Below are 71,349 nucleotides of genomic sequence, written 5' to 3' on the forward strand. Positions count from 1 at the left end.
CAGACAGGACACTGGGTCAGCTCATCACCCGGTCAGACAGGACACTGGGTCAGCTCATCACCCGGTCAGTTAGACAGGACACTGGGTCAGCTCATCGCCCGGTCAGTTAGACAGGACACTGGGTCAGCTCATCACCCGGTCAGACAGGACACTGGGTCAGCTCATCACCCGGTCAGTTAGACAGGACACTGGGTCAGCTCATCGCCCGGTCAGTTAGACAGGACACTGGGTCAGCTCATCACCCGGTCAGACAGGACACTGGGTCAGCTCATCACCCGGTCAGTTAGACAGGACACTGGGTCAGCTCATCACCCGGTCAGTTAGACAGGACACTGGGTCAGCTCATCACACGGTCAGTTAGACAGGACACTGGGTCAGCTCATCGCCCGGTCAGTTAGACAGGACACTGGGTCAGCTCATCACCCGGTCAGACAGGACACTGGGTCAGCTCATCACCCGGTCAGTTAGACAGGACACTGGGTCAGCTCATCACCCGGTCAGTTAGACAGGACACTGGGTCAGCTCATCACCCGGTCAGTTAGACAGGACACTGGGTCAGCTCATCACCCGGTCAGTTAGACAGGACACTGGGTCAGCTCATCACCCGGTCAGACAGGACACTGGGTCAGCTCATCACCCGGTCAGTTAGACAGGACACTGGGTCAGCTCATCACCCGGTCAGTTAGACAGGACACTGGGTCAGCTCATTACCCGGTCAGACAGGACACTGGGTCAGCTCATCACCCGGTCAGACAGGACACTGGGTCAGCTCATCACCCGGTCAGTTAGACAGGACACTGGGTCAGCTCATCACCCGGTCAGTTAGACAGGACACTGGGTCAGCTCATCACCTGGTCAGTTAGACAGGACGCTGGGTCAGCTCATCACCCAGCATTGTCAAGAGGTTTAAAAGCCGACCACTCGACCAGAAAGCTCTGCCATCGTTCCCACCCGTCCTTGTGTCCCAGTGAGACTTCAATCCCAGCACCAAGGAGACAATTGAATAACTGGTGACCTTTCAGCCAATTGGACAACGCTGTGCCATTAGGTGATCTATTGTCAGCTCACACTGACCAATCACTGACGCTGAAGCTAAAAGGATCTCGTGGTGCCACAGGTTTGATTGTTGAGACTGGTGCAGGCACCAGGGCACTGTCCACGAAACCTCACAAACACAGCTCAGAAACCAGACTCAGTGCCAGTACGGGCAACTCCAAGGTTTCATTTGGTGCTAGTTCAAAGGTCGTCCCTCCGCCTTACTTGGAGATCAGGTCTGTTTGATGGACTCTTCCCGACACCAGCACTGCCGAGCTCCAGGATCCTTCGGGGAACACGTTGAGTAGGACGGTGGGCCGGAGACTAGAGGGTCAGGCTGCACACGACCTGTGCCCACACAGCCTCTCCTCAGCAACCACTGTTCACTCACTGTCCTGATGTGGTTTGCACACAGGCTGGAATTTACCCAACACTGCCATTAGTCTCTGCACAGTATCTGTATCTGCAGCATGTCCCTCAACCCCGACCCCCCTCGACCCCGACCCCCCTCGACCCCGACCCCCCTCGACCCCGACCCCCCTCGACCCCGACCCCCCTCGACCCCGACCCCCCTCGACCCTGACCCCCCCTCGACCCCGACCCCCTCGACCCCGACCCCCCTCCACCCCGACCCCAACCCCCCTCGACCCCGACCCCCCTCGACCTCGACCCCCCTCGACCTCGACCCCTCTCGACCTCGACCTCGACCCCGACCCCCCTCGACCCCGACCCCCTCGACCCCGACCCCCCTCGACCTTGACCCCGACCCCCCTCGACCCCGACCCCTCTCGACCTCGACCCCGACCCCCCTCGACCCCGACCCCCCTCGACCCCGACCCCCCTCGACCCAGACCCTCTCAACTCGGACCCCCCTCGACCCGGACCCCCCTTGACCCAGACCCCCTCGACCCGGACCCCCCTCGACCCGGACCCCCCTCGACCTCGCCCCCCTCTCAACCCCGACCCCCTCTCGACCCCGACCCCCCTCGACCTCAACCTCGACCCCGACCCCCCTCGACCCGGACCCCCCTCGACCCCGACCCCCCTCGACCCGGACCCCCCTCGACCCCGACCCCCCTCGACCCCGACCCCCCTCGACCCCGACCCCCCTCGACCTCAACCCCCACCCTCCTTGACCCCAAACATCTCTCAACCCCGACCCCCCTCGACCCCAACTCCCCCTCGTCCCAAAACACCGCTCGACCCCGAACAACTCTCGTACCCCGACCTCTTCTTAGTCCCCGTTATACCCTCACCGACCCCACACTCCCCGTTATACCCTCACCGCCCTCACACTCCCTGTTAGACCCTCACCGACCCCACACTCCCCGTTATACCCTCACCGCCCTCACACTCCCTGTTAGACCCTCACCGACCCCACACTCCCTGTTAGACCCTCACTGCCCCCACACTCCCTGTTAGACCCTCACCGACCCCACACTCCCTGTTAGACCCTCACTGCCCCCACACTCCCTGTTAGACCCTCACCGACCCCACACTCCCTGTTAGACCCTCACCGCTCTCACACTCCCTGTTAGACCCTCACTGCCCCCACACTCCCTGTTAGACCCTCACTGCCCTCACACTCCCTGTTAGACCCTCACCGCCCCCTGTGCCCTGATATAATCCAGTGGTCCCCTCCGTTAATCCAGCTGGAATCGTCAGTTTGAGCCTGCTAGTTCCTGCATCTTTTGTGTTTTAGTTAATGTTGTTATTCTGTGATTATTTGGTGTGTTTACTTGCCTTATCCAACATGTCACTGTGATGTAACTTAATCTCATCTACCTGGTGCTAATAATTTTCTGGAGTATTTCCTCTGAGTCACTGGTGAACCCAGTTCACGGCCCGTTCCCAGTTCCCAGCCCATTCCCAGCTCCCTCCATTCCCAGTTCCCGGCCCGTTCCCAGCTCCCTCCGATCCCAGCTCACTGTCTGTTCCCAGCTCCCTCCGTTCCCAGCTCACTGTCTGTTCCCAGCTCCCTCCGATCCCAGCTCACTGTCTGTTCCCAGCTCCCTCCGTTCCCAGCTCACTGTCTGTTCCCAGCTCCCTCCGATCCCAGCTCACTGTCTGTTCCCAGCTCCCTCCGATCCCAGCTCACTGTCTGTTCCCAGCTCCCTCCGTTCCCAGCTCACTGTCTGTTCCCAGCTCCCTCCGATCCCAGCTCACTGTCTGTTCCCAGCTCCCTCCGATCCCAGCTCCCTGTCCGTTCCCAGCTCCCTCCGATCCCAGCTCACTGTCTGTTCCCAGCTCCCTCCGTTCCCAGCTCACTGTCTGTTCCCAGCTCCCTCCGTTCCCAGCTCACTGTCTGTTCCCAGCTCCCTCCGATCCCAGCTCACTGTCTGTTCCCAGCTCCCTCCGATCCCAGCTCACTGTCTGTTCCCAGCTCCCTCCGTTCCCAGCTCACTGTCTGTTCCCAGCTCCCTCCGATCCCAGCTCACTGTCTGTTCCCAGCTCCCTCCGATCCCAGCTCCCTGTCCGTTCCCAGCTCCCTCCGATCCCAGCTCCCTCCGATCCCAGCTCCCTGTCCGTTCCCAGCTCCCTGTCCGTTCCCAGCTCCCTGTCCGTTCCCAGCTCCCTCCATTCCCAGTTCCCGGCCCGTTCCCAGCTCCCTCCGATCCCAGCTCACTGTCTGTTCCCAGCTCCCTCCGATCCCAGCTCACTGTCTGTTCCCAGCTCCCTCCGATCCCAGCTCACTGTCTGTTCCCAGTTCCCTCCGATCCCAGCTCCCTGTCCGTTCCCAGCTCCCTCCGATCCCAGCTCCCTCCGATCCCAGCTCCCTGTCCGTTCCCAGCTCCCTCCGTTCTCAGCTCCCTGTCCGTTCCCAGCTCCCTCCGTTCTCAGCTCCCTGTCCGTTCCCAGCTCCCTCCGATCCCAGCTCCCTGTCTGTTCCCAGCTCCCTCCGTTCTCAGCTCCCTGTCCGTTCCCAGCTCCCTGTCCGTTCCCAGCTCCCTGTCTGTTCCCAGCTCCCTGTCCGTTCCCAGCTCCCTGTCCGTTCCCAGCTCCCTGTCCGTTCCCAGCTCCCAGCCCGTTCCCAGCTCCCTGTCCGTTCCCAGCTCCCTGTCCGTTCCCAGCTCCCAGCCCATTCCCAGCTCCCTGTCCGTTTCCAGCTCCCTGTCCGTTCCCAGCTCCCTCCGTTCCCAGCTCCCTCCGTTCCCAGCTCCCTCCGATCCCAGCTCCCTGTCCGTTCCCAGCTCCCTCCATTCCCAGCTCCCTCCATTCCCAGCTCCCTGTCCGTTCCCAGCTCCCTGTCCGTTTCCAGCTCCCTCCGTTCCCAGCTCCCTCCGTTCCCAGCTCCCTCCGTTCCCAGCTCCCTCTGATCCCAGCTCCCTGTCCGTTCCCAGCTCCCTCCGTTCCCAGCTCCCTGTCCGTTCCCAGCTCCATCCGTTCTCAGCTCCCTCCGTTCCCAGCTCCCTCCGTTCTCAGCTCCCTCCGTTCCCAGCTCCCTGTCCGTTCCCAGCTCCCTGTCCGTTCCCAGCTCACTGTCCGTTCCCAGCTCCCTGTCCGTTCCCAGCTCCCTCCGATCCCAGCTCCCTCCGTTCCCAGCTCCCTCCGATCCCAGCTCCCTCCGATCCCAGCTCCCTCCGTTCCCAGCTCCCTCCGATCCCAACTCACTGTCTGTTCCCAGCTCCCTCCGATCCCAGCTCCCTCCGTTCCCAGCTCCCTGTCCGATCCCAGCTCCCTGTCCGTTCCCAGCTCCCTGTCCGATCCCAGCTCCCTCCGTTCCCAGCTCCCTGTCCGTTCCCAGCTCCCTGTCCGATCCCAGCTCCCTGTCCGTTCCCAGCTCCCTGTCCGTTCCCAGCTCCCTGTCCGATCCCAGCTCCCTCCGTTCCCAGCTCCCTGTCCGTTCCCAGCTCCCTGTCCGATCCCAGCTCCCTCCGTTCCCAGCTCCCTGTCCGTTCCCAGCTCCCTGTCCGTTCCCAGCTCCCTCCGTTCCCAGCTCCCAAAGTTCCCCGCTCCCTGCCCACTCTATACTAACCCCAGTCCAGCCCCTTGAGAGTAGAACTGTTAAAAACATGATTAGGGGTTTAACAACTGCCTAATCTCCACTTTACACAACGTGTTCACTTTTCTAATAAAATAAAACTTTGCTTTTTGTGAGCTCCGTTCAAATCCATTGTCGATGAGTCTGTGCGTCCCCGTGTGTGAGAGTCCATGTGTGTCACCGTTTGTGTGTCCATGTCCGTGTGCCTGTGTTTCTGCCTGTGTATGCATGTCCGTGTGTGTGTGTCCTCGTGTGTGTGTCCCCGTGTGAGTCCGCGCCTGTGTGTGTGTCCCCGTGTGAGTCCGCGCCTGTGTGTGCGTCCCCGTGTGCGTCCGCGCCTGTGTGTGTGTCCCCGTGTGAGTCCGCGCCTGTGTGTGTCCCCGTGTGAGTCCGCGCCTGTGCGTGTGTCCCCGTGTGAGTCCGCGCCTGTGTGTGTGTCCCCGTGTGCGTCCGTGCCTGTGTGTGTGCCCCCGTGTGCGTCCGCGCCTGTGAGTCCGCGCCTGTGCGTGTGTCCCCGTGTGCGTCCGCGCCTGTGTGTGTGTCCCCGTGTGCGTCCGCGCTTGTGAGTCCGCGCCTGTGCGTGTGTCCCCGTGTGCGTCCGCGCCTGTGTGCGCGTCCGCGCCTGTGTGTGTGTCCCCGTGTGCGTCCGCGCTTGTGAGTCCGCGCCTGTGTGTGTGTCCCCGTGTGCGTCCGCGCTTGTGTGTGTGTGTCCCCGTGTGCGTCCGCGCGTGTGAGTCCGCGCCTGTGTGTGTGTCCCCGTGTGCGTCCGCGCCTGTGTGTGTGTGTCCCCGTGTGAGTCCGCGCCTGTGCGTGTGTCCCCGTGTGAGTCCGCGCCTGTGCGTGTGTCCCCGTGTGAGTCCGCGCCTGTGTGTGTGTGTCCCCGTGTGAGTCCGCGCCTGTGCGTGTGTCCCCGTGTGAGTCCGCGCCTGTGTGTGTGTGTCCCCGTGTGCGTCCGCGCGTGTGAGTCCGCGCCTGTGCGTGTGTCCCCGTGTGAGTCCGCGCCTGTGCGTGTGTCCCCGTGTGAGTCCGCGCCTGTGCGTGTGTCCCCGTGTGAGTCCGCGCCTGTGCGTGTGTTCCCGTGTGAGTCCGCGCCTGTGCGTGTGTCCCCGTGTGAGTCCGCGCCTGTGAGTGTGTCCCCGTGTGCGTCCGCGCCTGTGCGTGTGTCCCCGTGTGAGTCCGCGCCTGTGCGTGTGTCCCCGTGTGCGTCCGCGCCTGTGCGTGTGTCCCCGTGTGAGTCCGCGCCTGTGCGTGTGTCCCTGTGCGTGTGTCCCTGTGTGAGTCCGCGCCTGTGCGTGTGTCCCCGTGTGAGTCCGCGCCTGTGCGTGTGTCCCCGTGTGAGTCCGCGCCTGTGCGTGTGTCCCTGTGCGTGTGTCCCTGTGTGAGTCCGCGCCTGTGCGTGTGTCCCCGTGTGAGTCCGCGCCTGTGCGTGTGTCCCCGTGTGCGTCCGCGCCTGTGCGTGTGTCCCTGTGTGTGAGTCCGCGCCTGTGCGTGTGTCCCCGTGTGCGTCCGCGCCTGTGCGTGTGTCCCCGTGTGAGTCCGCGCCTGTGCGTGTGTCCCTGTGTGAGTCCGCGCCTGTGCGTGTGTCCCTGTGTGTGAGTCCGCGCCTGTGCGTGTGTCCCCGTGTGAGTCCGCGCCTGTGCGTGTGTCCCTGTGTGTGAGCAGGAGGCTGCAGCCAGGGACGCGGGGGAACAGGCCCTGACACAGGGTACGTGGTGAGAGGGGGGGGACAGAGAAAGCCCGGGGTAAAGGAGGTCCAAGGAACACTCACCCCTCCTGGTCCACAAGGAAACTAAACCAAATCTTTAAACTGACCTGCCTGGGCATGTTGCAGCCGACGATCCAGGTGCCAGCAGGTTTGGCCCGGGTGTGGTGGCGAAAGGATCCACTCAGACCTCAGGTTAAAAGAGCAGATCAGCTCCCAGTCACATCAGCAGAGCCCCGTCTGAATACTTAAAGGTGACCCTGCCCACTCACTTAATGTTCTTGCTGGTTGCGATTTAAAATCACAGGCAGTCAGATCGGGGTGGGAAAGGAAGGGGTGAGTCCCCCACTGCCTCTGCTGCTTCCTCTCCATTCCATCCCTACCCCAGGAACAAAACCTCCCCCCTTCTCGCCCGCTACCCTCGCACTAAACCCGTCTCTCTCTCGAGTTTCTCTCCCTTCTCCAAGTGGAGCAAGTGTCAGTGAGAAAACATTTAGGGAACAGTGATCATAGTATCATAAGGTTTACAATTGCTGCAGGAGTTCCTCAGGGCAGTGTCCTAGGCCCAACCATCTTCAGCTGCTTCATCAATGACCTTCCCTCCATCATAAGGTCAGAAATGGGGATGTTCGCTGATGACTGCACAGTGTTCAGTTCCATTCACACCCCCTCAAATAATGAAGCAGTCCGAGCCCGCATGCAGCAAGACCTGGACAACATCCAGGCTTGGGCTGATAAGTGGCAAGTAACATTCGCACCAGACAAGTGCCAGGCATTGACCATCTCCAACAAGAGAGAGTCTAACCACCTCCCCTTGACATTCAACGGCATTACCATCGCCGAATCCCCCACCATCAACATCCTGGGGGTCACCATTGACCAGAAACTTAACTGGACCAGCCACATAAATACTGTGGCTACAAGAGCAGGTCAGAGGCTGGGTATTCTGTGACGAGTGACTCACCTCCTGACTCCCCAAAGCCTTTCCACCATCGACAAGGCACAAGTCAGGAGTGTGATGGAATACTCTCCACTTGCCTGGATGAGTGCAGCTCCAACAACACTCAAGAAGCTCGACACCATCCAGGACAAAGCAGCTCGCTTGATTGGCACCCCATCCACCACCCTAAACATTCACTCCCTTCACCACCGGCGCACAGTGGCTGCAGTGTGTACCATCCACAGGATGCACTGCAGCAACTCGCCAAGGCTTCTTCGACAGCACCTCCCAAACCCGCAACCTCTACCACCTAGAAGGACAAGGGCAGCAGGCACATGGGAACAACACCACCTGCACGTTCCCCTCCAAGTCACACACCATCCCGACTTGGAAATATATCGCCGTTCCTTCATCGTCGCTGGGTCAAAATCCTGGAACTCCCTTCCTAACAGCACTGTGGGAGAACCGCCACCACACGGACTGCAGCAGTTCAAGAAGGCGGCTCACCACCACCTTCTCAGATGTCAGATACCGAGAGTTCAATACTGCAGAAAGCCGAGAGGAGTCTACAAATTGCGAGGGTGAAATTAAAAAGGAAATAAGGAAAGCAAAGAGAGGGCATGAAAAAATATTGGCAAGTAAAATCAAAGAAAATCCAAAGATGTTTTATAAATACATAAAGCGCAAGAGGATAACTAAGGAAAGAGTAAGGCCTATTAGAGACCAAAGTGGAGGCAGAAGATGTGGGGATGGTTCTTAATGAATACTTTGCATCTGTCTTCACAAAGGAGAGGGATGATACAGGGATTGTAGTTAAGGAGGAGGAGTGTGAAATATTGGATGGGATAAACATAGAGAGGAAGTAATCAGGGGTTTAGTATCTTTGAAAGTGGATAAATCACCAGGCCCGGATGAAATGTATCCCAGGCTGCTAAGAAATGCAAGGGAGGAAATAGCAGAGGCTCTGACCATCATTTTCCAATCCTCCCTGGCTACAGGCGTGGTGCCGGAGGATTGGAGGACTGCTAACATTGTACTGTTGTTTAAAAAGGGAGCGAAGGATATACGGAGTAATTCCAGGCCAGTCAGTCTAACCTTGGTGGTGGGCAAATTATTGGAATCAATTCTGAGGGACATTGTAGTTGTTGTTAAGCTAACTTAAGGGTTAAGTCATGGCAGGAGATCCCAGCGCCGTGTCATGTTCCTCTTGTGGGATGTGGGAATTCAGGGATCCTTCCTGTATCCCTGATTCCTTCACCTGCGGGAAGTGTGTCCAGCTGCAGCTATTGTTTGACCGCTTGACGGCTCTGGAGCTGCGGATGGACTCACTTTGGAGCATCCGCGATGCTGAGAAAGTCGTGGATAGCACGTTCAGTGAGTTGGTCACACCACAGATAAAAATTACTGAGGGAGATAGTGAATGAGTGACCAACAGACAGAGGAAGAGTAGGAAGGCAGTGCAGGGGTCCCCTGCGGTCATCTCCCTCCAAAACAGGTACACCGTTTTGGATACTGTTGGGGGAGATGGCTCACCAGGGGAAGGTGACAGCGGCCAGGTTCATGGCACCGTGGCTGGCTCTGCTGCACAGGAGGGCAGGAAAAAAGAGTGGCAGAGCTATAGTGATAGGGGACTCGATTGTAAGGGGAATAGACAGGCATTTCTGCGGACGCAACCGAGACTCCAGGATGGTACGTTGCCTCCCTGGTGCAAGGGTCAGGGATGTCTCGGAGCGGCTGCAGGACATTCTGGAGGGGGAGGGTGAACAGCCAGTTGTCGTGGTGCATATAGGTACCAACGATATAGGTAAAAAACGGGATGAGGTCCTACAAGCTGAATTTAGGGAGTTAGGAGTTAAACTAAAGAGTAGGACCTCAAAGGTAGTAATCTCAGGATTGCTACCAGTGCCACGGGTTAGTCAGAGTAGGAATGACAGGATAGCTAGGATGAATACGTGGCTTGAGAGATGGTGCAAGAGGGAGGGATTCAAATTCCTGGGCCATTGGAACCGGTTCTGGGGGAGGTGGGACCAGTACAAATTGGACGGTCTGCATCTGGGCAGGACTGGAACCAATGTCCTAGGGGGAGTGTTTGCTAGTGCTGTTGGGGAGGGTTTAAACTAATGTGGCAGGGGGATGGGAACCGATGCAGGAAGTCAGTGGGAAGTAAAGTGGTGACAGAAACAAAAGGCAGTAAGGGAGAGTGTACAATACATGACCGGACAGATGGTCTGAGAAAGCAGGGCAAAGACCAAGGGAAGGCGAGATTAAACTGATTCTGAGGAGTCGATGGTGAGTTTGATGGTGGGATGGAACTTGTTGATGTTTCATTCTTGGACACACGAATCTCCATCAAAGACGGGCACCTCAGCACCTCACTCTACCGCAAGCCCACGGACAACCTCACGACACCACACAACCCTGCCACGGTAACCTCTGCAAGACATGCCAGATCATCGACACAGATACCACCATCACACGAGAGGACACCACCCACCAGGTGCATGGTTCATACTCCTGTGACTCGGCCAACGTTGTCTACCTCATACGTTGCAGGAAAGGATGCCCCGGAGCATGGTACATTGGCGAGACCATGCAGACGCTGCGACAACGGATGAACGGACACCGCGCAACAATCGCCAAACAGGAGGGTTCCCTCCCAGTCGGGGAACACTTCAGCAGTCATGGACATTCATCCACCGACCTTCGGGTAAGCGTACTCCAAGGCAGCCTTCGAGACACACGACAACGCAAAATCATCAAGCAGAAATTGTTAGCCAAGTTCCGCACCCATGAGGACGGCCTCAACCGGGATCTTGGGTTCATGTCACACTACATGTAACCCCACCAGCGGAGAAAAAAAAGTTATCTGTTTTTAATATAACTGGACATTCTCTCTCTCTCTCTGCCTTTCGGGTTTCTTTCTCTCTCTGTCCTTGTAATCTGACCCATTGTGTATTCAGTATACTGGGATGTAATGTTTTCTGTGGCTAACCTGTCTGAACACCAACGACACCTTTGATTGGTGTGACCGTCTCCCAGCCTAATATATGCGATGTGATTTTAGAACCCTTCACACACTCACCTGACGAAGGAGGTAAGCTCCGAAAGCTTGTGATTTTCAAATAAAACTGTTGGACTATAACCTGGTGTTGTAAGATTCCTTACATTTGTCCACCCCAGTCCATCACCGGCATCTCCACATCATGGCTACTAGTGAGTATAGGAACAGGAGAATAGACAGGATGAATGCGTGGCTGCAGGGATGGTGTAGGAGGGAGGGATTTAGATTCCTGGGACATTGGGACCGGTTCTGGGGAAGGTGGGACCTGTACAAGTGGGACGGGTTACACCCGAGCAGGACCAGGACCGATGTCCTCGCGGGGGTGTTTGCTAGTGCTGTTGGGGAAGGTTTAAACTAGAGTGGCAGGGGGATGGGAACCTGAGCAGGGAGTCAGAGGAGGGGGAAACAAGGATAGAAACAAAAGACAGAAAGGGAAGAAGCAATAGTGGAAGGCAGAGAAAACAAGGGCGAAAAACAAATAGGGCCACAGTGCAAAATAAAACGAAGATGACTAGCAATCTTAAAAAGACAAGTCTGAAGGCATTGTGTCTTAATGCGCGGAGCATTCGCAATAAGGTCGATGAATTAACAGCGCAGAGAGATATTAACGGTTATGATATAGTTGCGATTACGGAGACATGGCTGCAGGGTGACCAAGGATGGGAACTGAACATCCAGGGGTATTCAATATTTAGGAAGGACAGGCAAAAAGGGAAAGGAGGTGGGGTAGCGTTGTTAGTAAAGGAGGAAATCAATGCAATAGTGAGGAAGGATATTGGCTCGGAAAATCACAATGTGGAATCTGTATGGGTGGAGCTAAGAAACACCAAGGGGCAGGTCACGTTGGTGGGGATTTTCTGTAGGCCCCCAAACAGTAGTGGAGATGTAGGGGAGGGCATGAAACAGGAAATTAGAGACGCATACAAGAAGGGTACAACTATAATCAATGGGTGACTTTAATCTACATATAGATTGGTCAAACCAAATTAGCAATAATACTGTGGGGGAGGAATTCCTGGAGTGTGTACGTGATGGTTTTCTAGACCAATATGTTGAGGAACCAATTAGAGAACAGGCGATCCTAGACTGGGCATTGTCCAATGAGAAAGGATTAATTAACAATCTTGTTGTGCAAGGTCCCTTAGGGAAGAGCGACCATAACATGATAGAATTCCTCATTAAGATGGAGAGTGAAGTAGTTGAATCCGAAACTAGGGTCCTAACTAACTGTAAAAGCTTCTATAAATATGCCAAGAGAAAAAGATTAGTGAAGACAAATGTAAGTCCCTTACAGTCAGAAATGGGGGAAATTATAATGGGGAACAAAGAAATGGCAGAACAATTAAACACATACTTTGGTTCTGTCTTCACAAAGGAGGACACAAATAACCTCCCAGAAATGTTAGGGAACCAAGGGTCTAGTGAGAGGGAGGAACTGAAGGAAACCAGTATTAGTAAAAAAAATAGTGCTCGGGAAATTAATGGGGCTAAAGGCTGACAAATCCCCAGGGCCTGATAATCGACATCCCAGAGTACTAAAGGAAGTGGCCCTGGAAATAGTGGATGCATTGGTGTCATCTTCCAAAATTCTATAGACTCTGGAACAGTTCCTACAGATTGGAGGGTGGCAAATGTAACCCCACTATTTAAAAAAGGAGGGAGAGAAAAAACAGGGAATTACAGACCGGTTAGCCTAACATCAGTAGTGAGGAAAATGTTAGAGTCTATTATAAAAGATGTGATAACAGAACACTTGGAGGGCATTAATGGGATTGGACAAAGTCAGCATGGGTTTATGAAAGGGAAATCATGCTTAACAAATCTACTGGAGTTTTTTGAGGCTGTAACTAGTAGAATAGATAGGGGAGAACCAGTGGATGTGGTGTACTTGGATTTTCAGAAGGCTTTTGATAAGGTCCCACACAGAGGTGAGTGTGCAAAATTAAAGCACATGGGATTGGGGGGAATATACTGGCATGGACTGAGAATTGATTGACAGACAGGAAACAGAGAGTAGGAATAAATGGGTCTTTTTCCGGGTGGCAGGCAGTGACTAGTGGGGTTGTAAGAATTCTGGGAATTCCACCTTTTCCCTGAGGATGTAAAACTTTGGCCATTGACCAAAATCCTAAGATGGAAGGATAGGTGAGAGGTCACCAGACGAATCAACAACACACACAGTGGAATGTGGGAGAATTACTGCTTCGGACATGTCTCTGTTTTAATGCAAAACCTACAGCAGGTGGTCAACGATCAGAGAGGCAGTAGGCCATTGAGAGAGGCAACTGCTCCAGACATGGTGGGGCCATGTCTTTGTTTTAAAGCAAAACCAACCAACACCTAGGTCGTGGGATGAAAAGGAAGCCTTGTGTGGCAAGTGCTCAACAAATCAGAATGAACAGTGGCCCATCGAGAGAAGCAATTGAAACATGATGAGAGACCATCAAAAGCCATCAAAGAATCTTAAGGACTTTGTAAGAACTGTTTAAACAGATATGAAGTGCCTCATTTAACGACAAAAACTATTGTGGGAGAGGGGTATATAGGTGGAGGCTTGAAACCCTCTCTCTGTCTTGTTTGCTCTCTTGCTTTTGCTCTCTTGTTTTTTGCTCTTGTTTGCTGTCTCTGGTTCTTGCTCTCTTGCTTCTTAGCTCTTATCTCTTTTCCATCTCTCTCTCTCTCTCTCTTCCTTTTAGTTCCTCCTCACTTTTTTTTTCACCCGAGCTGTCCAGGGAGGAGAGCAGCTTCCAGCGAAACCAACAACCCCTACGTGAGAGAACTGGTCAGCCAGACCTGCAAGTGCAAAGGATTGGTGAGCCTCGACCATATGTGTGTGTGTGTTGGATATTTGTCTCCAGGGTCCCCACCAACCTCTTGGTTTAGCGGGATAAAGTACTATAGTGGGTGTGTGTAACTCAATGTACTGTGTAGGACCGTTTGTATCGTTATTTCCTTCGTGTTGATGGTATAATAAAACCAACATTCCAATTCAATTCAAACACTGAGGTTGTGTGTTCTCTGTGCTATTCGGCTACGTGATCCATCACTGGGTGCGTGAGCTTAAGTCCCATTTTCCTGAACCCCCGATCCGTGAGGTATAAGTGTTCCTTGGCTAGATCGGGGACCAGATATCTGCACCGATCAATAGGGTGAGAACAACCTCAAAACACCCTACAGGAAATGGCAAGCCAGCCAGGAGAAACAGGCAGTGTGCCCGTTGGATCACTGAGTCATAACACAGTAGAATTGAAAGGGATGGAATGGCGGATTAACAGCTATGCCTACACGAAGATTAATGTGGCTAAGCAGTGGGTTCTGGACTTGATACACTCCAGCTGCCCGCAACAGAGTGCGGCGGAGTGGACGGGGTCCAAAGACCATGAAAGGTCTAATGAAAAGGCAGTTTGGTTCCTGTGCCTGCAGAAACAGGTCCAGCTGCTCAGGGAGCAAGTTGGAGAGCTGCAGGCCGAGCTCAAGGAGTCAGAAGAAAGGGGGATAGTGAGTAACAGGTTGGGAGAGGAATTGCACGAGGAAAGGCAGGAAAGACTTGAACAAGAAGAAACCTCCCGTAACACCAGGGAGTACCTGCAGGGCCAGGTCACCGAGGACCAGCTCAATGAACAGGCTGTAAGGAAAGGACACGCACGTTTAATGGGTTAGAGGGTCAGCTGAAAGGCATGAGAATAGCCTGCAGGGTGGGCAGGAGCAGGGGGAACGAGGATTTAAACCACGGACCCGGCGAGGAAAAGATCCACCGTTTAAAACAGGCCCTGTCCAAAGCCAGAGGGATGGTTAGCTTAGTTACCCCGGGGGAAGCTCGGGTGGACCGGGAAAACGAGGGACTGGAGACTGAGGATTGGGTCCGGGATCGGGAGGCCCGGCCGGCGTCGGAAGCACCACCGGGACCGATGTGATCTCTGCGGCAGCAAAAGTAACGGTCCACCCGCACCAGACGGTGCGCAGGGCCCGCTGCAGAGCGATTACCTGGTCTCATTCACCACCCCACAACTGCAGGCTATGATCGCGAGCGTGCCCAAGCTCAAGAAGGAAGGGGACCCCTCCGTTCACTTCATGGAAGTAGAGCAAGTCGGGGGGATCAATGGGTGTAGTGAGGGAGGGGTTCACAAGCTGTTACTGTTTTCCCTGGACGGACAGTTGTACCAGGCCCTGTCCGTAGCCACTAGGCCGGGACAGGGAACCACGGGAGGTTTAAAGGAAGAAATCCTGAGAGCCATGGGGCATACCCAGGGCAGTCCGTTCCCTCGAGTGGAGAGAACGCTGCAGCTGGTGGGCGAAGCACCTCAGGCATTCGCAGACAGGCTATGGCCTGTATATGAAAAGGCCATGGGTGGGGTGCTGGACAGGCTACAGCTGCAAGGGGAGTCCAGGAATCACCGGCTCAGGACCCTCGTGGCAAACAGTTTGCCAAAAGTAAGGGCTAAGGCAGAAGCCTGGTTTGACTCCGAGGACCTCGCGAATATGGAGGCCAGCGCGCTCCGTAAGATGAACCTGACCTTTAAGGCCAGTTCAGAGGAGGAGGTCAAACCAAAGGGGAGGGTCCATGAAATGAAAGCCAGTGAGAGTAATAGGAAGGAATGGCGACAGGGAGGAGTTAGTATTAACAAGTCCAGGACATGTTTCGGGTGTGGGAAGACGGGACACTGTAGGCAAGAGTGCCCGGCCCAGAAGAAAGGGCCAGGCCGAGGGGAACCTCCAGGGCAGAGGCCACAAGCCGTCGAAGTGAAGGGAGCGACCGGGCACCGTTTGACCTTCTGGTGGCCGCCCTTCGCACGGTTTTTGTGCAGGAGAAAGGGAGGGTAGACACTGCCATGAGCAGTGTAATCTCAACCGCTCCCGTACGCCCATCACCCTGACCAGCGCCCGCCCAGCCTGAGGACCTCTGACCGCTCCCGTACGCCCATCACCCTGACCAGCGCCCGCCCAGCCTGAGGACCTGTGTCCGCTCACGGACGATGAGTGGGGCAGACCTTGTGTGAAGATGGGGGTGGAGACGGTACAAGGGAAGTATTTGGTGGACACCGGAGCTTCGAGCACGGTGATCCATGCAAGAGACCCGATCAGTTCACCATGGTCCAGCAAGGCCCCATTCAGTCTCGTGGGATTCACGGGGAACGAGCAGGCTGGGCCAATCTCAAAACCCCTGGCCATAGAGTTAGGATCCCTCCACACCAGGTGGAAATGCGTCCTAATAAAATGGGAACAGCCAGGGTCAGGAGTCCTCGGGTCCGACTTCATGTTGGTGCACCGAGTGATGGTGGATCTCCGGAACCACTGCTTGTGGTTCGCAGGGGGTTCTGAGAAGGCAGAGGAAGTGTTAGTTATCCCAAGGGCTAGGGATAGCGAGGGGAGCTGCTGCACCTTGCGGCAGAAGGGGAGCTACGACCTGGGGGATCTGGTCGCAAGCACCCCAGCCCGTTCCAAGGGATTGTGCAGGTGAACCCGGCAGCGTTCGCCTCGCACAAGCATGATTGTGGCCGAATGACGGGAATGGAGGTCCGGGTCGAGGGGGACCCGATGTCACGGCCACAGAAGCAGTAAGGCTTCCCTAAGGAAGCCGAGGCGGACCTGGAGACAGCAATGGGATCCCTTGTAGAGCAGGGGGTGTTGAGAACGATAGCCAACCACGTGAACTCGCCATTGTGGCCGGTTAAGAAACTGGACGGGTCGTGGCGAGCCATGGTGGACTATCCCGTCCTCAACAAAAAATCCCAGCGTGCGTGCCCACGGTCGCAGCTGCAGCCGAGTTGAGAGGGGGAATTCCAGCCACCGCTACAGTGTTTATGGTGCCGGACATTTCCAACGGGTTCTGGTCCATACCCCTGAAAAGGGAGGACCAGTACAAGTACTCGTTCACGGTCAAGGGACAGCAGTACACGTGGACGTGCCTACCCCAGGGGTTTCACAATAGCCCCTCCATTTTCCACCAGAGCATGGCTGAAGCCCTGAAGGCGTTCAGCCAGCCCCACCAGTTGGTACAGTATGTAGATGACCTCTTGCTCTTCTCAGAAGGGGAGGAGGAGCATGGGGCCCTATTAGACGAGTTATTTGGGTTGCTCATGGAGGCGGGGTTGAAGGTTAACCCCAAAAAGGCCCAGATTAGTCAGGAGGAGGTCAAGTTCCTGGGTCTGAGAGAGTGATAGATGAGGCAAGGAGGGAGGCGGTACGGGAGTTGCCAGAGCCAAGGGACATTACAGGGGTAAGGTCTTTTCTGGGACTCACCGGGTACTGCCGAGACTTTATTGAGGTCTACGCCGCCACAGCAGTCCCTCTACTTCGGCTCCTCCACAAGGGAGTCGAATGGGAGTGGGATTCCAACTGCAAGGCAGGGTTTGAGCGCCTCAAAGGCGATCTCCTGACAGCGCCAGCACTAGGGGCTGTGAATGGGTGGGAGGACTTCTCACTGGAGGTGGCTGCGGGCGAGGACAGCTTGGGGGCCGTGCTGCTGCGGGAGCGGCATGGCAAGCTGAGGCCCGTAGTGTACGCCTCCTGAGTTCTCACGGATGTAGAGCGGGGGGACTCCAACTGCGAGCGGCACCTCTTGGCCACGCATTGGGCCGTGAAGCCCTTCCAGCTCTTCACGGGATTATCCCAGGTAACTCTATTAACCCATCACACCCCCACTCAGATGCTGCTGGACGGCAGGATCAAGGACGGCACAGTGAGCAGTGCTCGCATTGCACGCTGGACCTTGCTTCTGTCTCAGCTAAATCTGAAAGTGCAGGGACGCACGGAGCCCCGCTTAGCGCTGAACCTCCTTTATACGGGAGAGCCCCATAGGTGCTCGGTCGAGGGGGTTTGGGACCAGGACATAGGTTTCAAGGCCGGTATTTGTCCTACCAGCCGGGATATCTATGTTGATGGGTCCATTTCGGTGGTGAAGGGCGAGAGACTCACAGGTTGCGGGATTTATGACCCTGAGAACCAGTTGGAAAGGGCGATTAAACTCCCGGCAAAGTTGAGCGCCCAACAAGCCAAACTCGCAGAGGTAGCATAAGGGTCACGCACTTTTTTCCTCCTCCTTACACCATTTGCTCAGACTCTATGCTCACGTGTAACTCGTGTACTGAGTATCTGGCAATCTGGAGCCCGCCGTGGTTTCCTTATTAAGGAGAATCCTGAGCGCCGTTGAGGGGAAGGAAGGGTTTTATATCTATAGGGTTAAGGCCCACTCAAAGAATGAGCCCCGAGGGAAGGGGAATTCGAGGGTCGACGAGCTGGCCAAGAAGGGGGCCAGAGAGGGAGAAGTATGGGACCCCTATCCGATAGGCCCGGTAGGGGCGATTCGAGACAAAGGAGGGATACAGGGGTTAGTGTTAGCCCCAGAACTGCACCGGGTGCAGGAGCAGGACCCCGAGATCAAAGCGGTCATAGGGGCGTTGAAAGAAGGAAAGAATGTACAAGGGCCATATGGAGCGTCCGATATAACGTTGAAGCAAGGAATGCTGTTTAAGGGCGACAAATGGGTAGTCCCGGAGCAGCACCAGGAGGATTTCCTCCAGCTGGCACATGGGGGACCAGGAGCAGGGCACCCTGGGCCAAAGACAACGTGAAAGCAGGGAGAAGAGGCCGGATGGTGGCCTCAACTTAGAGGGGACGTACGGGAGTTCTGCACGCACTGTTTGGTGAGCGCGGTGAACAACCCCGATCCCCAGCAAAGGAAGGCAATTTTGGGCCACATTGGAAGGATAGAGGGGCAATGGCGGTCCCTGCAAATTGATTACATCGGGCCGCTGCCGACCACGAGGTCGGGGCACAGGCATTGTCTAGTGGTGGTAGATGTGTTTTCGAAGTGGGTGGAAGCGTTCCCCTGCAGGTCGGCCACAGCATTAGCAACCGCGAGGTTGCTGGTGAGGGAGGTGTTCTCCCGGTGGGGGTTGCTATGTGGTGGAGTCCGACCAGGGGAGCCACTTTACCGGAAGGGTAATGCAGGCCACGCTTCAGCTTTTGGGGATACAGGGGAAGTGGCATGTGTCCCACAATCCCCAGTCGTCAGGAATTGTGGAACACATGAACCGGACCCTGAAGGAGAGATTAAGGAAGGAGACTGGCGCTTTTCCCAAGCGGTGGGATGAGGCCCTTCCCACGATCCTCATGGGGGTGTCGAAAACTTAATTACCTATTATACACAATGCATTAACTCCAAACACTTATTTTCAGACAAGTAAGAATTTATTAAGAAGCTTGAGCTCAGGGGAAGCTGTGTTCCAAGACAATGGTTGGAACCACCTCTTCTCTGAGCAGATGGAACAGTTAACTTTTATACGGTTCAATTAGTAATGTCTGTCCATCATAGAATATGGGCGTACATGTACACTCTCAGTGGTCAAGTGATTAGTCAATCAAAAATAGGGAACCCACCCTCTAGGTTCCCATGCCTGCTCAACATCACGAGACAATGTCTGGGGAAAGTGCCTTTCCCCTAAGAAAGTGTCTTTATTATCAGTTCTGTGCTCAGTCTCAAGGCTATATGGTCATTCATTTCTGCTCGTCAGACAGTTATCGCATAAGCAGACAATAGCTCTTCTGTGTGTCTTTGCTGGGAACCGAACATAAGCGTTCTATTGTATTCAGCTGGTCAGCTAACATGGTCAACTTATTCCATCATGCTTTGCTTCTTTTATGGTCAAGTATTTCTACATTAATATGGTCAGCTTTATGGTTTAGGTGTATTAGAAGGTTAATTTAGTCAGGCATTTCTTTATGGTTTTCCACATTCCCCCCTTTTGTCCTATATATATATATATACATTAAAAAAAAGGACAATACTCTAATAGAGCATTATTCCACCCAGACGTTCAAACTCCTCCTGTGTCACCCCTACTTGCACCATCAAATTTGTGGGCGCTATATGTGTACCCAGATTGGACATCATAACACAGCAGCATTTGACAAAGCAATAGGCTATAAGAATTATAACAACAAATATGACTAGTCCCTGAACTAGAGAAGTCCCAATAGAACCCAGCCATCCTGTTGCCCAGCCCCAAGAGTGAATGAAGGGGGCTGCTTGAATTTCTCAACTTCCCTTTGGATGTGATCGGCCAAATCAGTAATATTCTCTGAACTATCAGGTATGTAGGTACAACATTTAGATCCAATTAGTGCGCATGTTCCTCCTTTCTCTGCCAATCGGTAATCAAGGGCCATACGGTTCTGTAAGGTGACCGTCCGAATGGCTATCATTTCTGCGCTTATTTCCTTTAAGGCTTCTGCCGTATCATTAGCAACTATTTCCCAGATATTGGCTAATTTAATAATTTCTCTGGTGGCCATGCTCACTCCCCACCTCGGGAAAGCAATGGCCCAGAATCGGTCTTGGTGTATTTGTAAGGATTAGAAAAGGAGGTTTATGGGTCTGATCGTAATTAGGTTGGTACCACCCCCGAAATCTGGTTTCACATTTTGTTGTGATTGTGTACTCCTTCCATTGCTTTCTCACAAACATTGTCTTATTTGTTCTCGCACTCGTCCAGCCACTATCTCGCATTCTGTTCCCATTAATTTCAATTTGATTTATTACCCACTCTGCTATTTCTTGGGAAGTTCGGGGGACTGGTCTGAGTGGAATGCCTCCCTTGGATTGAACTGGGATATGTGAGCACACCCAGCAACTAGAGATAGCTTGACGCTTTGCATACACATATCACATGTATAAAAAAGTATTGACATGCAGTTCTCTTGAAACACGATTGAGTCTGCTTGCAGCAGGGGTTGTAACAGGTTTTATGCCAGTTTCCACCCACACGATCAGGCATGCCGAGCCAATTATTCTCATATGATTTAAAAGTTTAGGACATTCCATGCTGCAACAGTCTCTTATAACAGTTTAATTAATCAGTCAGGTTTTTTCTGGTACGCCACCGCCGGGGTTCTTGTATGGGGATTTATGGGTTAATTAATCAACGACTAGGCCTGACCTTTGAACTCGAGATTGGGACCCACCCCTTTATATCCCTTAATCCAAATTTTTATCCCTATAATATCCCGTTAGATGCTGTACCTCATCTTAACCAGGTTCCCTTCGTGTTGGCCACCAGTCCGGGTGGAAGAGAGGCAGTGCATCTGATAATCCTATCAAACTATGATTGTCTTCCCTTTTACATGCACCTTACCCCAGCGGGTGCTACTCCCGGTACCATTAAGATGTTTTCTTAGTTGAAATCACAGAGACAATGGGGACATTCTCACCCAGGCTCTGTTTTACTACCTTTGCCAAACCCTTCATCCTCTGCTTACATTTATTACAGGCCATGAAAATCAAGAAGGACATGACAACAAACTGCACTACGACTAATACATATGACATTAATCTAATCCAAGGATGGATCTGTATATTCAGTCCCAAATTCCAGAGGTCATCCCACCAAGTGGTGACTTGAATTTGGTCAATGTCATGCTTAATGTTGTTATTGTCCTGTTGTAGGTTATAATAAACCTTCTGGGAGAGTCGTATCTCCATTCGTAATGCTTCCAAGTATTTAGGCAACAGGGGTGTCAGATACCCAAATGTGTCCTGATATTCTTTTAAGTTCTTTTTGACATCCTCAGAAACTTGTAAGGTGGTGAGGTTATGCCGGTGTATCTCTACCAGTTCCTCGGGTCCAATCCGAACCAGGACTTCAGAAATGGAGTAGAATTCTGGACTTAAAATATCACAAGTTAGATTGGCATATTTAAACGTTTTCAAATTAGTTGTAACACAGTATTCGCCCTCTCCGGCATATGCCACTTGAGTGGGTTTTAGATCCGCCTCAAGGGCCTCCATGGTACAGTTAATATCCTGATTGGTACCGGTATTGTTAAACCCACACTGTGCTTCTGGGCTGTGTCCAACACTATGTGGACATACAGTGACAGCATGTCTAGTAATACATCCCTTTAATTTTGTTCCAGACAAATTGCCTTTAATTTTTTTTCAGCCTATGGTAACATATTGTGATGGGATATGTGCATTCCATCCTTCACTACCCCAATATTCTGTACTTGGTACACCTCTCGTCCCTGGGTTTCGGGTGCCATCACCAGTATTACTGGTACCAACCCTAGGAGCCCTCCTCCGTCAGGTTTACACTCCACTTGAGTGGGGTACACCCGCACCATTGCCCTGAATTGGCAAGGGGTGATGTTCTTGTTTGCTAACGGCCGGTTGGAGGTACCACCTCCATCATGCCCACAGTTCAGGCTCACCCTCAGTTTGTTGATTCGTTATTCAGAAGGGTACTTCCCCTGCCTGTATCTGGGCTGGGTTCTCTCGTGTCTGTTCCACAATCCAGTTACCATATGTACTGCAGATATCATTAGCAGCCGCCTGCTAAGATACGTTATATTCCTCTTTTATTAATTTATTAGTGGTTTGGGCATGTGTTTCTAGCACTGTAGCTATCCTTTGCAAATATATGGTCAGCATTTGATCCTCAGACAATTCCTTATCTGTATTTTCATTTATTTTAAAATTTATCTTTAATGCGAGACCCTAAATCTCTGACCTTTTGATCTAATGTTGCCAAATCAATGTTACTGTCCGATACAATATTTACAGTCAGCTCCAATATCCCAAAATTTGTTTATTTTACGTAATTTCTTCTTGAACCGCTTTTCATTTCCCAAAATATCCCACTACATTGTGCCCGAGTCCCTTCTATCATTTCACAATTATCCCAACTTGAGAGCAGTATTGTTGGACTGACAGGACTTGTCAATGTAAAATTTTCTTCCCTCTCGAAAAGAATTCTTCCTTGATACACAGCATTCAATGGGAACCATTTAGACTGGACTTCTTTTATTTTAAAATATAATTTGATTATCCCCATAAATTACAAGTAACATTTTTTTTCTTTCTCGAGTGCTTGAATAGCAACTCATATAAATTTTTTTTTATCAATTCCAATTTCAGAAACAAATTATGTCCAGGCTTTGTGGTTTTATAGTAGAGATGAAGTGCTCGTAATTACTTTTGGATGTAACTCCCATATCTTCCCACCTCGAGCACTCTGTCTTGGAAGACAATAAATGGGTTAAAACAAAACAAATCAAAATCTTTTCAAAAGAAGAGAATCAGGTTGATATCACCACGCTGTGACATTTGGTATCTGCTGATGTCTGCAGCTAAAGTCTTAAATTTTTAACACCACTGGATCGTTTCCTGCACCAAATTTCTCCAGCAAAGGTTGCACCGTAACTTTGTAAAGCCATTTTACGTCAAAGAACTACTCTTGGTAATCCTGTACCATCAACACTCACGTGGTCCCAAAAACCAGGGTCACCTGTTTTAAAAGAAACACAGAAAATCCATTGCGGCTCTTCTTGAGAGCCCAAGGGGTTAATTTGTCAAATCATCATTTATTATTTATTTATCCAAAGGAATAATCCTTTTACCTGAAACAAATCCAGAAAACAAAACTGGAGAGAGAAATTGCCTAGTCCCTCTCTCTCTCTCTCTCTGGAGCACGCAACCTGTCTGAAATAAACCCTGTCTCTCCCACATACAGATGTACGTAGGACTGCAGACTGGAATTCCCAACTCCAAGTCCTAATCTCTGGGTTTTCAAGATGTCCAAATCAATGGTCACTTATCACAGATCTTTACGTCTCCATATTTGTCTATCTCTTTTACGATGTCCACCTCCATTCCATGTCGTGCTTTGTTTTAACACTTGAGTTAGGAGGTGTTGATATAATTGTTGAGTTTTCTTAGCATTCTCAATGCGAGTTATATAATTTGTCAGGGAAGGTCTTCCCTCTTTGGTCAGATCGAACTTCCTTATCATACTGTGGCGGGGTAAAACTGATAGGCGTTTAGTACCCTGTGTCAGTACATAGCTCAAGTAATGGACTTCCAATTGGCTAACCTATGCTTTCTTTTCATATGATTTGTTTTACATTCCTTTCTTATCAATTTTTTTCACTGTAGCATTGTCTGTGTGGAAACTTATATCTCAGTCAATTGTAGCCTTTGGCATTTCCGAGTAATTGGGTCAATTCTAACAATATAACCTATACCAATTGTTACCTCATGTTCACCTGTGTTCTGGGCAAGCCTCAGACAGTTCTCAACCGACTGGGTCATTTCTATCTGTTTGAACTGCTCTTGGCATGACAGTCTGGCTTCTTGGGATGGAAGGGGTTAATATTAACTGGCTCTCTCGTGTAACAGTAATTCGATACTTCTCCCTCTGAGAAGGGGTTATCAGATTCACGCAGCGTTCTCAGCATACGTCAACGTAATTTTCACATAAATTCTTTTTTAAAAAAAATTCATACCGGGAAACAACATCTCCCATCGTACACTTCAGCCCACAGCCAGTCCAGCACCTCCAGACTGCTGTGATCAACCCCTGTCCAGGCTCCCCCAACCCTCACACCGCTCCGCAAGCTCCACAACTTGCTGTCCAATTCACCTTTTTTTTTTAACATACTTTTAGTGGGTATAATTATAATCAACGCTACGAGCTGTTCCAGCTTTCCGACTTTTCCTATCACGGTGATACCAGATAGTTTTTGTTTTATCTATCCCGTTAATTTTTTTAAACCTCTTTTTAAACCACAGCCAATCACAAGATAAAAATTAAAAATGCCAATTTTTTTAGAAGATCCCATGTCTGGAATTTGACATGCTCACATTTTATAAGAACCAGAATTTAATAGGTCACTTAACCTCAATAACTCCAATTTTAATTCAGCAATCTCAGAATTAAACACAAGACAAAACAGATACATTACACAAAGGAAGAAAACACGTAAGACGCAGTAAGAAGGGAGCGTGGCCCACAACACCGACAGAAAACACTCACAATCAGGACAGGCTTTTTAAAGGGACAGTACACCAAAACAACAGAACCTTTCTTTTTCGGGTCTCTGTCTTTTAAACATTTTTCTAGTCACTTAATTCTATCCACATTAAATGTACCGTCTTCGGGAAAGGGATATTTCTTAGTCCTGGTCCATTTGGACCAAACTATCAACTCGTCAGTTGTTTCTTTCCCAAAGTTTCTGTACATGTAAGCAGCAGGTGTTCCCTTTTTTTTTAGGGATTCTGCTTATAGTTGAGACAACCCTCCACACTGTAATTACACAACAATCAAGGCCTATCTTAACTATCACAATTCTATACTTGATAATTCAGCTGATCGGACAAGACGTCATGTGTTCTCCACACCCACTCCAGGGTCCTGGCCCCAATAACCAGCCCAGGCTAGGTGCGTGAGAGAAACGTCTGCACTTAGTTGAATCAGCTGACTTACGCAAGACTTTTTTTAAAGTGCTCCTTCCCTTGAGCACTATCAGTGTTTCTACCTAAACACTTAATTCAGGTAAACCAGAATTTCACACTTTTCCGAATCCACAACATCCACACCAGTCTGCGTTTGTCGCCACTACAGACTTGGAATTTCACACTTTTCCCAATTACGCAACATCTAGTCTGCGCTTGTCCAAATTACAACTTTATACCAAGAAAAACATTTTTTTAAACAAGTCTGTAACTGGTTACCTCTTTTCCTGGCGCCTCTATTCACTAGTAGCTGACAGTCTGTTGGTCCTCACATCGACCTTAACTTCAGTCTAGTCACCGGTATCACAGATCTGCTCCATTATTGCTCTCTCTCAGCCCGTTACTACAACACCGCAGCTGACAATATCGAGTAATCTGTCGCGCGTCACACTTTTTTTTTCTCTGTCCCCTTTTTCTTTCCTTGTCTATACGAAACACATTTCCTATGATCGCCTTCCAATTCCTAAAGGCAAACAGAAGAATTAGTCACGTCAGTTAATGCATTCACTTATCCAATCGCTGTGTGTCTGGGTTCATACAGACAACTTGTGGCCGTAGTTACCGGAGATCACAAGCGATCTCGGTGGGACCTCCAAGAAACTGTCGAAAACTTAATTACCTATTATACACAATGCATTAACTCCAAACACTTATTTTCAGACAAGTAAGAATTTATGAAGGTTGAGCTCAAGGGAAGCTATGTTCCAAGACAATGGTTGGAACCACCTCTTCTCTGAGCAGATGGAACAGTTAACTTTTATACGGTTCAATTAGTAATGTCTGTCCATCATAGAATATGGGTGTACATGTACACTCTCAGTGGTCAAGTGATTAGTCAATCAAAAATAGGGAACCCACCCTCTAGGTTCCCATGCCTGCTCAACATCACGAGACAATGTCTGGGAAAGTGCCTTTCCCCTAAGAAACTGTCTTTATTATCAGTTCTGTACTCAGTCTCAAGGCTATATGGTCATTAATTTCAGTTAGTCAGACAGTTATCGCATAAGCAGACAATAGCTCTTCTGTGTGTCTTTGCTGGGAACCGAACATAAGCGTTCTATTGTATTCAGCTGGTCAGCTAACATGGTCAACTTATTCCATCATGCTTTGCTTCTTTTATGGTCAAGTATTTCTACATTAATATGGTCAGCTTTATGGTTTAGGTGTATTAGAAGGTTAATTTAGTCAGGCATTTCTTTATGGTTTTCCACAGGGGTACGGGCCAGCCCGTACCAGAGCACCGGGTATTCCCCACACCAGTTAATGACGGGGAGAGAGATGAGGACTCCCACGCATTTGTTAGCGCCAGGCTTGAATGAGACGCAGCTCAGGGAAGTGAAGCGAGACGGGTTTGTCAGTAACCTTCACGAGACGCTGCGGGCGATTTACCTGCAAGCTGCAGGTAATATAGGGAGGCAGCACAGGCAGAATCAGTTACTGCTGGAGCCACTGCGCTGCCAGGAATTGAAGGTCGGGGACCAGGTGATGGTCCGTAACTACGCCTGCGTAGGGGCGTTCGAGCCACTGCATGGGACCATTTAACATTGTAGATAAGGCTAGCCCCATGGTTTATGCAGTGAAGCTCCCCAGGAGGATGAGATGGCTGCACATCAATCAGTGCAAGCTATGTACTCCTCGGGAGGAGAGAAGGGCAGCCAAGGTGAAGGACGGCACAGGTCAGGTGTCCTCGTTGGCGAGCCGTGGTCTCCCACCGATCATGTGGGATGACGAGGACGAGGCCAGGGTAGGGGTGAGAAGGAGCGACCGGGTGCGTCGGTCAAACTCACCCCCGCGGCGTCTCAAAAAACCCCGGATAGTTTCCCTGTAGTCGTGGGTGGCTTTGTTGACGACCGTGTATATAGTAGTTTCAGTTTGTGTTGTACAGTTTCGCAATAATGTTTGTTTTATAATCACGGACCTGTGGAGGTAGTCGCCTCGCACCGAGGATTATGGTTGAGTTTGTTTGTTTTTTGAGTTTCTGAGAGCATGAAGGCCCAGCGGAAAAGGGCAGCACACGGTGCCATAATGACAATGGCATCCATCCTGGGAATGCTCCAGACCGGGAGCGCGAAGAGGGGAGATACCAAAGCATCCTTCATGTACGGATGTATTGGAGGACTGGGTCCGACGGTGACTAAAGGTGGCAGGGGGACAGTGGACAAACAGGGTCAGTATTCCCATGTGGGGAGGTGGCCTGGGTGGGTAGGGTCGAATTCGACACGCTACCTGAATGAGACTGGGTATACCTTTGGGGAAGCATCCGAGCCATGTCTCCAGACACGGATGGTCGCCAACAGGGTCAGGGTAGCTGAAGGCAAGAGCGTCTGCCTCAGATGCGCGGGACACAATTCCCTGGGAAGATGGTGGTGGTTGAGGAAGTTAGATCAGGACGAGGGCAACGCCACAGCACCCTGGGAGAGGCTAGGGAACGACACCTACCGGACTATCACAGGGAAACAAGGGGGTGTAGAAGTGTGTTGGAACAAGTGGTGGAAGGAGGAACAAGGGATTTATTTGTGTGTGTGGGGATCTTTGTGGGTCTGTCCGAAAGGTGTGTCGATTGACTTCCAGAGGCAATGGCAAGACGAAGGGACAGGTATGGGATGGTACAGGAGTCACCTGTGTGTCCCTGGATCCCTACAACACAATAAATGCCACCGAGCTTGTGACACAGGAGAAGAGGCCCCCGCCAACACCCCGACCTGTTAGAGAAGATGAGATAAGTTGTCCGCACACCACACTGGGTCCCAGGAATGGATTAGTGTTAGTCCCCACGGGAAGGATATTATACCACGAGGTACACCATCAGATCGCCTCAGTGATTCTGAACCTCACGCGAGGCCAGTTACCATCATGGTGCCCGGTAGAGACGGAGCAATTGTACGAGACATTGCTCAGAACCATGTACCATCAGTTCTATGAATTAAGCTACGGTGAGGATCACTCAAATGTTGAGAGAAGCTCCAGGGAAGGTGCCGGTTCTAATAGGTCCAAGCGTGGACTGATAAACGATGCAGCGACTGCGTTCAGTACGGGAACATCGGTGATTAACAGTCTGGATAATGCTGAGTTACAGGTACAGATAAACACCCTCAGGAACCAGTTGCAAAAGGTCCTGGGGGACGGGAACGAGATTGTTACGAATGAGTTGCATGAGGGCCGAGCAATGACCATCCACTTGCGTGAAGTGATCGCCCAGCTTGAGTCTCATGCTAGTACCATAAACGCTTTAATGATGGAAGATAAGAATGCCTCTGCTCAGGCGGCGCGGAACGACGCTGCGTGTTTTACGGTGCCTGGCTGTTAAATGAAGGACGCAGTAATTTGGAAGACCTTAGGGAAGGTCACGTCCCTCCATGGGTCACGAACAGGCACCTCGCAGCGATCAGTCCGTACCACAATGAGCTGAGTTTGTGTCAGCTTCGGTCGGCCTCGGAAGCGTTCCCAGTTCCGATGGACTGCGGCCGGTCGAACCACACAATTATGGGGATAGTGTTACGGTTACCAGTCCTCAGCAGGGGTCAGAGGCCTGCGCCGTATACTGAGTTGAGAACATTGGGGTAATAAGGAACGGTGATCCATGTGCGGCACTGGGAGGTCCCAGCATACGTGATCCAGTGGGAGCACGGTCTGGGTGGGAGGGACCTGCAGGGATGTCAGATCCATGGGGAACACCATGTCTTGTGCTCTCAGCATCTGAACCCGTTTGATCAATCGGTGTATAGGTTTAAATCAGAGGGAACTGAGCCGTTGAGTTGTACCATGGAGGCGATGGGTGGGGATCACGTATCGCCTCAGGGGGTGGACAGGTACAGGGTTCACGAGGACACGTGGTGTCCTGGGACTGAAAGCACCAAAGTACAGATTGGGAATGAGCAACTGCTTCCGATCGCAGGGAAGCAGTTACAGTTGGAAATCAATGATTCTGTGGGGGACTTGCAGAGGTATCTGGCCACGTTTGGGTACAACATCCCACCTCTGCCTGATCGCCTCACAGCCATGGTTAAAGCAGTGGAACTGGTTCAGGGTCATTTTTACAAACTGGAACAGAACAGTAGAGAGATCGGGACAGCGATCCTGGATGTGGGATCGCCACCGTGATGGGACTTTGGTTTAAATATAGAGATCCCACCCTGGATCCGAATAATTTCACAGGTTCTGGTTATGTTCCAGCTTCTCATGGTTCTGTACCTGAGACGAAAAGCTTGCGTGGGGAATCGAGACATTCTCCGGCACAGACCGGACCGGTTGCTGGAAAGACCCACCGGGGCTCCGAGACAAAAGCTCGTCCAATCCTCTGTGGACAAAAGTTTGACCAAAGGGCATCTTCTGTAACGTATGGTCAGATGCCGGTGTTTGTGATGTAATGTTTCACATGTACAGTTAAGTTGATTTTGAAAATGTGTATGTAACTGAGAGGGGGGGGAATGGACGAGGCAATTCCTCCCCGAGTTAGTGTAATGGGGGAGGGAGAGCTTGGTTGGCATCGCTGGGGGCGGGGGCGACTCACACACGCGCCACAACAGGAAGCATCAACCAGGGAAAAGTACTTTTCGAGGAATCCATGTCCTTTGAGGGACTCGCTTCCTCATAGGGGCGATTGTAACAATTCTGGGAATTCCACCTTTTCCCTGAGGATGTAAAACTTTGGCCATTGACCAAAATCCTAAGATGGAAGGATAGGTGAGAGGTCACCAGACGAATCAACAACACACACAGTGGAATGTGGGAGAATTACTGCTTCGGACATGTCTCTGTTTTAATGCAAAACCTACAGCAGGTGGTCAACGATCAGAGAGGCAGTAGGCCATTGAGAGAGGCAACTGCTCCAGACATGGTGGGGCCATGTCTTTGTTTTAAAGCAAAACCAACCAACACCTAGGTCGTGGGATGAAAAGGAAGCCTTGTGTGGCAAGTGCTCAACAAATCAGAATGAACAATGGCCCACTGAGAGAAGCAATTGAAACATGATGAGAGACCATCAAAAGCCATCAAAGAATCTTAAGGACTTTGTAAGAACTGTTTAAACAGACATGAAGTGCCTCATTTAACGACAAAAACTATTGTGGGAGAGGGGTATATAGGTGGAGGCTCGAAACCCTCTCTCTGTCTTGTTTGCTCTCTTGCTTTTGCTCTCTTGTTTTTTGCTCTTGTTTGCTGTCTCTGGTTCTTGCTCTCTTGCTTCTTAGCTCTTATCTCTTTTCCATCTCTCTCTCTCTCTTCCTTTAAGTTCCTGCTCGCTTTTTTTTTCACCCGAGCTGTCCAGGGAGGAGAGCAGCTTCCAGCGAAACCAACAACCCCTACGTGAGAGAACCGGTCAGCCGGACCTGCAAGTGCAAAGGATTGGTGAGCCTCGACCATATGTGTGTGTGTGTTGGATAGGTGTCTCCAGGGTCCCCACCAACCTCTTGGTTTAGCGGGATAAAGTACTATAGTGGGTGTGTGTAACTCAATGTACTGTGTAGGACCGTTTGTATCGTTATTTTCTTCGTGTTGACGGTATAATAAAACCAACATTCCAATTCAATTCAAACACCAAGTTTGTGTGTTCTCTGTGCTATTCGGCTACGTGATCCATCACCGGGTGCGTTAGCGTAAGTCCCGTTTTCCTGAACCCCCGATCCGTGAGGTATAAGTGTTCCTTGGCTAGACCGGGGACCAGATACATGCACCGATCAATAGGGTGAGAACAACCCCAAAACACCCTACAGGGTACCGTAGGGATCAGTACTTGGGCCCCAGCTATTCACAATATATATCAATGATTTGAATGATGGAACTAAATGTAACATTTCCAAGTTTGCAGACGACACAAAGCTGGGGTGGAATATGAGCTGTGAGGAGGATGCAAAGAGGCTCCAATGTGATTTAGACAAGTTGAGTGAGTGGGCAAGAACATGGCAGATGCAGTATAACGTGGATAAATGTGAGGTTATCCACTTTGGTTGTAAAAACAGAAAGGCAGATTATTATCTGAATGGTGATAGATTGGGAAAAGGGGAGGTGCAACGAGACCTGGGTGTCCTTGTACACCAGTCACTGAAAGCGAGCATTCAGGTGCAGCAAGCAGTTAGGAAGGTGAATGGTATGTTGGCCTTCATTGCAAGAGGATTTGAGTACAGGAGCAGGGATGTCTTACTGCAGTTATACGGGGCCTTGGTGAGACCACATCTGGAGTATTGTGTGCAGTTTTGGTCTCCTTATCTGAGGAAGGATGTCCTTGCCATGGAGGGAGTGCAACGAAGGTTTACCAGACTGATTCCTGGGATGGCAGGACTGACGTATGAGGAGAGATTGGGTCGACTAGGCCTATATTCACTCGAGTTTAGAAGAATGAGAGGGGATCTCATCGAAAGATATAAAATTCTAACAGGACTGGACAGACTAGATGCAGGGAGGATGTTCCCGATGGCTGGGGAGTCCAGAACCAGAGGTCACAGTCTCAGGATACGGGGTATGCCATTTAGGACTGAGATGAGGAGAAATTTCTTCACTCAGAGGGTGGTGAACCTGTGGAATTCTCTACCACAGAAGGCTGTGGAAGCCAAGTCATTAGATGTATTCAAGAAGGAGATAGATATATTTCTTAATGCTAAAGGGATCAAGGGATATGGGGAAAAAGCGGGAACAGGGAACTGAGTTAGACGATCAGCCATGATCATTTTGATTGGTGGAGCAGGCCCGAAGGGCCGAATGGCCTCCTCTTGCTCCTATTTTCTATGTTTCTATGAAGTAGGGAGGGAGGAGACTCGTGTGGAGGATAAACACCAGCATGGACCAGTGGGCTGAATGGCCTGCTTCCGTGCTATAGTTTTGATGTAACTCGATGACATCTAGCGCAGTACTGACAGACGGTCAGTGCCAAGGGAGCGCTGCACTGTCGGAGGGTCGGTACTGAGGGAGTGCTGCACTGTCGGAGGGTCAGTACTGAGGGAGCGCTGCACTGTTGGAGGGTCAGTACTGAGGGAGTGCTGCACTGTCGGAGGGTCAGTACTGAGGGAGTGCTGCACTGTCGGAGGGTCGGTACTGAGGGAGCGCTGCACTGTCGGAGGGTCGGTACTGAGGGAGCGCTGCACTGTCGGAGGGTCGGTACTGAGGGAGCGCCGCACTGTCGGAGGGTCAGTACTGAGGGAGCGCCGCACTGTCGGAGGGTCAGTACTGAGGGAGTGCTGCACTGTCGGAGGGTCAGTACTGAGGGAGCGCTGCACTGTCGGAGGGTCGGTACTGAGGGAGTGCTGCACTGTCGGAGGGTCAGTACCGAGCGAGCGCCGCACTGTCGGAGGGTCAGTACCGAGGGAGCGCTGCACTGTCGGAGGGTCAGTACCAAGCGAGCGCCGCACTGTCGGAGGGTCGGTACTGAGGGAGTGCCGCACTGTCGGAGGGTCAGTACTGAGGGAGCGCTGCACTGTCGGAGGGTCAGTACTGAGGGAGCGCTGCACTGTCGGAGGGTCAGTACTGAGGGAGTGCTGCACTGTCGGAGGGTCAGTACTGAGGGAGCGCTGCACTGTCGGAGGGTCAGTACTGAGGGAGTTCTGCACTGTCGTTGGTGCCGTCTTTCTGATCAGACATTAAACCAACGCCCCGTCTGCCCTCTCAAGGGGACGTAAAAGATCCCATGGCCACCATTTTGAAGAATCATAGAATGGTTACAGCATGGAAGGAGGCCATTCGGCCTGTCGAGTCCGTGCCAGCTCTATGCAACAGCAATTCAGCTCCACCAGGGGTGGTGCCAGAGGACTGGAGAATTGCAAATGTTACACCCTTGTTCAAAAAAGGGTGTAAGGATAAACCCAGCAACTACAGGCCAGTCAGTTTAACCTCAGTGGTGGGGAAACTTTTAGAAATGATAATCCAGGACAGAATTAACAGTCACTTGGACGAGGGTGGATTGATTAGGGAAAGCCAGCACGGATTTGTTAAAGGCAAATCGTGTTTGACTAACCTGATAGAGTTTTTTGATGAGGTAACAGAGAGGGTCGATGAGGGCAATGCGGTTGATGTGGTGTATTTGGACTTTCAAACGGTGTTTGATAAAGTGCCGTACGGTCGGCTTATCATCAAGATTGCGGCCCATGGAATAAAGGGGGCAGTAGCAACATGGATACAGAATTGGCTAAGGGACAGGAAAGAGAGAGTAGTTTTTTTTTATTCGTTCATGGGATGTGGGCGTCGCTGGTGAGGCCGGCATTTATTGCCCATCCCTAATTGCCCTTGAGAAGGTGGTGGTGAGCCGCCTTCTTGAACTGCTGCAGTCCGTGTGGTGAAGGTTCTCCCACAGTGCTGTTTGGAAGGGAGTTTCAGGATTTTGACCCAGCGACAATGAAGGAACGGTGATATATTTCCAAGTCGGGATGGTGTGTGACTTGGAGGGGAACGTGCAGGTGGTGTTGTTCCCATGTGCCTGCTGCTCTTGTCCTTCTAGGTGGTAGAGGTCGCGGGTTTGGGAGGTGCTGTCGAAGAAGCCTTGGCGAGTTGCTGCAGGGCATCCTGTGGATGGTACACACTGCAGCCACAGTGCGCCGGTGGTGAAGGGAGTGAATGTTTAGGGTGGTGGATGAGGTGCCAATCAAGCGGGCTGCTTTGTCCTGGATGGTGTCGAGCTTCTTGAGTGTTGTTGGAGGTGTTGAATGGTGAATGGTTGTTTTTTGGACAGGAGGGAGGTGTACAGTGGTGTTCCCCAGGGGTCGGTGCTGGGACCACTGCTTTTCTTGATATATATTAATGACTTGGACTTGGGTGTACAGGGCATAATTTCCAAATTTGCAGATGACACAAAACTTGGAAGGGTAGTGAACAGTGAGGAGGATAGTGATAGACTTCAAGAGGATATAGACAGGCTGGTGGAATGGGCGGACACGTGGCTGATGAAATTTAACACAGAAAAATGCAAAGTGATACATTTCGGTAGGAAGAACGATGAGAGGCAATATAAACTAGAGGGCACAACTCTAAAAGGGGTACAGGAACAGAGAGATCTGGGGGTATATGTGCACAAATCGTCAAAGGTGGCAGGGCAGGTTGAGAAAGTGGTTAAAAAAGCATATGGGATCCTGGACTTTATAAATAGAGGCACAGAGTACAAAAGTATGGAAGTCATGATGAACCTTTATAAAACACTGGTTCGGCCACAACTGGAGTATTGTGTCCAGTTCTGGGCACCGCACTTCAGGAAAGATGTGAAGGCCTTAGAGAGGGTGAAGAAGAGATTTGCTAGAATGATTCCAGGGATGAGGGACTTTAGTTCCGTGGATAGACTGGAGAAGCTGGGGTTGTTCTCCTTGGAACAGAGACGGTTGCGAGGAGATTTGATCGAGGGGTTCAAAATCATGAAGGGTCCAGACAGAGTAGATAGAGAGAAACTGTTCCCATTGGTGGAAGGGTCAAGGACCAGAGGACATAGATTTAAGGTGATTGGTAAAAGAACCAAAGGTGACATGAGGAAAAACTTTTTTACACAGCGAGTGGTTAGGATCTGGAATGCACTGCCCGAGGGGGTGGTGGAGGCAGATTCAATCATGGCCTTCAAAAGGGAACTGGATAAATACTTGAAAGGAGAAAAATTGCAGGGCTACGGGGATAGGGCGGGGGAGTGGGACTAGCTGGATTGCTCTTGCATGGAGCCGGCACGGACTCGATGGGCCGAATGGCCTCCTTCCGTGCCGTAACCTTTCTGTGATTCTGGACCCACTTGAATACCTCTATCAAATCTCCTCTCAACCATCTTTGTTCCAAGGAGAACAACCTTAGTAGGAAGAGCAGGGGAGTTCTCCCCGGTGTCCTGGGCCAATATTTATCCCTCAACCAACATCACTAAAAACAGATTATCTGGTCATTATCACATTGCTGTTTGTGGGATCTTGCTGTGCGGAAATTGTCTGCAAGCATCACAAAAGTGACTACACTTCAAAAGTAGCCCATTGACTGTAAGGTGTTGTGGGAGGTGCTGAGGTTATCAAAGGCCCTGTGCGGATGCGAATTTTCTTGCAAGGTGAAGTTTGGTCGGGACAAGATAGATCCGAAGAGATCAGGCAGTTCATGATGTCATGGACCAAAATCGAAACCAGCAGCCACAAAGGAAGCTGAGCTTTTGAAACTGCGGCCAGATTATTGGTTCTCCTCGTCCAAAAGTTACCGTGGAAGGAGGCGCCTGATGTGCAGAACTGAACGGCTGAGACTTACCACATCCTGCAGGCTGGCTTTGTACAGGGGAAGTCAGGCTGTGCTTTCGTCCTGTGGCACTGGGTTACGCTCTGTTCACTGCAATACATAATGGGCCAGAAATCAGTGGGAGTGGTGAACCACACCGTGTTCGCCACCCCCCCGTAGGTCTATACTAACCCACTAATTTACCAATCACTAACTTACCGCGGTCTTTACTGGCTACATCTCCTCGAATAGGAAGCGAAGAAGATCGCTGTGTTGGCTCCAGTGAAGCTCAGACCTATGGGGGAAGTGAGACGATCACTCTCTCTCCTCCACCAAACAAATCGCAGCATTTCTGACAATCTGCGAACGGTTTCCGCAAACTGGAACGTAAAATGCAGGAAGTGAAAGGTACAAACATTAAAATCATTGTAAAAACAGTTATAGATGGGGAAAAAAAGGGTAAGAAATAATCCAGTTAAATAAGAGACAGAAGGGAAAATTAAAAACTATTAAAATAAGCAGTAATGAGACTCCACATTTTGAAAGTTAATTTTTTAGTTATTTGGCAGTCATTAAGACTAACGGCACCGTTAAAACTTAGTTTAGACTCGTATTTTTAAGCGCATCTGTTTTGTGGCGATACTACTTACTTTCCAGCTGGGCAGATGAGCAAGTTGGCGCTGGTTCAATGATTTCTCTGATTCCAGCTGGCGATGTCCCTTTAATTCGAAGCTGTCGTGTAGCTAGCGAACCAGGAGGGCAGAGAGAGGGGGGTGGGGAAGAGGGGGAGGGTGGGGAAGAGGGGGAGAGGGGAGGGGAGGGGTGGGGTGGGGAAGAGGGGGGAGAGAGGGAAGAGGGAGAGGGGAGGGTAGGGGTGAGGGGAGAGGGGGGAAGCGGTGGGAGGGGAGACGAGGGGGAGGGGAAAGGACAGGGGGGAAGGATCTGGGAGGGGAGGGGAAGGGGTGAGGGAAAGGCGAGAGGGGGAGTGGGAAGGGGATTGAGAAGGAAGGGAGGGAGAGAGGGGGAATGGGAGAAGGGGTGGGGGAGAGTAGAGGGTAAGTGGGAAGAGGAGAAGGGAATGGGAGAGGGGAGGGGGAGAGGGTAGGGGAGGGGAGAGAGGAGGGGGAAGCGAGGGGGAGATGGGAGGGGGATAGTGGGAAGAGAGGAGGGGAGAGCGATGGGAGGGAAGCGGGAGAGGGGAGGGGATGGGGATTAGGGGAGAGGAGAGGGGGAGGGGAGAGGAGGTGGGAGAGGTGGAGGTGAGAGGGGAGGAAGAGAGGTGGAGAGGAGGCATGGGGGAGGGGGAGGGGGAGCGGGGAGAGGGGTGTGGAGGGAGGGGAGGGGAAGGGGGAGAGGAGAGAGAGGGGAGATGGAGTTGTCAGGGAGGAGGAGAGAGGGTACGAGCAGGGGAGGAGAGTGAGGGGAGGGGATGGAGGGGGAGAGTGGGGGAGGGGAGGGGGAGGAGAGGAAGGAGGGGGAGAGGGGAGGGGGAAAAAGGAGAGGAGGGGGAGAGGTGGGAGCAGAGGGGAGGGGATGCGAGGGAAATGGGGTGGGGGGGGGAGTGGGGAGGGAGAGGGCGAAAAAATGTGTTGGGTGAGGAGGCGGAGAGGGAAGGGGAGGGATGGGATGGGGAGGGAGATGGGGTGTGGGGAGGGGCAGAGGGGAGTGGAGGGGAGAGGGGTAAGGGGAGAGGGGACTTGGAGAGGGGAGGGGGAGGAGAAATAGATGGGAGGGGAGGGGTGGGGTAGGGGAGAGTGGAGGGAGGGGGTGGGGAGAGCGGAGGGTGGAGAGGGAGAGGGGAAGAGAGGGAGGAGGGGATGGAGTGAGAGAGGGAAGGGGAATGGGTGGGGAGGGGGAGGGGAAGAGGGAGGAGGGGAGAGGGGTGGGGGGAGAGGTGGGAGGGGAGGGGCAGAGGGGATGGGAGGGGGATGCGGGGTATGGAAGGGGAGGAGGAGAGGTGGGAGGGGAGGGGATGGGAGATGGGAGGGGAGGGGGAAGAGGTGGGAGGCGAGGGGGCGAGGGGAGAGGGAGGGGGGAGGTGCTAGGGACTACCCCTCTGCCTGGTGCCCATCCATTGCCCAGTGGGATCTTGCGGTGCCCGGTGGGATCTTGCGGTGCCCGGTGGGATCTTGCTGTGCACAGTTGGTTCTTGCTGTGCCCGGTGGGTTCTTGCTGTACCTGGTGGGATCATGCTGTGCCCGGTGCCCAGTGGGATCTTGCTCTGCCCAGTGCCCGGTGGGATCTTGCTGTGCCCGATGGGATCTTGCTGTGCACAGTTGGATCTTGCTGTGCCCGATGGGATCTTGCTGTGCACAGTTGGATCTTGCTGTGCCCGATGGGATCTTGCTGTGCCCAATGGGATCTTGCTGTGCACCGTTGGATCTTGCTGTGCCCGATGGGATCTTGCTGTGCACAGTTGGATCTTGCTGTGCCCGGTGGGATCTTGCTGTGCACAGTTGGATCTTGCTGTGCCTGGTGGGATCTTGCTGTGCCCGGTGGGATCTTACTGTGCCCAGTGGGATCTTGCTGTGCCGGGTGCCTGGTGGGATCTTGCTGTGACTGGTGTCCCGTGCCCGGTGGGATCTTGCTGTGCACAGTTGGATCTTGCTGTGCCCGGTGGGATCTTGCTGTGCACAGTTGGATCTTGCTGTGCCTGGTGGGATCTTGCTGTGCCCGGTGGGATCTTGCTGTGCCCGATGGGATCTTGCTGTGCACAGTTGGATCTTGCTGTGCCCGATGGGATCTTGCTGTGCACAGTTGGATCTTGCTGTGCCCGATGGGATCTTGCTGTGCCCAATGGGATCTTGCTGTGCACCGTTGGATCTTGCTGTGCCCGATGGGATCTTGCTGTGCACAGTTGGATCTTGCTGTGCCCGGTGGGATCTTGCTGTGCACAGTTGGATCTTGCTGTGCCTGGTGGGATCTTGCTGTGCCCGGTGGGATCTTACTGTGCCCAGTGGGATCCTGCTGTGCCGGGTGCCTGGTGGGATCTTGCTGTGCCTGGTGTCCCGTGCCCGGTGGGATCTTGCTGTGCACCGTTGGATCTTGCTGTGCCCGATGGGATCTTGCTGTGCACCGTTGGATCTTGCTGTGCCCGATGGGATCTTGCTGTGCACAGTTGGATCTTGCTGTGCCCGATGGGATCTTGCTGTGCCCAATGGGATCTTGCTGTGCACCGTTGGATCTTGCTGTGCCCGATGGGATCTTGCTGTGCACAGTTGGATCTTGCTGTGCCCGGTGGGATCTTGCTGTGCACAGTTGGATCTTGCTGTGCCTGGTGGGATCTTGCTGTGCCCGGTGGGATCTTACTGTGCCCAGTGGGATCTTGCTGTGCCCAGTGTCCGGTGGAATCTTGCTGTGCCTGGTGGGATCTTGCTGTGCCCAGTGGGATCTTGCTGTGCCCGGTGTCCGGTGGGATCTTGCTGTGCCCGGTGTCCGGTGGGATCTTGCTGTGCCCGGTGGGATCTTGCTGTGCCCGGTGCCCGGTGGGATCTTGCTGTGCCCGGTGGGATCTTGCTGTGCCCGGTGCCCGGTGGGATCTTGCTGTGCCCGGTGGGATCTTGCTGTGCCCGGTGCCCGGTGGGATCTTGCTGTGCCCGGTGCCCGGTGGGATCTTGCTGTGCCCCGTGCCCGGTGGGATCTTGCTGTGCCCGGTGCCCGGTGGGATCTTGCTGTGCCCCGTGCCCGGTGGGATCTTGCTGTGCCCGGTGCCCGGTGGGATCTTGCTGTGCCCGGTGCCCGGTGGGATCTTGCTGTGCCCCGTGCCCGGTGGGATCTTGCTGTGCCCGGTGCCCGGTGGGATCTTGCTGTGCCCGGTGCCCGGTGGGATCTTGCTGTGCCCCGTGCCCGGTGGGATCTTGCTGTGCCCGGTGCCCGGTGGGATCTTGCTGTGCCCGGTGGGATCTTGCTGTGCCCGGTGCCCGGTGGGATCTTGCTGTGCCCGGTGCCCGGTGGGATCTTGCTGTGCCCGGTGGGATCTTGCTGTGCCCGGTGGGATCTTGCTGTGCCCGGTGGGATCTTGCTGTGCCCGGTGCCCGGTGGGATCTTGCTGTGCCCGGTGGGATCTTGCTGTGCCCGGTGCCCGGTGGGATCTTGCTGTGCCCGGTGCCCGGTGGGATCTTGCTGTGCCCGGTGCCCGGTGGGATCTTGCTGTGCCCGGTGACGGAGCGTCTGTGGGCGGAGAGTTCAGGAGCACCCCGCCCCTCCATCTGATTGGCTACCCCGGTCACGTGCTTTTCCAGGTCTTCCTTTATAGGCCCGGCGCTGACACAGCTCCTTGCCGCTGATTGGCGCAGAGACCGTGAAGAGGGGCGCGCGACACCGGGTCACGTGGTGAGTGTTCAGGCGGGAAAAGAACAAACGAACGGAACAACCGAAAAATAATTCAAATAATAGTGAATAACTGTCACTAACGGTGAAACACTTCAAATAATGGTGAATGACTGTCACTAACGGTGAAACACTTCAAATAATGGTGAATGACTGTCACTAACGGTGAAACACTTCAAATAATAGTGAATGACTGTCACTAACGGTGAAACACTTCAAATAATGGTGAATGACTGTCACTAACGGTGAAACACTTCAAATAATAGTGAATGACTGTCACTAACGGTGAAACACTTCAAATAATGGTGAATGACTGTCACTAACGGTGAAACACTTCAAATAATAGTGAATGACTGTCACTAACGGTGAAACACTTCAAATAATAGTGAATGACTGTCACTAACGGTGAAACACTTCAAATAATAGTGAATGACTGTCACTAATGGTGAAACACTTCAAATAATGGTGAATGACTGTCACTAACGGTGAAACACTTCAAATAATGGTGAATGACTGTGTCACTAATGGTGAAACACTTCAAATAATGGTGAATGACTGTGTCACTAACGGTGAAACACTTCAAATAATAGACAATACAATTTTTAAAATATGAATTCTCGGGATGTGGGCGTCGCTGGCGAGCCCGGCATTTAATGCTCATCCCTAATTCCCCTTGAGAAGGTGGTGGTGAGCCGCCTTCTTGAACCGCTGCAGTCCGTGTGGTGAAGGTTCTCCCACAGTGCTGTTAGGAAGGGAGTTCCAGGATTTTGACCCAGCGACAATGAAGGAACGGCGATATATTTCCAAGTCGGGATGGTGTGTGACTTGGAGGGGAACGTGCAGATGGTGTTGTTCCCATGTGCCTGCTGCCCTTGTCCTTCTAGGTGGTAAAGGTCGCGGGTTTGTGAGGTACTGTCGAAGAAGCCTTGGCGAGTTGCTGCAGTGCATCCTGTGGATGGTGCACACTGCAGCCACTGTGCGCCAGTGGTGAAGGGAGTGCATCAGTCGTAACCCAGTGGGTATTTCTCTCTTGCCTCTGAGTCAGAAGGTCGTGGGTTCAAGTCCCACTCCAGAGACTTGAACCCATAATCTAGTCTGATACTCCAGTGCAGTACCGAGTGAGCGCTGCACTGTCGGAGGGGATTTGTCCTGCTTTTTGTGGCCGGGACATACCTGGGCAATTGTCCACATTGTCGGGTAGATGCCAGTGTTGTAGCTGTACTGGAACAGCTTGGCTAGAGGCGCAGCTAGTTCTGGAGCACAAGTCTTCAGCACTACAGCCGGGATGTTGTCGGGGCCCATAGCCTTTGCTGTATCCAGTGCACTCAGCCGTTTCTTGATATCACGTGGAGTGAATCGAATTGGCTGAAGACTGGCTTCCGTGATGGTGGGGATATCGGGAGGAGGCCGAGATGGATCATCCACTCGGCACTTCTGGCTGACGATGGTTGTAAACGCTTCAGCCTTGTCTTTTCCACTCACGTGCTGGACTCCGCCATCATTGAGGATGGGGATGTTTACAGAGCCTCCTCCTCCCGTTAGTTGTTTAATTGTCCACCACCATTCACGACTGGATGTGGCAGGACTGCAGAGCTTTGATCTGATCCGTTGGTTGTGGAATCGCTTAGCCCTGTCTATAGCATGTTGCTTCTGCTGTTTAGCATGCATGTAGTCCTGAGTTGTAGCTTCACCAGGTTGGCACCTCATTTTTAGGTGTGCCTGGTGCTGCTCCTGGCATGCTCTTCCACACTCCTCATTGAACCAGGGTTGATCCCCTGGCTTGTTGGTAATGGTGGAGTGAGGAATATGCCGGCCATGAGGTTATAGATTGTGCTGGAATACAATTCTGCTGCTGCTGCTGATGGCCCACAGCGCCTCATGGATGCCCAGTTTTGAGCTGCTAGAACTGTTCTGAATCTATCCCATTTAGCACGGTGGTAGTGCCACACAACACGTTGGATGGTGTCCTCAGTGTGAAGACGGGACTTCATCTCCACGAGGACTGTGCGGTGGTCACTCCTACCAATACTGTCATGGACAGATGCATCTGCGACAGGTAGATTGGTGAAGACGAGGTCAAGTAGGTTTTTCCCTCGTGTTAGTTCGCTCACCACCTGCCGCAGGCCCAGTCTGGCAGCTATGTCCTTCAGGACTCGGCCAGCTCGGTCAGTAGTGGTGCTACCGAGCCACTCTTGGTGATGGACATTGAAGTCCCCACCCAGAGTACATTCTGTGCCCTTGTTACCCTCAGTGCTTCCTCCAAGTGATGCTCAGCATGGAGGAGGACTGATTCATCAGCTGAGGGAGGGCGGTAGGTGGTAATCAGCAGGAGGTTTCCTTGCCCATATTTGACCTGATGCCATGAGATTTCATGGGGTTCGGAGTCAATGTTGAGGACTCTCAGGGCCACTCCCTCCTGACTGTATATCACTGTACCGCCACCTCTGGTAGTCTGTCCTGCCGGTGGGACAGGACATACCCAGGGATGGTGATGGAAGAGTCTGGGACGTTGGCTGAAAGGTATGATTCTGTGAGTATGGCTATGTCAGGCTGTTGCTTGACTAGTCTGTGGGACAGCTCTCCCAATTTTGGCACAATTCCCCAGATGTTAGTGAGGAGGACTTTGCAGGGTCGACTGGGCTTGGTTTGCCTTTGTCGTGTCCGGTGCCTGGTGGTCCGATGCCGGGTGGTCCGTCTGGTTTTATTCTTATGACTTTTTGTTGTGAGATTTTACAACTGATTGGCTTACTAGGCCATTTCAGAGGGCAATTAAGAATCAACCACATTGCTGTGGGTCTGGAGTCACATATAGGCCAGACTGGGTAAGGACGGCAGGTTTCCTTCCCTAAAGGGGATTAGTGAAACAGATGGGTTTTAATGGTAAAATACTTCAAATAATAGTGATTGAATGGCACTAATGGTAAGATACCTCATAATAGTGAATAACTGTCACTAGACGGTTGATAGGGTGAGATGGAGGCGGGGGGAGGAGGCTCGTGTGGAGCATAAACACCGGCATGGACCAGATGGGCCGAATGGCCTGTTTCTGTGCTGTACATTCGATGTAAAATAACTCACTGTGTAATATTAAAATACCTGATACTGTATGAAGTGTCAGTCATTAATCATTATTTTCATTATCATTTGGTCTCCTTATTTAAGAAAGGCCATAATTGCTTTGGAGGTGGTTCAGAGAAGGTTCACTCGACTGATTCCTGGGATGAGGGGGTTTTCTTATGAGGAAAGGTTGGACAAGTTGGGCCTGTATACACTGGAGTTTAGAAGAATGAGAGGTGATCTTATTGAAACATATAAGATCCTGAGGGGACTAGAAGGGGTAGATGCTGAGAGGATGTTTCCCCTTGTGGGAGAGACTAGAACTCGGGGACACAGTTTAAAAATGAGGGGTCTCCCGTTTAAGACGGAGATGAGGAGAAATTTTCTCTCTGAGGGTCGTGAGTCTGTGGAACTCCTTTCCCCAGAGAGCGGGGGAGGCAGGGTCAGTGAATATTTTTAAGGCTGAGTTCGAGAGATTCCTGATTAACAAGGGAGTCAAAGGTTACAGTAGGTAGATGGGAAAGTAGGGTTAGGGTCACAATCAGATCAGCCATGATCTTATCAAATGGCAGAGCAGGTTCGAGGGGCCGAATGGCCTACTCCTGCTCTTAATTCGTATGTTCGATGATGTTACAATCTTAAAGAGAAACTGGACAGGGAAATAATGGCCAGGATTTGGATGTAAAAGGGGCCCCTGAATCTGCAGAAAGAATTGGTTGACATTTCTTGAGGGAAAGTAGAGAGTGAGGAGGACATAAAAAACCTGCAAGGGGATATAGACAGGCTGGGTGAGTGGGCGGAGATTTGGCAGATGCAATATAATATTGGAAAATGTGAGGTTATGCACTTTGGCAGGAAAAATCAGAGAGCAAGTTATTTTCTTAATGGCGAGAGACTGGAAAGTACTGCAGTACAAAGGGATCTGGGGGTCCTAGTGCAAGAAAATCAAAAAGTTGGTATGCAGGTGCAGCAGGTGATCAAGAAGGCCAACGGAATGTTGGCTTTTATTGCTAGGGGGATAGAATATAAAAACAAGGAGGTATTGCTGCAGTTATATAAGGTATTGGTGAGACCGCACCTGGAATACTGCATACAGTTTTGGTCTCCATACTTAAGAAAAGACATACTTGCTCTCGAGGCAGTACAAAGAAGGTTCACTCGGTTAATCCCGGGGATGAGGGGGCGGACATATGAGGAGAGGTTGAGTAGATTGGGACTCTACTCATTGGAGTTCAGAAGAATGAGAGGCGATCTTATTGAATCATATAAGATTGTGAAGGGTCTTGATCGGGTGGATGCAGTAAGGATGTTCCCAAAGATAGGTGAAACTAGAACTAGGGGGCATAATCTTAGAATAAGGGGCTGCTCTTTCAAAACTGAGATGAGGAGAAACTTCTTCACTCAGAGGGTGGTAGGTCTGTGGAATTTGCTGCCCCAGGAAGCTGTGGAAGCTACATCATTAAATAAATTTAAAACAGAAATAGACAGTTTCCTAGAAGTAAAGGGAATTAGGGGTTATGGGGAGCGGGCAGGAAATTGGACATGAAGCTGAGTTCGGATCGGTCAATGCCCTGTGGGTGGCGGAGAGGGCCCAGGGGCTATGTGGCCGGGTCCTGCTCCGACTTCTTGTGTTCTTTAGATTTGTGGTTGGGATCAGATCAGCCATGATCTTATTGAATGGCGGAGCAGGCTCGAGGGGCCGATTGGCCTACTCCTGCTCCAATTTCTTATGTTCTTATGTTCTTAAATAGAGGGAAAGGAGAAGAAGAAAGAGTACATCCGTCAGAGAGGCACGAGAAGCTGAACACAGGCCACGCTAGGCGGAGAATAGAGGGCCAATAGACTGGGCGACAGTGTCCCAGTGCATAAGAAAGAAAGACTTGCATTTATAAGACTTGCCTTTCCCGGCCCCTGGACCGCCCAAAGCACTTTACAATCAATGACGTCCTTTTTGAAGTGGAGTCACTGTTGTAATGTAGGGAACGTGACGATCCGGATTCTTTCCCCTCAGTCTGGTTCAGTAAAAACTGAAGTCGAATACATTTTAAAGTTCATCACAACTTTAATAGCAGGGTTCTTAGTCTGCAGCATTGATTTGGACTCCTGATAGAGTCCCTCTGTGCTGGCAGAGCAAGAACAACAACATACAGAAATCCACACGTTTTTATACAAATCAATAGGGTTGGAACATACTTAACGAGGGTCAACACCAATTATAAGCCGGGCATAGGTTGCCATGCGAGGTTACGTTATTTCCGGCCAATCATAGATCGTCCATGTGCTGATCATGCTGCTGTTAGACATCAAAGGGGATCCTTCCTCACCTTCCAACTTGGAATGTTCTTCCCTGTTCCTTCTGTTCCTTATCTCCCAACCTGGAATGTCTTTCAACTTTGGCTAAGCTCGTTACCTATATTGATCTGCCATAAACATGGAGACATTCAGACCAGTCCTTGAATCACATCAAAGACTCTACATTGATAAGACCATGCAAACCTGCTGACTACGCAAACATATGGCCCAGCAGGAGGGCCAGGCCACCTGTACCAATCTCAGTTACTAACTAATTAACCCTTTCTAACCATTTTGCATTCTGCTTCTTTGCCACGTAGGCATCTTAATATTTTACCGAAAACTGACCACGTAGGGATTCTCAAACGTTACAGCCAATTTGTGCACAGCAAGATCCCACAAACAGCAATGAGATAATGACCAGATAATCTGTAAGTGATGTAGGTTGAAGGATAAATATTGAGCAGGGGAGAACTCCCCTCCGTTTCCTCGAATCGTGCCATGGGATCTTTTACCCGCACCTGAGAGGACAGACTGAGATTTTACTCTCGGTTGCAGGTAATAATCCTGACTCCAATTTGTTTAAAAGGTGCTTTATTAAAATTCACAGAAGGAGCAACACACTGTGTGTTGGGGCAGTGGTTTACAACACAGAGTGAGTGATCATATCACCTGCACTGGGTAGAGTCAGGAGCCTTGAGGAAAGCGGCTTTCCATCCCGCCTCGGATGACCTTTTAACATAGAAACATAGAAAATAGGAGCAAGAGGAGGCCATTCGGCCCTTCGGGCCTGCTCTGCCAATCAAAATAATCATGGCTGATCGTCTAACTCAGTTCCCTGTTCCCACTTTTTCCCCATATCCCTTGATCCCTTTAGCATTAAGAAATATATCTATCTCCTTCTTGAATACATCTAATGACTTGGCCTCCACTGCCTTCTGTGGTAGAGAATTCCACAGGTTCACCACCCTCTGAGTGAAGAAATTTCTCCTCATCTCGGTTCTAAATGGCATACCCCGTATCCTGAGACTGTGACCCCTGGTTCTGGACTCCCCAGCCATCGGGAACATCCTCCCTGCATCTAGTCTGTCTAGTCCTCTTGGAGTCCTCGTCCTCAGTCCTGCTCCGCCTGGAGCCTCATCTCGCTGTTTGATGGGCCTCCAAAGTCAGCTGTCGTTACCTTGCTCCTGCTGAGTCTCTACAATCTGATATCAATGCAGGGTGCTCCTTTCATACCACTTTTGGGAGTGGACCCAGGGTCAGCTATTGACATGGGCCTTTGCCCTATTGGGGTCTCCCAAAATGGCGAGGTGTCCAATGTAGCCTCGAGTTCTTTGTTCCTTTAAGGAGAAAGGGTCAGCCTCCCCCACTATCTCCCACCTTTCAGGGGTCTGCAAAAACAACTAGTTTCCCACCTCTGGCCTTAACCAATCATCGCCTTACACAGTGCCTTAAGACTGTTTCTGCCTCACATTATCGTGTCTTGCCCGTGTGCCCAGGCTGGGAACCCATGGTCCCCCCGGTCTCCCCTGACTCCCTCAGATTCCAGCCTGTACGGTTCCATTATTTACAACTACCCAGCATCTGCTAAGGGTCCCAACCCTCAACGTCAGGAATGTGAATGTTGTTTCATCCATTAATTGGTTTGTGTAACCAGGCCTTTCTTGCAAGGTGATAGTTTTAAGAGCTCCCAGCTCTGACATCAGTCCCATGTGGTTTATACATCCAGTATCATAGCAATTAGTCACACAAAATTATATAAAAGGTGATATAAAAACAAGATACACAAACACAGACATCGTTATAGTAGCTCCACTTGCCCTCTATACTACTGGGCAAGAAGGGCCCCTCCGACAGTGCGGCGCTGCCCCTCGGCGCTGCCCCTCCGACAGTGCGGCGCTGCCCCTCGGCGCTGCCCCTCCGACAGTGCGGCGCTGCCCCTCGGCGCTGCCCCTCCGACAGTGCGGCGCTGCCCCTCGGACAGTGCGGCGCTGCCCCTCGGCGCTGCCCCTCCGACAGTGCGGCGCTGCCCCTCCGACAGTGCGGCGCTGCCCCTCGGCGCTGCCCCTCCGACAGTGCGGCGCTGCCCCTCCGACAGTGCGGCGCTGCCCCTCGGCGCTGCCCCTCGGACAGTGCGGCGCTGCCCCTCGGCGCTGCCCCTCGGACAGTGCGGCGCTGCCCCTCGGCGCTGCCCCTCGGACAGTGCGGCGCTGCCCCTCGGCGCTGCCCCTCGGACAGTGCGGCGCTGCCCCTCGGCGCTGCCCCTCGGACAGTGCGGCGCTGCCCCTCGGCGCTGCCCCTCGGACAGTGCGGCGCTGCCCCTCGGACAGTGCGGCGCTGCCCCTCGGACAGTGCGGCGCTGCCCCTCCGACAGTGCGGCGCTGCCCCTCCGACAGTGCGGCGCTGCCCCTCCGACAGTGCGGCGCTGCCCCTCCGACAGTGCGGCGCTGCCCCTCCGACAGTGCGGCGCTGCCCCTCCGACAGTGCGGCGCTGCCCCTCCGACAGTGCGGCGCTGCCCCAGAGTATCAGACTGGATTATGGATTCAAGTCTCTGGAGTGGGACTTGAACCCACGACCTTCTGACTCAGGCAAGAGAAAGATACCCACTGGGTCACGACTGATTCACTCCCTTCACCACTGGCGCACAGTGGCTGCAGTGTGCACCATCCACAGGATGCACTGCAGCAACTCGCCAAGGCTTCTTCGACAGCACCTCACAAACCCGCGACCTCTACCACCTAGAAGGACAAGAGCAGCAGGCACATGGGAACAACACCACCTGCACGTTCCCCTCCAAGTCACACACCATCCCGACTTGGAAATATATCGGCCGTTCCTTCATCGTCACTGGGTCAAAATCCTGGAACTCCCTTCCTAACAGCACTGTGGGAGAACCGTCACCACACGGACTGCAGCGGTTCAAGAAGGCGGCTCACCACCACCTTCTCGAGGGCAATTAGGGATGGGCAATAAATGCCGGCCTCGCCAGCGACGCCCACATCGCGAGAATTCATATTTTAAAAATTGTGTTGCTTATATTTATAAACAGTGAGAACAAATGCTCGTGAACTGTATCTGATCATTCGAAATGGAATGGCTTTCCCTTGTGTTGTAAGCATAAGGTAAATACCTTTGAACTGCGAGACAAGGGTCCACAAATTGGTATCCGTTATTAGACAATGTTTCTTTTACCAACAACCTTGGAGAAATGAAAACTAGTTGACCCTGAAACAGGCTAAATTTAATTCGAGGAACCTTGAGGGAGATAATAAGGAGGAGAATTAGATAATTCCCGAATGTCTGGGGAAGACTGGGCCTCATTGATGAAACTGTGAGAATTGGAGGTGGGGACTGGCCTAAGGAGACCAGAGTCTAGCTCAGCAGGTTGCTGTGATTGACAAACTGACAAAAGGCAGTCACGCCTGTAGTGGGAATTCATCCTGAGCACACAGGGAGACCCCAGACCCACAGAGTGAGGAGTTACTGATCGAAGAGACCCCAGACCCACAGAGTGAGGAGTTACTGATCGAAGAGACCCCAGACCCACAGAGTGAGGAGTTACTGATCGAAGAGACCCCAGAGCCACAGAGTGAGGAGTTACTGATCGAAGAGACCCCAGACCCACAGAGTGGGGAGTTACTGATCGAAGAGACCCCAGACCCACAGAGTGAGGAGTTACTGATCGAAGAGACCCCAGAGCCACAGAGTGAGGAGTTACTGATCGAAGAGACCCCAGACCCACAGAGTGAGGAGTTACTGATCGAAGAGACCCCAGAGCCACAGAGTGAGGAGTTACTGATCGAAGAGACCCCAGAGCCACAGAGTGAGGAGTTACTGATCGAAGAGACCCCAGAGCCACAGAGTGAGGAGTTACTGATTGGATTGGAATAGGTGCCTGTGAGTGTGGATTAAGCATTGTTATATTCATGCTAACCAAGTAAATAAGCTTTGATTTAATCTGTTGAAATGAAATTTGTTGTTTCACCAGATATTATGGGCTGGTGTGGTTGTCTCTGGATCAGGGCCATGGTCACCATTGGGAACTGGACTCAGGCTCCAATATTAGAAATTAAACCATTTCAGGACCCAGGTTCTGTGAGGAAATAAAACAACAGGTTTTATACAACGTGATAATGAAACTACAGCTTAGCTATTAATAAACTGAGGCTAGAAACAGCCATGGTATGCAAATTTGCTTAAAATCATCAGAGTTTAGAGCTTTATAATATTTTGGTATAGTGATTAACCAACTCCTTCATAGAATCATAGAATGGTTATAGCACAGAAGGAGGCCATTCAGCCCATCGAGCTCCTGCCGGCTCTTTGTAAGAGCAATCCAGTTAGTCCCATTCCCCCGCCCTTTCCACGTAGCCCTGCAAATTTTTTCCCTTCAAATACTTATCCAGTTCCATTTTGAAGGCCACGATTGAATGTTATGGAATAAGATTACAAGACAACAGGGCTTCAGAGACCTCACCTGGAGTACTGTGTACAGGTTTGGTCTCCTTATCTAAGGAAGGATATACTTGCCTTAGAGGCAGTGCATCGAAGGTTCACCAGATTAATCCCTGGGATGAGAGGGTTGTCCTATGAGGAGAGATTGAGTAGAATGGGCCTATACTCTCTGGAGTTTAGAAGGATGAGAGGTGAATATACATTCCATTGGGAAATAAAAACTCCACGGGAAAAAGAAGTTAAGGATGGTATTGGATTAAAGGAAGAGGCTTATAATGTTACCAAAAGAGTAGTGAGCCTGAGGATTGGGAGAGTTTTAGAAACCAGCAAAGGACGACCAAAAATTGATAAAAAGGGAGAAAATAGAATGAGAATAAACTAGCAAGAAATATAAAAACGGATTGTAAGAGCTTCGACAGTATATAAAAAGGAAGAGAGTAGAGAAAGTAAACAGGGTCGATAAAGGGGAACCAGTGGCTGGAGGGACTATCTGACCTACTCCTGCTCCTATTTCCTATGTTCTTAGAATCATGTAGCAGATTTGTAATCAACTATCCTGCTGGTTACATCCTCAAAAAACTCTAATAAATTGGTCAAACATGATTTCCCTTTCATAAACCCATGTTGACTCTGCCTAATCATATTATGATTTTCTAAGTGCCCTGTTTACCACTTCCTTAATAATGGATTCCAGCATTTTCCCGATGACTGATGTCAGGCTAACTGGCCTGTAATTCCCTGTTTTCTCTCTCCCTCCTTTCTTGAATAGCGGGATTACATTTGCTACCCTCCAATCCACTGGGACCGTTCCAGAATCTGGGGAATTTTGGAAGATCACAACCAATGCATCCACTATCTCTGCAGCCACCTCTTTTAGAACCCTCGGATGTCGGCCATCAGGTCCAGGGGATTTATCGACTTTTAGTCCCATTAATTCCTCCAGTACTTTTTCTCTACTGATATTAATTACTTTAAGTTCCTCACTCTCATTTACCCCTTGGTAAATGAGAATTATAAGGGGGGGATTCTCTGCCTGCCCAGTTGGCAGACACCAGACAATGGGGCAATTAAAGCCTCCGGGAAGACCGACCCCACCAGGTCCCACTCCATCCCGATTTTTAACCTGCCATTCTGAGCAGGCAACAAAGGCACCTGCCCGACACCAGGGGTGGGGGGAGGGGTCCTGTTTTAAATGAGTTGATGGGTCATCGACTGCTCTTTTAACCAGTGGTCTGAGTGGGGAAGTGATTGTGGCAAATCCCACCAGGTCAACCTGGGGGAGGGTCCCAGTGTGGGTGGGGGAAACTCAGGGACAGGGGGTCCCGGGGGGGGGGGGGGGGGGAAGAGGGGGTCCTGGGGACCAACCCGGGGGTGGGGGGAGAGGGAGAGGGAGAGAAAATAGAGACAGACAGACAGACAGACAGACAGACAGACAGAGATGGGGGGTCCTGGGGACCAACCCAGGGTTCCCGGGGGGGGGGGGGTCCAGGGGTGTGGGGGGAGGAGAATAGAGAGAGACGGAGAGGGGGGAGTCCTGGGGACCATCCCGGGGGGAGAATAGAGAGAGACGGAGAGGGGGGGGTCCTGGGGACCAATCCAGGGGTCCCGGGGGTGGGGGGGGGGGGAGAGAATAGAGAGAGACAGAGAGGGGGGGTCCTGGGGACCAACCCAGGGGTCCCGGGGGGGAGAATAGAGAGACACAGAGAAGGGGGGGTCCTGGGGACCAACCCAGGGGTCCCGGGGGGTTGGGGAGAGGCCCAAAGAGTGAAGTGTTTTTTTTAAACTCTTGTTTTCCGTGTGGGACCAGCAGGATTGCTCCTCCAGGCTCAAAGGACATTTTAGGCCTCCACTACTTCAGAGCCTCCTCCCCCAGACCCAACATTCCCTTACCACCCACCAACCTGCTGACATTCCCTGACCAAGGGAATAAAATGAGACTGGGGGGGGATTGGTCTCTCAGCACCCGCCCGATCTCCACCTGCAGTTAAAACTGGGGCTATGGTCTCCGTCTCCCTCCATTACTGAGTCACATCAAAATCAAATCAATGCCCCAAACAAGCCTGTTACTGAGATGAGATATATGAACTGTCCCAAACAGGTTAGTTATATCCTGATGGTAACTACATTACAATAGGATGCATCTGGCACTGTAACAAATGAAATACCTCAAATAACCATGGAATTATAGAAAGGTTACAGCACGGAAGGAGGCCATTCGGCCCATTGAGTCTGCGCCGGCTCTATGCAAGAGCAATCCAGCTAGTCCCACTCCCCTTCCCTTTCCCCGTAGCCCTGCACATTTGTTGTTTCAAGTACTTATCCAGTTCCCTTTTGAAGGCCATGATTGAATCTGCCTCCACCACCCCCTCGGGCAGTGCATTCCAGATCCTAACCACTCGCTGTGTAAAAAAGTTTTTCCTCATGTCACCTTTGGTTCTTTTACCAATCACCTTAAACCTATGTCCTCTGGTCCTTGACCCTTCCACCAATGGGAACAGTTTCTCTCTATCTACTCTGTCCAAACCCTTCATGATTTTGAATACCTCTATCAAATCTCCTCACAACCTTCTCTGTTCCAAGGAGAACAATCCCAGCTTCTCCAGTCTATCCATGTAACTAAAGTCCCTAATCCCTGGAATCAGTCCAGTAAATCTCTTCTGCACCCTCTCTAAGGCTTTCACATCTTTCCTGAAGTGCAGTGCCCAGAACTGGACACAATACTCCAGTTGTGGCCGAACCAGTGTTTTATAAAGGTTCATCATGACTTCCATACTTTTGTACTCTATGCCTCTATTTATAAAGCCCAGGATCCCGTATGCTTTTTTAACCACTTTCTCAACCTGCCCTGCCACCTTCAATGATTTGTGTACATATACCCCCAGATCTCTCTGTTCCTGTACCCCTTTTTGAGATGTGCCGTCTAGTTTATTTTGCCTCTCCTCGTTCTTCCTACTGAAATGTATCACTTCGCATTTTTCTGCATTAAATTTCATCTGCCACGTGTCTGCCCATTCCACCAGCCTGTCTATATCCTCTTGAAGTCTATCACTATCCACCTCACTGTTCACTACACTTCCAAGTTTTGTGTCATCTGCAAATTTGGAAATTGTGCCCTGTGCACCCAAGTCCAAGTCATTAATATATATCAAGAAAAGCAGTGGTCCCAGCACTGACCCCTGGGGAACACCACTGTACACCTCCCTCCAGTCCGAAAAACAACCGTTCACCACTACTCTCTGTTTCCTGTCCCTTAGCCAATTCTATATCCATGTTGCTACTGCCCCCTTTATTCCATGGGTCACAATCTTGATGATAAGCCGACCATGCGGCACTTTATCAAACACCTTTTGAAAGTCCATATTCACCACATCAACTGCATTACCCTCATCGACCCTCTCTGTTACCTCATCAAAAAACTCTATCAGGTTAATTAAACACGATTTGCCTTTAATAAATCCGTGCTGGCTTTCCCTAATCAATCCACCCTCGTCCAAGTGACTGTTAATTCTGTCCTGGATTATCATTTCTAAAAGTTTCCCCACCACTGAGGTTAAACTGACTGGCCTGTAGTGAATAATTGTCACTAATGAATAAAATACCTTGCAAAATAGTGAATAACTGTGAACTTCTGTTTGTGTAACTGGCCCTGTGTAAATTTCTGACCTGTGTCTCCGTGTAACTGGCCCTGTGTAACATGCATTGTTTTTTTTTGCTGTCTCCCTCTGCTGTAGCTGCTAATTGTAATGTCAGCCCCTCGTTGATATTATACAGGTGCTGAGAGCCCGTTTGCTGCAGCGATGACGAGTTTGACACTGAAGGAGGCACGGCTGCTGTTACACAACAAGTTTGTGGTGGTTCTGGGAGACTCCAGTGAGTAGTAACTGAGCATGGTGTTGTTTGAGTGGGTATGTGTGGTGTTGGAGGTGGGCCAGACAGCAACCGCACATGAGGTATCTGAGCTGGATAGTGCTTCGGACAGATTTAGAGGATGCTTTTTAAAAAAAAGAATTTGCATTTATATAGAGTCTTTCATGACCTGAGGACACCCCAAATGTTTTACAGCCAATGAAGTACTTTTGAAGCGCAGTCACTGTTGTATTGTAGGGAAACAGGGCAGCACAGCAAGATCCCACAAACAGCAATGTGATAATGACCAGATAATCTGGTTTTTGATGTTGGTTGAGGGATTAATATTGGTCAGGACACTGGAGAGAACTCCCCTGCTCGTCTTTGAATAGTGGCCCCAGAATTTTTCACGTCCACCTGAGAGGGCAGACGGTGCCTCGATTTAAGGTCTCATCCGAAAGACCGCCCCCTCCGCCAGCGCGGCGCGCCCCGGGGCCCCCGCCCCCTCCGCCAGCGCGGCGCGCCCCGGGGCCCCCGCCCCCTCCGCCAGCGCGGCGCGCCCCGGGGCCCCCGCCCCCTCCGCCAGCGCGGCGCGCCCCGGGGCCCCCGCCCCCTCCGCCAGCGCGGCGCGCCCCGGGGCCCCCGCCCCCTCCGCCAGCGCGGCGCGCCCCGGGGCCCCCGCCCCCTCCGCCAGCGCGGCGCGCCCCGGGGCCCCCGCCCCCTCCGCCAGCGCGGCGCGCCCCGGGGCCCCCGCCCCCTCCGCCAGCGCGGCGCGCCCCGGGGCCCCCGCCCCCTCCGCCAGCGCGGCGCGCCCCGGGGCCCCCGCCCCCTCCGCCAGCGCGGCGCGCCCCGGGGCCCCCGCCCCCTCCGCCAGCGCGGCGCGCCCCGGGGCCCCCGCCCCCTCCGCCAGCGCGGCGCGCCCCGGGGCCCCCGCCCCCTCCGCCAGCGCGGCGCGCCCCGGGGCCCCCGCCCCCTCCGCCAGCGCGGCGCGCCCCGGGGCCCCCGCCCCCTCCGCCAGCGCGGCGCGCCCCGGGGCCCCCGCCCCCTCCGCCAGCGCGGCGCGCCCCGGGGCCCCCGCCCCCTCCGCCAGCGCGGCGCGCCCCGGGGCCCCCGCCCCCTCCGCCAGCGCGGCGCGCCCCGGGGCCCCCGCCCCCTCCGCCAGCGCGGCGCGCCCCGGGGCCCCCGCCCCCTCCGCCAGCGCGGCGCGCCCCGGGGCCCCCGCCCCCTCCGCCAGCGCGGCGCGCCCCGGGGCCCCCGCCCCCTCCGCCAGCGCGGCGCGCCCCGGGGCCCCCGCCCCCTCCGCCAGCGCGGCGCGCCCCGGGGCCCCCGCCCCCTCCGCCAGCGCGGCGCGCCCCGGGGCCCCCGCCCCCTCCGCCAGCGCGGCGCGCCCCGGGGCCCCCGCCCCCTCCGCCAGCGCGGCGCGCCCCGGGGCCCCCGCCCCCTCCGCCAGCGCGGCGCGCCCCGGGGCCCCCGCCCCCTCCGCCAGCGCGGCGCGCCCCGGGGCCCCCGCCCCCTCCGCCAGCGCGGCGCGCCCCGGGGCCCCCGCCCCCTCCGCCAGCGCGGCGCGCCCCGGGGCCCCCGCCCCCTCCGCCAGCGCGGCGCGCCCCGGGGCCCCCGCCCCCTCCGCCAGCGCGGCGCGCCCCGGGGCCCCCGCCCCCTCCGCCAGCGCGGCGCGCCCCGGGGCCCCCGCCCCCTCCGCCAGCGCGGCGCGCCCCGGGGCCCCCGCCCCCTCCGCGCAGGCCTGGAATTTGTGCTCAAGTCTCTGGAGTGGGACCTGAACCCACGACCTTCCCTCTGAGGGGAGAGAGACCCACTGGGTCACGACTGACACTTACTCTGTTTACCACCTCACCGTCCAATCAATAAGTGGATAGTAACAAGTAATATGGGACCCCGGGAACAGAAGCCTATCAATGTGTAGATTTATTTAATCGTACTTTGCATCGATCGAGAGTGAGATGAGCGATATCTTGGATAAAAAGACAAATATAAATACATTAATTGAGCTAAAGGAAGAGAAAGGATTGAGGCCCTGGGGCGAGCCAGACTGGGATGCTGGGGCGAGCCAGACTGGGATGCTGGGGCGAGCCAGACTGGGATGCTGGGGCGAGCCAGACTGGGATGCTGGGGCGAGCCAGACTGGGATGCTGGGGCGAGCCAGACTGGGATGCTGGGGCGAGCCAGACTGGGATTCTGGGGCGAGCCAGACTGGGATGCTGGGGCGAGCCAGACTGGGATGCTGGGGCGAGCCAGACTGGGATGCTGGGGCGAGCCAGACTGGGATGCTGGGGCGAGCCAGACTGGGATGCTGGGGCGAGCCAGACTGGGATGCTGGGGCGAGCCAGACTGGGATGCTGGGGCGAGCCAGACTGGGATGCTGGGGCGAGCCAGACTGGGATGCTGGGGCGAGCCAGACTGGGATGCTGGGGCGAGCCAGACTGGGATGCTGGGGCGAGCCAGACTGGGATGCTGGGGCGAGCCAGACTGGGATGCTGGGGCGAGCCAGACTGGGATGCTGGGGCGAGCCAGACTGGGATGCTGGGGCGAGCCAGACTGGGATGCTGGGGCGAGCCAGACTGGGATGCTGGGGCGAGCCAGACTGGGATGCTGGGGCGAGCCAGACTGGGATGCTGGGGCGAGCCAGACTGGGATGCTGGGGCGAGCCAGACTGGGATGCTGGGGCGAGCCAGACTGGGATGCTGGGGCGAGCCAGACTGCCTCAGACATTCTATTTCAGGCTGTATTGATGGAGGGAGCTGGGTGATCCAGATAATCACTGTCCAGTTACCTTAACATCTCTGGTCGTGAAAATATCAGCGTCTTGGATTAATGATGAAATTACCAGGTATCGAAAGAGGAAATAGTGAAAAGTGGCGAGCACAGATTTCAAAAGGCACAGTAAACTGTCAATGGGAGCAGGAAGTTACAGAGGGACATGGACAGACTAAGTGAGTGGGCAAAACTGTGGCAGATGGAGTTCAGTGTGAGGTCTCCTACCTTGGATCGGAGAAGGAGATAGATTAGAGTGTTATCTAAATGGTGAGAGACTAGGAACTGTGGAGGAGCAGAGAGATTTAGGGGTCCCACTACAGAAATCACTAATGGAATATTGGTCTTTATCTCGAGGGGGCTGGAATACATCAAAACAGCTTGAGTACTGAGCACAGTTCTGGTCACCACATTACAGGAAGGATGTGATTGCACTCGAGAGGGTGCAGAGGAGATTTACGAGGATGTTGCCAGGAACATAAGAACATAAGAACATAAGAAATTGGAGCAGGAGTAGGCCAATCGGCCCCTCGAGCCTGCTCCGCCATTCAATAAGATCATGGCTGATCTGATCCCAACCACAAATCTAAAGAACACAAGAAGTCGGAGCAGGACCCGGCCACATAGCCCCTGGGCCCTCTCCGCCACCCACAGGGCATTGACCGATCCGAACTCAGCTTCCTGTCCAATTTCCTGCCCGCTCCCCATAACCCCTAATTCCCTTTACTTCTAGGAAACTGTCTATTTCTGTTTTAAATTTATCTAATGATTTAGCTTCCACAGCTTCCTGGGCAGCAAATTCCACAGACCGACCACCCTCTGAGTGAAGAAGTTTCTCCTCATCTCAGTTTTGAAAGAGCAGCCCCTTATTCTAAGATTATGCCCCCTAGTTCTAGTTTCACCCATCTTTGGGAACATCCTTACTGCATCCACCCGATCAAGACCCTTCACAATCTTATATGATTCAATAAGATCGCCTCTCATTCTTCTGAACTCCAATGAGTAGAGTCCCAATCGACTCAACCTCTCCTCATATGTCCGCCCCCTCATCCCCGGGATTAACCGAGTGAACCTTCTTTGTACTGCCTCGAGAGCAAGTATGTCTTTTCTTAAGTATGGAGACCAAAACTGTATGCAGTATTCCAGGTGCGGTCTCACCAATACCTTATATAACTGCAGCAATACCTCCTTGTTTTTATATTCTATCCCCCTAGCAATAAAAGCCAACATTCCGTTGGCTTTCTTGATCACCTGCTGCACCTGCATACCAACTTTTTGATTTTCTTGCACTCGGACCCCCAGATCCCTTTGTACTGCAGTACTTTCCAGTCTCTCGCCATTAAGAAAATAACCTGCTCTCTGATTTTTCCTGCCAAAGTGCATAACCTCACATTTTCCAATATTATATTGCATCTGCCAAATCTCCGCCCACTCACCCAGCCTGTCTATATCCCCTTGCAGGTTTTTTATGTCCTCCTCACTCTCTACTTTCCCTCCCATCTTTGTATCATCTGCAAATTTTGATATGTTGCACTCGGTCCCCTCCTCCAAATCGTTAATATAGATTGTAAAGAGTTGGGGACCCAGCACCGACCCCTGTGGAACACCACTGGTTACTGGTTGCCAGTCCGAAAATGAACCATTTATCCCAACTCTCTGCTTCCTGTTCGATAACCAATCCTCCACCCATGCCAGAATATTACCCCCAATCCTGTGATTTTTTTATCTTAAGTAATAATCTTTTATGTGGCACCTTGTCGAATGCCTTCTGGAAGTCTAAATACACTACGTCCACTGGTTCCCCTTTATCCACCCTATACGTTATATCCTCGAAGAACTCAAGCAAATTTGTCAGACATGACTTCCCCTTCATAAAGCCATGCTGACTTTGTCCTATTAAATTATGCTTATCTAAATGTTCTGCGACTGTCTCCTTAATAATAGACTCCAAAATTTTACCCACCACAGATGTTAGGCTAACTGGCCTATAATTTCCAGCCTTCTGCCTACTACCCTTTTTAAATAACGGTGTTACATTAGCAGTTTTCCAATCTGCCGGGACCTCTCCTGAGTCCAGGGAATTTTGGAAAACTATCACCAAAGCATCCACAATCCCCACTGCCACTTCCCTCAAGACCCTAGGATGGAAGCCATCAGGTCCAGGGGATTTATCCGCCTTGAGTCCCATTATTTTACTGAGTACCATCTCCTGAGTGATTTTAATCGTATTTAGCTCCTCCCCCCCCGAGAGTCCCCTGTTTGTCCAGTGTTGGGATATTCTTAGTGTCCTCTACTGTAAAGACTGAAACAAAATATTTGTTCAGCATTTTTGCCATCTCCATGTTTCCCACCATTAATTTCCCGGTCTCATCCTCTAAGGGACCTATGTTTGCCTTAGCCACCCTTTTTCTTTTTATATAACTATAGAAACTCTTGCTATCTGTTTTTATATTTTTTGCTAATTTCTTTTCATAATCTAACTTCCCTTTCTTAATCAATCCTTTAGTTACTTTTTGCTGTCTTTTGAAGAATTCCCAATCTTCTATCCTCCCACTAAGTTTGGCTACCTTATATGTCCTTGTTTTTAGTCGGATACTATCCTTGATTTCTTTACTTAGCCACGGGTGGCTGTCATTTCTTTTACACCCTTTTTTCCTCAGTGGAATATATTTATTTTGAAAGTTGTAAAATAACTCCCTAAATGAACACCACTGCTCATGTACCGTCTTACCCTTTAATCTATTTTCCCAGTCCACTTTAATCAATTCCGCTCTCATACCATCATAGTCTCCTTTATTCAAGCTCAGTACGCTTGTTTGAGAATCAACCTTCTCACCCTCTAATTGGATATGGAATTCAACCATGTTGTGGTCGCTCGTTCCAAGGGGATCCTTAACTAGGACATTATTAATTAATCCTGACTCATTACACAGGACCAGGTCCAAGGTTGCCTGCCCCCTTGTAGGATCAGTTACATACTGCTCAAGAAATCCATCCCTGATGCACTCAATGAACTCGTCCTCAAGGCTGCTCTGCCCAATTTGATTTGTCCAGTTAATATGATAATTAAAATCCCCCATAATTATGGCTGTTCCCTTATTACATGCCCCGACTATCTCCTGATTAATACTTCTTCCAGCAGAGTTGCAACTATTAGGAGGCCTATATACTACGCCCACTAATGTTTTTTTTCCCTTATTATTCCTTATCTCCACCCAAACTGTTTCATTATCTTGATGCTTTGTCCCAATATCATTTCTCTGTATTACAGTGATTCCTTCCTTTATTAACATAGCCACCCCACCTCCCCTTCCTTCCTGCCTGTCCTTCCTGATTGTTAAATACCCTGGCATATTTAATTCCCAGTCGTTGTCACCCTGCAGCCATGTTTCTGTAATGGCCACAAGATCATACCCATACGCAGTTATTTGTGCCGTTAACTCGTCCATTTTATTACGAATGCTACGTGCATTCAGATAAAGAACTTTCAAATCTGTTTTGTGACGCTTAGTTCCTGCTTTTTCCTTTTTTAACACTTTACCTATTACTCCATACCTTCTGTCCCTTCCTGTTACGCTTTCCTCTCTCTCCCTGCTCAGGTTCCCAACCCCCTGCCACTTTAGTTTAAACCCTCCCCAACAGCACTAGCAAACACTCCTCCTAGGACAGCGGTCCCGGCCCTGCCCAGGTGCAGACCGTCCGGTTTGTACTGGTCCCACCTCCCCCAGAACCGTTTCCAGTGTCCCAGGAATTTGAATCCCTCCCCCTTGCACCATTCCTCTAGCCACGTATTCATTTGAAATATCCTCCTATTTCTACTCTGACTAGCACGTGGCACTGGCAGCAATCCTGAGATTACTACCTTTGAGGTCCTATTTTTTAATTTACCTCCTAACTTCCTATATTCTGCTTTTAGGACCTCATCCCCTTTTTTACCTATATCGTTGGTGCCTATGTGCACCACGACAGCTGGCTGTTCGCCCTCCCCCTCCAAAATGTTCTGTAGCCGCTCCGAGACATCCTTGATCCTTGCACCAGGGAGGCAACACACCATCCTGGAGTCTCGGTTGCGGCCGCAGAAACGCCTGTCTATTCCCCTTACAATTGAGTCCCCTATCACTATAGCTCTGCCACTCTTTTTCCTCCCAGCCTGTGCAGCAGAGCTACCCGTGGTGCCAGGAAGTTGGCTGCTGCTGCCTTCCCCTGATAAGTCATCCCCCCCAACAGCATCCAAAGTGGCATATCTGTTTGAGGGGGATGGCCACAGGGGACCCCTGCACTACCTGCCTGCACCTCTTACTCTTCCTGGTGGTCACCCATTCACTTCCTGCCTGTATACCCTTTACCTGCGGTGTGACCAACTCGCTAAACGTGCTATCCACGAGTTTCTCTGCATCGCGAATGCTCCACAGTGAGTCCACCCGCAGCTCCAGCTCCGAGATACGATCGGTCAGTAGCTGCAGGTGGACACACTTCCCGCACACGTGGTCGGCAGGGACACTGGTAGTGTCCATGACTTCCCACATCTTGCAGGAGGAGCATATCACGGGTGCGAGGTCTGCTGCCATGACTTGCCTTAGCTTAGTTACCCCTTTTAAATTACGTTGAAATTAGAAAATGTTAACTATACTAGGGACCTAGGTTCACTAAAAAAAAACACTATCTGCTATAAAACCTGCAGATCTTCCCTTTCTTATTACTTTACTTACAGTAAAATGGTAGAAATACTCACCTGAACCTACTCACCAATCAGCTGCCTCCCCTGTGCCGCGTCACTTTCTGACTGGTGACGTCACCCTGAACTCTGCCGCTGGTCTCAGAGTCTCGCTCTCAGAGTAAGCTCTGGTCTCGCTCTCTCCGCGCTGTTTATATCCCCGCTCTGGTCTCGCTCTCTCCCACCGCTCACCGACTGAACTCTCGCTCTCTCCGCGCTGTTTATATCCCCGCTCTGGTCTCGCTCTCTCCCACCGCTCACCGACTGAACTCTCGCTCTCTCCGCGCTGTTTATATCCCCGCTCTGGTCTCGCTCTCTCCCGCCGCTCACCGACTGGACTCTCGCTCTCTCCGCGCTGTTTATATCTCCGCTCTGGTCTCGCTCTCTCCCGCCGCTCACTGGAGAATTTTAGCTATGAGGAAGGATTGGATAGGCTGGGGTTGTTTTCCTTGGAACAGAGGAGGCTGAGGGGTGATTTAATTGAGGTGTATAAAATTATGAGGGGCCCAGATAGAGTCATAGAGTTATACAGCACGGATAGAGGCCCTTCGGCCCATCGTGTCCGCGCCGGCCATCAAGCCCTGTGGATAGGAAGGACCTATTTCCCTTAGCAGAGGGATCAATAACCAGAGGGCATAGATTTAAAGTGATTGGTAGAAGGATTAGAGGGGAGATGAGGAGAAATGTTTTCACCCAGAGGGTGGTGGGGGTCTGGAACTCACTGCCTGAGAGGGTGGGAGAGGCAGAAACCCTCAACTCATTTAAAAAATCCCTGGATGTGCCCCTGAAGGGCCGTGACCTGCAGGGCTACGGACCAAGTGCGGGAAAGTGGGATTAGGCTGGGGGGCTCATTTCTCAGCCGGCGCGGACACGATGGGCCGAATGGCCTCCATATGTGCTGTAAATTTCATAAAATCATAGAATGATTACAGCAAGGAAGGAGGCCATTCGGCCCATCGAGTCCGTGCCTGCTCTCTAAGAGCAATCCAGCTAGTCCCACTCCCCCGCCCTTTCCCCGGAGCCCTGCAAATTTTTTCCTTTGAAGTACTTATCCAGTTCCCTTTTGAAGGCCATGATTGAATCTGCCTCCACCACCCCCTGATTCTACAGCACTGAAACAGTCCATTTGGCCAAACTGGTCCATCCCGGTGTTTATGCTCCACACGAGCCTCCTCCCTCTCTACTTCATCTCACCCTATCAGCATTTCCTTCTATTCCTTCCTCCCTCATGTATTAATCGAGCCTCCCCATGACTGTATCTATACTATTCACCTCAACTGCTCCTTGTGGTAGCAAGTTCTGCACTCTGGGTAAAGAAGTTTCTCCTGAATTCAAATATGAGGAAGTGATTCTCCTTTCCCTCTTCACCGACTCCATCCCTCTCCCTGGACACAGTCTGAGACTGAACCAGACCGTTCACAACCGTGGTGTCCTATTGACCCTGAGATAAGCTTCCGACCACATATCCGCTCCATCATCAAGACCACCTACTTCCACCTCCGTAACATCGCCCGTCTCTGCGTCCCCCTGCCTCAGCTCATCTGCTGCTGAAACCCTCATCCCTGCCTTTATTACCTCCAGACTGGACTATTCCAATGCTCTCCTGGCCGGCCTCCCATCTTCCACCCTCCATAAACTTCAGCTCATCCAAAGCTCTGCTGCCTGTATCCTAACTCGCACCGAGTCCCGTTCACCATCACCCCCTGTGCTCACTGACCTACATTGGCTCCCGGTCAGGGAACACCTCGATTTTAAAAGTCTCATCCTTGTTTTCAGGTCCCTCTGACGATCCGGATTCTTCCCCCTCAGTCTGGTTCAGTAAAAACTGAAGTCGAATACATTTTAAAGTTCAACACAACTTTAATAGCAGGTCTTAGTCTGTAGCTTCAATTCAGATTCCTGAGAGAATCCGAACGATTCTAACGGAATAAGGAGAGAAAGACAAAGACAAAAACTCATACCTTTATACAGATCGATAGGGGTTGGAACATCATTAACACAAGAGTCAACACCAATCATAAGAGAGTCATAGAGTCATACAGCACGGATAGAGGCCCTTCGGCCCATCGTGTCCGCGCCGGCCATCAGCCCTGTCTACTCTAATCCCATATTCCAGCATTTGGTCCGTAGCCTTGTATGCTATGGCATTTCAAGTGCTCATCCAAATGCTTCTTGAATGTTGTGAGGGTTCCTGCCTCCACAACCCTTTCAGGCAGTGAGTTCCAGACTCCAACCACCCTCTGGGTGAAAAAGTTCTTTCTCAAATCCCCTCTAAACCTCCCGCCTTTTACCTTGAATCTATGTCCCCTTGTTATAGAACCCTCAACGAAGGGAAAAAGCTCCTTAGTATCCATCCTATCTGTGCCCCTCATAATTTTGTACACCTCAATCATGTCCCCCCTCAGCCTCCTCTGCTCCAAGGAAAACAAACCCAATCTTCCCAGTCTCTCATCATAGCTGAAGCGCTCCAGCCCTGGTAACATCCTGGTGAATCTCCTCTGCACCCTCTCCAAAGCGATCACATCCTTCCTGTAGTGTGGCGACCAGAACTGCACACAGTACTCCAGCTGTGGCCTAACCAGTGTTTTATACAGCTCCATCATAACCTCCTTGCTCTTATATTCTATGCCTCGGCTAATAAATGTAAACAATTTTACAACACCAAGTTATAGTCCAGCAATTTTATTTTAAATTCACAAGCTTTCGGAGATTTTCTCCTTCCTCAGGCAAATGTTTCAAGGGAGATCTTGAAACATTTGCCTGAGGAAGGAGAAAATCTCCGAAAGCTTGTGAATTTAAAATAAAATTGCTGGACTATAACTTGGTGTTGTAAAATTGTTTACAATTGTCAACCCCAGTCCATCATCGGCTAATAAAGGCAAGTATCCCATATGCCTTCTTTACCACCTTATCTACCTGTTCTGCCACCTTCAGGGATCTGTGAACTTGCACACCAAGATCCCTCTGACCCTCTGTCTTGCCTAGGGTCCTCCCATTCATTGTGTATTCCCTTGCCTTGTTAGTCCCTCCAAAGTGCATCACCTCGCACTTTTCCGGGTTAAATTCCATTTGCCACTGTTCCGCCCATCTGACCAACCCATCTATATCGTCCTGCAGACTGAGGCTATCCTCCTCACTATTTACCACCCTACCAATCTTTGTATCATCAGCGAACTTACTGATCATACCTTTTACATTCATATCCAAGTCATTAATGTAGACCACAAACAGCAAGGGACCCAGCACCGATCCCTGTGGTACCCCACTGGCCACAGGCTTCCAGTCACAAAAACAACCTTCGACCATCACCCTCTGCCTTCTGCCACTAAGCCAGTTTTGTATCCAAAGTGCCAAGGCACCCTGGATTCCATGGGCTCGTACCTTCTTGACCAGTCTCCTGTGGGGGACTTTATTGAAGGCCTTACTGAAATCCATGTATACCACATCCACTGCGTTACCCTCATCCACACGCCTAGTCACCCCCTCAAAAAATTCAATCAAATTAGTCAGACATGATCTTCCCTTGACAAAGCCATGTTGACCATCCCTGATTAATCCTTGCTTCTCCAAGTGGAGACTAATTTTGTCCTTCAGAATTTTTTCCAATAATTTTCCTACCACTGATGTTAGGCTCACTGGCCTGTGGTTCCCTGGTTTTTCCCTACTCCCCTTCTTGAATAATGGTATTACATTAGCGGTTCTCCAGTCCTCTGGCACATCCCCTGTGGCCAGAGAGGTTCTGAATATATGTGTCAGAGCCCCCGCAATCTCCTCCTTTGCCTCACACAGTAGCCTGGGATACATTTCGTCCGGGCCTGGGGATTTATCCATTTTTAGGCCTGCTAAAACCGCCAATACCTCCTCCCGCTCGATGTTAATATGTTCGAGTATATCACAGTCCCCCTGCCGTATTTCTATGTCTACATCGTCCTTCTCCATAGTGAAAACAGATGCAAAAAATTCATTTAGAACCCCTCCTACATCTGCCGGCTCCACACACAGATTGCCATTTTTGTCCCTAATGGGCCCTATTTTTTCCCTAGTTATCCTCTTACCCTTAATATACTTATAAAACATCTTAGGATTTTCCTTTATTTTGCTCGCCAGTGTTATTTCATGGCCCCTCCTTGATCTCCTAATTTCTTTTTTAAGTATCCCCCTGCACTTTGTGTACTCCTCTCGGGCTTCCTCCGTCTTTAGCCTTTTGTATCTGCCAAAAGCCCTCCTTTTTTTCCTAATCCATTCTCGTATATCCCCTGACATCCAAGGTTCCCTGGAGTTCTTGGAACCACCCTTGATCTTTACGGGAACATGTTGCCATTGTATGGTCTCAATCTCCCTTCTGAAAGACTCCCATTGCTCCGATGCGGATTTTCCTACAAGCAGCTGATCCCAGTCCATTTTGGCCAGATCCTGCCTTATCCTATTAAAATCGGCCTTCCCCCAATTTAGAACCTTTATTTCCGGCCCCTCCCTGTTCTTTTCCATGACCACCTTAAATCTCACCAAATTATGGTCACTGTCACCAAAGTGCTCACCTACGAGCACTTCTTCCACTTGGCCGGCCACATTCCCTAGAATTAGGTCCAGTACCGCCCCCTCTCTTGTAGGACTTTCCACATGCTGGCTCAAAAAGCTCTCCTGGATGCACGTTAAGAATTTTGTACCCTCTAAGCCTTTTACACTCTGAGTATCCCAGTTAATATTGGGGAAGTTGAAATCCCCCATGATTATTACCCTATTATTTGCACAATTTTCTGAGATTTGCCTACATATCTGTTCCTCTATCTCCCCCTGACTGATTGGGGGCCTATAGTACACTCCCATCAAAGTGCTTGCCCCCTTTTTGTTTTTAAGCTCCACCCATATGGCCTCATTAGAGGAACCTGCTAATATATCATCCCTCCTTATGGCAGTAATTGATTCTTTAATTAATATTGCGACCCCCCCTCCTCTTATACCTCCCCCTCTGTCTCGCCTGAAGATTCTGTACCCCGGAATATTGAGCTACCAGTCTTGCCCCTCCCTCAACCATGTCTCTGTGACAGCAACAATATCATACTCTCATGTGTTTATCAACACCTTCAGTTCATCCACCTTATTCGCAAGACTCCTTGCATTAAAATAGATGCCATCCAGCCTTGCCCTCACATATTTGCCCTGTCTTCCAAGCTGACTTGTTTTTTTCTCTATATTTGGCTGCACATCACCCCCTATTGTAGCTCCACTCTGTATCCCATCCCCCTGCCAAGTTAGTTTAACCCCCCCCCAACAGTGCTAGCAAACCTTCCCGCAAGGATATTTGTCCCGCTCTGGTTCAGGTGCAACCCGTCCGACTTGTACAAGTCCCACCTTCCCCAGAAGCAGGCCCAGTGATCCAGGAAACTGAAACCCTCCCTCCTGCACCAACTCTTTAGCCACGCATTCATCTGTTCTATACTCACTAGCCCGTGGCACTGGGAGTAATCCAGAGATTACAACCTTTGAGGTCCTGCTCTTTAATCTGCTACCTAGCTCCCTAAATTCTTGATGCAGGACCTCATCTCCCTTCCTACCTATGTCGTTGGTCCCAATGTGGACCACGACCTCTGCCTGCTCACCCTCCCCCTTGAGAATGCCCTGTAGCCGCTCAGTGACATCCATGACCCTGGCACCAGGGAGGCAACAAACCATCCTGGAGTCACGTTTACGGCCACAGAAACGCCTGTCTGTTCCCCTTACGATAGAATCCCCTACCACTATAGCTCTTCCACTCTTTTTCCTCCCAGCCTGTGCAGCAGAGCTACCCCTGGTGCCAGGAAGTTGGCTGCTGCTGCCTACCCCTGATAAGTCATCCCCCTCAACAATATCCAAAGCGGTATATTTGTTTGAGAGGGGGACGGCCACAGGGGACCCCTGCACTGCCTGCCTGCTCTTCTTACTCTGCCTGGAGGTCACCCACTTACTTCCTGCCTGTACAACCTTTACCTGCGGTGTGACCATCTCACTAAACGTGCTATCCACGACGTTCTCAGCATCGCGAATGCTCCTTAATGAATCCATCCGCAGCTCCAGTGCCGCAATGCGGTTTGTCAGTAGCTGCAGCTGGATGCATTTCCCGCACACATGGTCGTCAGGGACACCGGAAGGGTCCCTGATTTCCCACATAGAGCAGGAAGAGCATAACACGGGGCTGGGCATAAGCCGGGCACATGTTGCCATGCGAGGTTACATTATTTCCGGCCAATCATAGATAATCATGTGCTGACCATGTTGCTGTTAGACATCAAAGGGGATACTTCCTCACCTTCCAACTTGGAATGTTCTTCCCTGTTCCTTCTGTTCCTTATCTCCCAACCTGGAATATCTTTCAACTTTGGCTAAGCTCGTTACCTATATTGATCTGCCATAAACATGGAGACATTCAGACCAGTCCTTGAATCACATCAAAGACTCTACATTGCTAAGACCATGCAAACCTGCTGACTACGCAAACAGATGGCCCAGCAGGAGGCCAGGCCACCTGTACCAATCTCAGTTACTAACTAATTAACCCTTTCTAACCATTTTGCATTCTGCTTCTTTGCCACGTAGGCATCTTAATATTTTACTGAAAACTGACCACGTAGGGATTCTCACCTCCATGACCCTCGCCCCTCCCTATCTCTGTAACCTCCTCCAGCCCTACAACCCTCCGAGATCTCTGCACTCCTCCAATTCTGGCCTCTTGCACATCCCCAATTTTAATCGCTCCACCATTGGCGGCCGTGCCTTCAGCTGCCTGGGCCCTAAGCTCTGGAATTCCCTCCCTAAACCCCTCCGCCTCTCTCCCTCTCTCTCCTACTTTAAGACACCTCTTAAAACTCTTTGACCAAGCTTTTGGTCACCTGTCCTAATATCTCTTTATGGGGCTCAGTGTCAAATTTTGTTTGATAATTGCTCCTGTGAAGCACCTTGAGATGAATTTGCAGGTGATCCCAAAATAGGAGGTCTACTTAATTCTTTAGAAGACCAAGGGGATGTTGATAACTTGGGGAATGGGCTAAAAAGTGTCAGATAGAATTCAACGTCAGTTAGTGTGAGGCGTAAAATCTAAGAGCAGTGATGATCCTGTGAATGGGAGTGGGCCCGGAGTGTGGGAGAGCAGAGGGATTTGGAGGGACAGATTCACAGGACATTAAAGGCAGCTCCTAAACAAAAACTAATGGATTTCTTGGTTTTATCACGAGGGACGGAATATAAAAGCCAAACGGTAATGATGAGCCTGTAGATAACTTAAGCCCTCAATTAGAGGACTGTGCAGTGTGGGCTCCACCCTGTAGGATGGATTTTGAGGCGTTCGAGAGGGGACACGAAACAGAGTTGGCACAAATGGGTCATTTTCAGGTTGGCGAGATGTAACGAGTGGAGTGTCACAGGAATCATAGAATCATAGAAGTTACAACATGGAAACAGGCCCTTCGGCCCAACATGTCCATGTCGCCCAGTTTATACCACTAAGCTCGTCCCAATTGCCTGCACTTGGCCCATATCCCTCTATACCCATCTTACCCATGTAACTGTCCAAATGCTTTTTAAAAGACAAAATTGTACCCGCCTCTACTACTGCCTCTGGCAGCTCGTTCCAGACACTCACCACCCTTTGAGTGAAAAAATTGCCCCTCTGGACCCTTTTGTATCTCTCCCCTCTCACCTTAAATCTATGCCCCCTCGTTACAGACTCCCCTACCTTTGGGAAAAGATTTTGACTATCTACCTTATCTATGCCCCTCATTATTTTATAGACTTATATAAGATCACCCCTAAACCTCCTACTCTCCAGGGAAAAAAGTCTCAGTCTATCCAACCTCTCCCTGTAAGTCAAACCATCAAGTCCCCGTAGCATCCTAGTAAATCTTTTCTGCACTCTTTCTAGTTTAATAATATCCTTTCTATAATAGGGTGACCAGAACTGTACACAGTATTCCAAGTGTGGCCTCACCAATGCCCTGTACAACTTCAACAAGACATCCCAACTCCTGCATTCAATGTTCTGACCAATGAAACCAAGCATGCCGAATGCCTTCTTCACCACCCTATCCACCTGTGACTCCACTTTCAAGGAGCTATGAACCTGTACTCCCAGATCTCTTTGTTCTATAACTCTCCCCAACGCCCTACCATTAACGGAGTAGGTCCTGGCCCGATTCGATCTACCAAAATGCATCACCTCACATTTATCTAAATTAAACTCCATCTGCCATTCATCGGCCCACTGGCTCAATTTATCAAGATCCCGTTGCAATCCTAGATAACCTTCTTCACTGTCCACAATGCCACCAATCTTGGTGTCATCTGCAAACTTACTAACCATGCCTCCTAAATTCTCATCCAAATCATTAATATAAATAACAAATAACAGCGGACCCAGCACCGATCCCTGAGGCACACCGCTGGACACAGGCATCCAGTTTGAAAAACACCCCTCTACAACCACCCTCTGTCTTCTGTCGTCAATCCAATTTTGTATCCAATTGGCTACCTCACCTTGGATCCCATGAGATCTAACCTTATGTAACAACCTACCATGCGGTACCTTGTCTACTGCACAGCCCTCATCTATCTTCTTGGTTACCCCTTCAAAAAACTCAATCAAATTCGTGAGTCATGATTTTCCTCTCTCAAAACCATGCTGACTGTTCCTAATTAGTCCCTGCCTCTCCAAATGCCTGTAGATCCTGTCCCTCAGAATACCCTCTAACAACTTACCCACTACAGATGTCAGGCTCACTGGTCTGTAGTTCCCAGGCTTTTCCCTGCCGCCCTTCTTAAACAAAGGCACAACATTTGCTACCCTCCAATCTTCAGGCACCTCACCTGTAGCGGTGGATGATTCAAATATCTCTGCTAGGGGACCCGCAATTTCCTCCCTAACCTCCCATAACGTCCTGGGATACATTTCATCAGGTCCCAGAGATTTATCTACCTTGATGCGCGTTAAGACTTCCAGCACCTCCCTCTCTGTAATATGTACACTCCTCAAGACATCACTATTTATTTCCCCAAGTTCCCTAACATCCATGCCTTTCTCAACCGTAAATACCGATGTGAAATATTTATTTAGGATCTCACCCATCTCTTGTGGTTCCGCACATAGATGACCTTGTTGATCCTTAAGAGGCCCTACTCTCTCAGTGCTTGGGCCTCAACTATTTACAATCTATATCAATGACTGGATGAAGGGACCGAATGTATGGTTGCTAAATTTGCTGATGACACAAAGGTGGGTAGGAAAGTAAGTTGTGAAGAGGACATGAGGAGTCTGCAAAGGGATATAGATAGGTTAAGTGAGTGGGCAGACATTTGTCAGATGGAGTATAGTGTGGGAAAATGTGAACTTGTCCAGTTTGGCAGGAGGAATAGAAAAGCAGTATATTATTTAAATGGAGAGAGATTACAGAACTCTGAGGTACAGAGGGATCTGGGTGTCCTGGTACATGAATCACAAAAAGTTAGTATGCAGGTACAGCGAGTGATTAGGAAGGCAAATGGAATGTTGTCATTTATTGCAAGGGGAATGGAATATAAAAGTAGAGATGTTTTGCTACAGTTGTACAGGGCATTGGTGTACATCTGGAATACTGTGTGCAGTTTTGGTCTCCTCATTTAAGAGAGGACATAATTGCTTTGGAGGCAGTTCAGAGAAGGTTCACTCGAAACATATAAGATCCTGAGGGGACTAGAAGGGGTAGATGCTGAGGGGATGTTTCCCCTTGTGGGAGAGACTAGAACTCGGGGACACAGTTTAAAAATAAGGGGTCTCCCATTTAAGACTGAGATGAGGAGAAATTTTCTCTCAGAGGGTCGTGAGCCTGTGGAACTCCCTTCCCCAGAGAGCGGGGGAGGCAGGGTCACTGAATATTTTTAAGGCTGAGTTCGAGAGATTCCTGATTAACAAGGGAGTCAAAGGTTACAGTAGGTAGATGGGAAAGTAGGGTTAGGGTCACAATCAGATCAGCCATGATCTTATCAAATGGCAGAGCAGGCTCGAGGGGCCGAATGGCCTACTCCTGCTCTTAATTCATATGTTGGTATGACAACACATAACATAATATCTCTGCTTTTATATTCTATGGTATGTTTTCTATATTAGCAGAGGCATAGAATATAAAAGCAGAGATGTTATGCTGGAACTGTATAAAACACTAGTTAGGCCACAGCTTGAGTACTGAGCACAGTTCTGGTCACCACATTACAGGAAGGATGTGATTGCACTCGAGAGGGTGCAGAGGAGATTTACGGGGATGTTGCCAGGACTGGAGAATTTTAGCTATGAGGAAAGATTGGATCGGCTGGGGTTGTTTTCCTTGGAACAGAGGAGGCTGAGGGGAGATTTAATTGAGGTGTATAAAATTATGAGGGGCCTTGATAGAGAGGATAGGAAGGACCTATTTCCCTTAGTGGAGGGGTCAATAACCAGGGGCATAGATTTAAAGTGATTGGTAGAAGGATTAGAGGGGAGCTGAGGAGAAATGTTTTCACCCAGAGGGTGGTGGGGGTCTGGAACTCACTGCCTGAGAGGGTGGGAGAGGCAGAAACCCTCAACTCATTTTTAAAAATCCCTGGATGTGCCCCTGAAGAGCCGTGACCTACAGGGCTACGGACCAAGTGCGGGAAAGTGGGATTCGGCTGGGTGGCTCGTTTCTCAGCCGGCACGGACACGATGGGCCGAATGGCCTCCTTCTGTGCTGTAAATTTTCTCTGATTCTATG

The 71,349-nt window shown here is 51.4% G+C and overlaps 3 protein-coding genes and 1 long non-coding RNA gene across 4 annotated transcripts in view; 3 read left to right on the forward strand and 1 right to left on the reverse strand.

Moving 5' to 3' along the window:
- The window catches only part of LOC137310523 (disintegrin and metalloproteinase domain-containing protein 33-like), a 382,320-nt gene extending 371,519 nt beyond the window's left edge, over positions 1–10,801 (forward strand). Inside the window, exon 23 of the mRNA XM_067978293.1 lies at positions 10,213–10,801. Coding sequence (XP_067834394.1) covers positions 10,213–10,498 — 286 coding nt within the window. The 3' untranslated portion in view covers positions 10,499–10,801. The remainder of the gene's footprint in view (positions 1–10,212) is intronic.
- LOC137310526 (uncharacterized) lies at positions 1,438–2,898 on the forward strand (the record flags this gene model as incomplete). Its single annotated transcript, XM_067978296.1, has 1 exon — positions 1,438–2,898. A coding segment is annotated over one exon (1,020 nt), but the record flags the coding sequence as incomplete, so codon positions are not given.
- Positions 2,741–4,436, forward strand: LOC137310527 (uncharacterized). The gene is made up of 2 exons (XM_067978297.1): positions 2,741–2,753; positions 2,857–4,436. The coding sequence occupies exons 1-2, from the start codon at positions 2,741–2,743 to the stop codon at positions 4,350–4,352; spliced, it is 1,509 nt and encodes a 502-aa protein (XP_067834398.1). The 3' UTR covers positions 4,353–4,436.
- An 8,087-nt stretch (positions 10,802–18,888) lies between the features above and the next one.
- Positions 18,889–35,495, reverse strand: LOC137310528 (uncharacterized). The gene is made up of 3 exons (XR_010960135.1): positions 35,376–35,495; positions 35,190–35,267; positions 18,889–25,473 (listed from the first exon to the last, which is right to left on the reverse strand). It is a non-coding gene; the product is annotated as an uncharacterized lncRNA (long non-coding RNA).
- Between the last annotated feature and the right edge of the window lie 35,854 nt (positions 35,496–71,349).

This window comes from Heptranchias perlo, unplaced genomic scaffold, assembly GCF_035084215.1.
Source record: "Heptranchias perlo isolate sHepPer1 unplaced genomic scaffold, sHepPer1.hap1 HAP1_SCAFFOLD_258, whole genome shotgun sequence".
NCBI classification, from domain to species: Eukaryota; Metazoa; Chordata; class Chondrichthyes; order Hexanchiformes; family Hexanchidae; genus Heptranchias; species Heptranchias perlo.